The following is a 61170-nucleotide window of genomic DNA, read 5'->3' on the forward strand; positions in this document are numbered from 1 at the left end:
AAGTCAGTGGTGTAGAAGGTGAACAGGAAGGGGGACAGAACAGTTCCCTGAGGAGCTCCAGTACCACTGACCACCGTATCAGACAGCACACTGCCCAGACGGACAAACTGTGGTCTGCCTGTCAGGTAGTCAGTGATCCAGGAGACGGTGGACGTGTCCACCCCCTCCACCCCACCTCCACCTGCAGCTTCTCACTCAGCAGCAGTGGTTGGATGGTGTTAAATGTACTGGAGAAATCAAAGAAAGTGATTCTCACAGAGTCACCGGTTCCATCCAGGTGAGACTGAGCTCGTTGCAGCAGGTAGATGATGGCGTCGTCCACTCCCACATGAGGCTGGTACGCAAATTGCAGACGGTCCAGTGAAGATTTCACCAGCGGCCTGAGGTGGGCCAAGACCAGCCTCTCCAGCACCTTCATCACATGAGATGTGAGGGCAACCGGTCGGTAGTCGTTGAGGCCGGATGGAGTCGTCTTCTTAAGGACTGGAACCAGGCAGGACGTCTTCCACAGCACCGGGACCTCCTCCTGCTTCAGGCTCAGGTTGAAGAGGTGTTGTAGGACCTCAGCCAGCTGGACAGCGCAGGTCTTCAGGACCCCGGGGCTGATGCCGTCAGGTCCTGCAGCCTTGTGCTGGTGGAGTCTCTCCAGCTGTCTCCTAACCTGGCCAGTCGTCACAGAGGGGGAGGTGTGTGTGTAGGGGGGGTGTCAATGGAGGAAGAGCCCTTTGAGATTGAGGGCTCTGTGTTCCTCTCCAGGTTCCCCCTGGTTGTTCCTCTCCAGGTTCCCCCTGGTTGTTCCTCTCCAGGTTCCCCCTGGTTGTTCTTCTCCAGATTCCCCCTGGTTGTTCCTCTCCAGGTTCCCCCTGGTTGTTCTTCTCCAGGTTCCCCCTGGTTGTTCCTCTCCAGGTTCCCCCTGGTTGTTCCTCTCCAGGTTCCCCCTGGTTGTTCTTCTCCAGATTCCCCCTGGTTGTTCCTCTCCAGGTTCCCCCTGGTTGTTCCTCTCCAGGTTTTCCCTGGTTGTTCCTCTCCAGATTCCCCCTGGTTGTTCCTCTCCAGGTTCCCCCTGGTTGTTCCTCTCCAGGTTTTCCCTGGTTGTTCCTCTCCAGATTCCCCCTGGTTGTTCCTCTCCAGGTTCCCCCTGGTTGTTCCTCTCCAGGTTCCCCCTGGTTGTTCTTCTCCAGATTCCCCCTGGTTGTTCCTCTCCAGGTTCCCCCTGGTTGTTCCTCTCCAGGTTTTCCCTGGTTGTTCCTCTCCAGATTCCCCCTGGTTGTTCCTCTCCAGGTTCCCCCTGGTTGTTCTTCTCCAGATTCCCCCTGGTTGTTCCTCTCCAGGTTCCCCCTGGTTGTTCCTCTCCAGGTTCCCCTGGTTGTTCTTCTCCAGATTCCCCCTGGTTGTTCCTCTCCAGGTTCCCCCTGGTTGTTCCTCTCCAGGTTCCCCCTGGTTGTTCTTCTCCAGATTCCCCCTGGTTGTTCCTCTCCAGGTTCCCCCTGGTTGTTCCTCTCCAGGTTTTCCCTGGTTGTTCCTCTCCAGATTCCCCCTGGTTGTTCCTCTCCAGGTTCCCCCTGGTTGTTCTTCTCCAGATTCCCCCTGGTTGTTCCTCTCCAGGTTCCCCCTGGTTGTTCCTCTCCAGGTTCCCCCTGGTTGTTCTTCTCCAGATTCCCCCTGGTTGTTCCTCTCCAGGTTCCCCCTGGTTGTCTCTCTCTCCGCTTGAACCCAGTAATCTCCTTCATACTGGTCCACACCTCCCTCACGTTGTTCTGCTGGAGTTTGGCCTCCAGCTTCCTCCTGTAGGAGTCCTTGCACTCGCTCATCTTCTCCTTCAGGTGGCGCTGCACTCTCCTGAGCTCCTCCCTGTCCCCAGACCTGAAAGCTGCTTTCTTCTGATTAAGAAGCACCTTCAGGTCCCTGGTGATCCACGGCTTGTTGTTGGGGAAGCAGTGTACAGTCCGGGATGGGACGGTGGTGTGTTCACAGAATTTGATGTATTCTGTGATACAGTCCGTCCTGCTGTTGATGTCCTCCCCATGTGGTCCACACAGCACATTCCAGTCCGTGGACTCAAAGCAGTCCTGCAGGGTGTCTTTAGCCTCCTGTGTCCACCTCCTCAGTCCTGGTGGTTACAGGCTGCCTCTGTACCAGAGGAACATACTTTGGTGTCAGCAGGACCAGGTTGTGATCCGACCTACCAGGTGGGGAGGGGGGGGGGGGGCAGTAGTACTGTATGCATCCATGGCATTAGCATACAGTAGATCCAGAGTTTTATTGTTCCGGGTGGGGCAGTTAACATACTGGTGCAAAGTTAGCAGTACTTTATCCAGACTGGTTAAAGTCTCCAGTAACTACCAAAAATGCACCGGGATGCTGAGTCTGCAGTTTAGACACAGTGGAGTGGATGGTGTCCACTGCTGCCTCTACGTCAGCTGATGGAGGAACATACACAGCGATAACAATGGTGGACGAGGACTCCCTCGGTACATAATACGGGCGCATCCCCACGGCTAGAAGTTCAATGTCCGGGCTACAGAAACGTTCCTTCACACACACGTGGTCGGGATTACACCACCTCTCGTTCACATAGACTGCAATCCCTCCACCTTTCTTCTTGCCGCTCTGAACAACGTCTCTGTCCGCCCGAACAGTCCTGAAGCCGGGTACGGCCGCGCTGTGGTCCGGGAGATGTGAGTGCAGCCATGTCTCGGTGAAACACATGATGCTGCACTCCCGGTACTCTCTCTGGGTCTTTACCAGCGCCGAGCTCGTCCGTCTTGTTGGCCAACGACCTCACGTTCCCCATTAAGATCTCCGGTACCGATGGTTTAAATCTCCTCCTCTTCGCCTTCAGTTTTGCTCCAGCTCTGCAACCCCGACGTCTTCTCCGAAGTTCGTCTGGGATTTCAGGCCTCGCTCCGGGCAGCAGCAGTAGAGGCCGACCCAGCGCGATCAGCTGATCATGAGAGTAAACAATAACAATGCCCCAACCAGAAAAGTGGAAAAATTACGGTCCATTGTCTGACCGTTCACTTAACACACGTGAAGAAAAGAAAACAACAACTCCGAAGAGAGGAGAAAGAAAGAAAAATACTTAAAACAAAACACACTCGGGGAGAGCTGCTGTAACAGGCTGCCGCTAGCGGGGCTATTGTTATTGTTCATGTGTTTAGTTATAATGGCAGGGTAGTGTTATCGTCAACACATTAACAAATGAAAAGATTAAATTCAGTCAAATCACGAGGGTATTTCAATTAAACTTTTTTATATTTATACTTCACTTCATATCAGTCACAATAGATATAGTAAAACAAACTGACGTGTTAATTAAGTGGACTGTAGAGTTTGATTCCTTGTAGACTTCTGCAAGAAATTCCAGACCTTAATTTAGGACCTTTTGTTGTAACTAACTGTTGTTGACAAACAGCTATGTCTTTCTATAAAACCAGGTGAAACAAATCCGTCAGTGAAACTTGAAGCCTGTCTGAAAGACATAAAGGCCTGGATGACCAAAAACTTCCTGCTTCTAAATTCAGACAAAACAGAAGTTCTTGTACTTGGTCCTAAACACCTCAGAAACTCTTTCTGTAATCACTTAGTTCCTCTAGATGATGTTGTCTTGGTCTCCAGCAAAACTGTGAGGAACCTTGGAGTCATATTTGATGAGGATTTGTCCTTTAGACACCATATAAAGCAAATCTCCAGAACTGCCTTCTTTATCTATGTAATATGAATAAAATCAGGAAAGTCCTGCCTCAGGCAGAAACTTGTTACTTCTACGCTGGATTATTATAATTCCTTGTTGTTAGAACGTCCAAATTACTCATTAAAAACCTGCAGCTGATCCAAAATGCTGCAGCAAGAGTACTGACGGGATTTAGAGATTATATTTCTCCAGTTTTAGCTTCTCTTCATTGTTTTCCTGTTAAATCAAAAATAGAATTTATAATTCTCCTGCTGATTTACAAAGTTCTTCATGACCAGGTTCCAACTTATCTCAGAGATCTTAGCGAACCACATCATCCTAACAGATCTCATAGAACCACATCATCCTGACAGATCTTATAGAACCACATCACATTAACTTCACTCTTTCACTCTCTATAACTCATATCTCACCATCACATCTCATTAACTTCATGCTTTTTCTCTCCCATAGTTTCTTCTTATTGTCTGTTGTCTCCATTCAGTTCCTTCGCTCGTGTAGTTTCTGTTCTTTGTTTTCCAGATGTCCCGTCATGGAGCTGCATGTCTCTGCTCTGTGATTGTCGTCTCCACCAACAGTTCTTCTCTTCTATCTCTATGCTATCCTTTTCTCTCTCTGCTCTCCTCTCACCCCAACCGGTCGAGGCAGATGTTCTCCACCTCTGAGTCTGGTTCTGTTGGAGGTTTCTTCCTGTTCAGAGGGAGTTTTTCTTCCCTCTGTTGGAGGTTTTTCTCCCTTAAAGAGGAGTTTTTTCCCTCCTAGCTTATGTGGGAATTGTTGAATTGTTGGGTTTCTCTGTATAATATTGTAAAGTCTTGTTGTGAGGACTTTAATGTGTCAAGTGCCATGAAATAACCTGTGTTGTGATTTGGCACTTTATAAATAAAATTGAATTGAATTGAACTAATTCGTTTTTCACTGTTTAGTAAATATTTTACACATGCTGTATAGTTATGTTATATGACATTAATACAGACTTTCTCTGGTAGGTATTAATATTCTTCCAGCAAGACGGTGGATTTATGAAATGGACTGCTTCAGGCGAATTTGACCTCTGACCTTCAGTGTAACACTTGCAGAACATTAGGACCAAAATCCAACTTTCCAACTGCACATTTGAAGGACAGTCATAAAGATGATTTATTAGTGACTTACAGTGCATCCAGAAAGTATTCACAGCGCTTCACTTTTTACGCATTTTGTTATATTACAGCCTTATTCCAAAATTGATTAAATTCATTTTTTTCCCCTCAAAATTCTACACGCAATATCCCATAATGACAAAGTGAAAATAGTTTATTTAAAATTTTTGCAAATCTATTAAAAATAAAGAACGAAAATATAACACGTACATAAGTATTCACAGCCTTTGCTCAATACTTTGTTGAAGCACCTTTGGCAGAAATTACAGCCTCAAGTCTTTTTGAGTATGATGCTATAAGCTTGGCTCCTATTCTTGGGCAGCTTCTCCCGTTCTTCTTTGCAGGACCTCTCAAGCTCCATCAGGTTGGATGGGGAGCGTCGGTGCACAGACATCCTCAAATCTCTCCAGAGATGTTCAATCAGGTTCAAGTCTGGGCTCTGCCTGGGCCTCTCAAGGACATTCACAGAGTTGTCCCGAAGCCATTCCTTTGTTATCTTGGCTGTGTGCTTCGGGTCGTTGTCCTGTTGGAAGATGAACCTTCGCCCCAGTCTGAGGTCCAGAGCGCTCTGGAGAAGGTTTTCATCAAGGATGTCTCTGTACATTGCTGCATTCATCTTTCCCTCCATCCTGACTAGTCTCCCAGTTCCTGCCGCTGAAAAACATCCCCACAGCATGATGCTGCCACCACCATGCTTCACCGTAGAGATGGTGTTGGTCAGGTGATGAGCGGTGCCTGGTTTCCTCCAAACATGACGATTGGCATTCAGGCCAAAGAGTTCAATATTTGTTTCATCAGACCAGAGAATTTAGTTTCTCGTGGTCTGAGACTCCTTCAGGTGCCTTTTGGTAAACTCCAGGTGGGCTGTCATGAGCCTTTTACTGAGGAGTGTCTTCCGTCCGTCCACTCTACCATACAGGCCTGCTTGGTGGAGTGCTTCAGAGATGGTTGTCCTTCTGAAAGGTTCTCCTCTCTTCACAGAGCAACGTTGGAGCTCTGTCAGAGTGACCATCGGGTTCTTGATCACCTCCCTGACTGAGGCCCTTCTCCCCCGATCGCTCAGTTTGGCCGGGCGGCCGACTCTAGGAAGAGTCCTGGTGGTTCCAAACTTCTTCCATTTACGGATGATGGAGGCCACTGTGCTCATTGGGACCTTCAATGCTGCAGAAATGTTTCTGTACCCTTCCCCAGATCTGTGCCTCGATACAATCCTGTCTCGGAGGTCTACAGACAATTCTTTAGACTTCATGTCTTGGTTTGTGCTCTGACATGTCAACTGTGGGACCTTATATAGACGGTGTGTGTCTTTCCAAATCATGTCCAATCAACTGAATTTACCAGGTGGACTCCAATCAAGTTGTAGAAACATCTCAAGGATGATCAGTGGAAACAGGATGCACCTGAGCTCAATTTTGGGTGTCATGGCAAAGGCTGTGAATACTTATGGACATGTGATTTTTTTCATTTTAGATTTTTAATAGATTTGCAAAAATTTCAAAAAAATGTATTTCACGTTGTCATTATGGGGTATTGTGTGTAGAATTTTGAGGGAAAAAAAGAATTTAATCCATTTTGGAATAAGGCTGTAATATAACAAAATGTGGAAAAAGTGGATCGCTTTGAATACTTTCTGGATGCACTGTATTAATGTTCATGACTTCATATGACTGAGAGTCTTTTCCTGTTGACTTATTAAAACTGAAAGTCATGAGTAAAGGGTGAAACTTTATCATTAGCTTTATTAACATTAGTATAACAGTGGAGCATAGAGAAGATAAGAGATAATATAATACTTTATTCATCATTTATTAATAATCATCACAGCAGCTCAAAAATACAGGGAGGAAAAATAAATACAAAGAAAAATACAAATACACATACAATAAGAAAAAAGAATTCAAAACGTTTTTGAAAATGTAAAACAAATAATGATGAATGTATAAATACTAACAATCTATATACATTAAATAAACTTTACCTACTGTGAACATGTTACTATATATGTTTCTGAATGAAAGAAAACAACATTTACTGTTATACGAACAGGTCAAACAAGTTTATTATCTATTGCACAAGATGTGTATTGCACATGTTTCACATTAGTGGTATGGATTTGCATCATAAGTATTTGTGAGTAATGAATATGTTTTACTCCAGGTTTGGATTTGATCACAAACAGGAGTGAAGGATCATGTGTCGGAGTCATACCTCCGTCTGCGAGGATGCTTGGTGCTGAAATACACCCAGATTCTTCTTCTTCTACTTCTGATAACATGCAACTTTACCCCATCTGACACACAAGCAGGTGTAGTGCTCCGATGTCCAGGCACATCTGAAAGCTCAACTTGGACAAGAAAGAGCTTGAGTACCTCTCAGGAAATGGTCAACTTTTTCCAAAACCTTTCCATCACCATGCTACCAACTTAGACAGAATGATCTGAGCAGCAGCTTCTGTTGAATTCTTTTACAACATCAAAAGGATTGCCTTTCTGTCAACGTAGTTGCAGCCCATCCAGGTGATCGTCATCGTCATGGTGCAGCGGAGTCTCTAACAAACTGGCTTTCTGTAAGACACAGGATTGACTTTAAGATCCTCCTCCTCACATACAAAGCTCTTAATGGGCTCGGACCGAGTCACATCTCTAACTCTGGTGAACTATGAGCCTTCAAGAACACTGAGATCATCTGCTGCTGGTTTATTGGAGGTTCGCAGCAACAGCCAAAAGAAAATTGGGGATTCATCTTTTGTCAGCGATGCTCCAAAGCTGTGGAACAAACTACCTGCAGATATCAGGGAAGCTGCTCACTTAAATACTTTCAAAAGAAAGGTCAAAACATATCTCTTTACATCAGCCTTTAACTAGCTACTCTTGAAGTTTTCTTGCACTTTCCTGCACTTGAACTACCATGCCTTTAAAATGCATATTGCTTATTTTATATTTGAACTCTATTTGTGTTTAATTTTATGAATTTGATCTGTTCTTATGCATTTTGTCAGTTCTTATGCATCTCATTTCTTTTCTATATTTTTAAATGTACCTTTATCTGTTTTTATGTGAAACACTGCATGCAATTCTCTCTTGCTGTGAAGCACTTTGAGCTGCATTTCTTGTATGAAAGAGGCTCTACAAATAAAGTTTATTGTTATTATTATTATTATTATTAGTAGTAATAGTAGTAGTAGTATTAATAAACTTTCCCCTCAGATAAAAACAGCTTTTCACACTATTTACTAATTAAAACAACTCTGGACATGTATTTGGGTTGTTGTTTATCAGGGATACACTCCCAAACTTGGATTTGCTTCTTTTGCTCCCACATGGTTTATATACTGTCCTCATTGGACAAATGAATGTAATATAATACAACTTTCAAGTAGTTGAAACAAAATGGATTTCATTTCGGACATGGAGACAGAACAGACATTAACACTGTGGTGATGACAAACAGTCCGTCCATTACAAGGTTGTTTTGTTCAGGGTTGTCCTGAGGAAGATGCAAACGCTCATCTAAAGATCACAGCAGCCTGCAGACAGCGAAGGGCAGAGACAGATGACAGAACAGTTTGCTCATCATGTCACTGAAAGAGAACAAAAAGGGCACAACTGCAGTCAGAAAAGGAATCAGTGTCTCATTCTTACTATTTTCAGATGGAGTATTAGAGCAGAGCAAGAGACTCTAGATAGCCTTGCTTTTTAATCACTAACTGAATATCCAAATGAAATGAGCCAAGACTAAATGAAATGTCACCAGACTGACTGTAGCTGAAGTGGAAAACTCTCCGGCTGTCTGACGAATCACAAATTGAGATTCTTTTTGGAAATCATGGACGCTGCATCCTCCAGGTTAGAGAGGAGAGGGACCATCCAGTTTGTTACAGCGCTCAGTTCAAAAGCCAGCAGTAGTGCACATGGCATGGTTAGTTTCCACATCTGAGAAGGAACCATTAATGCTGAACAATATATGTGAAATACTGCACTTTTTTGTAAGGCCTGCATGGAGGCCTTCATTTTATGAGCAGGAGACAAATATATAATTTTCCCCGTTCATGATGTGATTTGTCATTTATCAAATTCTTATAGGGGCGGCCACACAGTGGTGCAGTGATTACCATTGTCACCTCACAGTGAACGTTTCTTGATTCAAATCCATGCCTGGGCCTTTCTGTGCAGAGTTTGCATGTTCTCTCTGAGCCTGTGTGGGTTCTCTCAGTACTCCAGCTTCCTCCCACCATCCAAAATTTCCTGTTCAGGATAAAGCAGGTATAGATAATGGATGGATGGATGAAATGTGTATATTTGAAAACCGTGATACGTTTTTAATTGTTTAACATTTAGAATTATAGGATGGGGAGGAGGCAGTGCCGGTAGGATTTTATATGAACTGGTTGGCGGAGCAGACATGCTGTTTCCGACATAAACAGGACAGAATAACAACAATCAGATTATGTAAGGCACCTCCTCAATAAAAGCAGGCCTGGTATGAACACTGTTCAGTAAACTGTATTTAAATCAGAACCTGCAGAGTTTATCTTTGATTCTGCTCTCCAATTCTCTGCTTTAGAGCTCATAGATACTCTGGAAATTCCCCAGATGTGTCTGTCACTAAAGGTGGCTGCTGCTGCAACAGCCCGCACGTCACCCGCCTTAATTAACCAATCAGCAGTGCTCCTTGTGGCTCCTGCTGAAATATTCAGTTTAGAGGGCAGAGTGTGCTGACAGGCGGGCTGCTGAGCTGGTAGACGGATGCGGTACAAAATCACAGACCCGATTGACTATTTATCAAATAATAGATAATGTGCGGGGAAAACTGCCTGAGCACGAGGAGCAGGTGAAGCTTCAGCATGCTGGAGAGCTCCTCTCCGGAACCGTGATTCCTTCAGGTCCTCCCTGCATTTAACCAAAGGACACTGGTAGGACTCTTCTGAAGGTACGAATACTGCTTGCATGTGTGTCTGTAGTTCAAAGAAAGATGTGGTATCTGATAGGATTAAATGTGTTTAAATCCGGATGAAAATATGGGGAAAAAAGGAAATACTGCATCCAGTCAAACGCTAATTTAAAGTGAGCTGTGGCGATCTGAGCAAGTTGATTGATTTCATTGCATGAACAATAATAGTAGAGTGTTATATTGGGACACCGGCACGTTTGAATGGGCTTTAAGAAGCTTTAAGGATGCTGTTTAGTGAAACAGCACATGTAGAGCTGCAGTGGTCCTCCAGCAGAGGGCGCCACTGCGCCGCCTTCCGCCAGGCCAGCGGAATCTGAATCTGGCAACCTGGGACACACTGCAGAAAGTTCATTGTTGGCACGTTTCAAATGAACTGCGCCAGTTTTCAGATGCAGTCAGTCCACACAGAAAGTTCATAGAAATAGCTACCAGTTATACATTTGTTTGAATTACGACTCAGGAGCATATTAAAATGTTGTACAGGTGATCTGTGATCTGTGTTCATGGTTCAACCTCCATGTTACATGAATTCTCTTGTAAACCAGTTTACTGCTAATTATGTATCAGCTCAGCCTGTCCCTCTGAAGTGACCTTAATAAATTGGAAGACAATATTATGTAGTTAAATTCAGAGAAAAGGAATAAAATGGTAGCTTTTATTAGGATTTATGTCAGAAGACAATCAGGCCTTCACATCTGTACTAATGGAATATCCTCACATCAATAACCAAAAGTTTTTATGTTGTTATACACTTAAAAATAATAAACCAGTCCAATGTCAATAACAACAGACTGAAGTGGGATTTATTGTGAGCAGTTTATGATCTCTAGTCTGAATGTATTCAGCCTCTATGACTGATAAGGAGGAAGAGAGCCTTCAGGGATGAGGACAGATATTTACTGAGGAGAGTAGAGAGGAGACATACGGTGGAGAACAACGTGGTCGGGAAGGAAGACAGTCTCAGGATCACTGAGCTGCATGTGTTCTTCAGTCGGTTCAGTACATGACTGTTGTTTCTAGGACATCATTGCTCACTGAGCCTCATTTCAACGTGCTGTTTATTAGAAACTAAGAATGTATTTCACCTTTTTAAATGTCTGAACGCTACAGTTTGTAGTTCACAACCCGATCACGTCAGTTCAGCCTCAGATTACTGGATTATTCCAGCAGGTTTGAGAGGGTCGGGCTCTGCGCTGCGGTGGATTAATGAACGTTGTGAGTGGGCGGGGCTCTTCCACACAAGAGATTAGAGATTAGAGAGTCAGAAATTAGAGACAAGGTAACCAAACCTTGCAACAAAACCTGCAAACGCCAATGTTCCTTTTTATATCTACTGACCAAGTTATGATTGTTATTTTCATTCTGTCAATTACTCAAAACATACAACACTACTACAACTATCTCATCCTGCTGAGACTTTGTACTTTTTTCGTGGTACAAGGTCCATCCCAGAATAAGATCACTAGCTAACCCCTTACCCTCACATGTCCAACAGAGCATTTGAAGAATCCATTTTAATCAACATGATGCTCTGTTTGTGGTCTGTCGCCACAGATTTTTTCTCTGTGTCACAGGATGTCGGGGAACCTGTTGCTGTGGGTTTCCACCCCTGCGGTTCCTTTACAGAACATCTCCGTGCTCTCCCTGCTGAACTCCTCTGCTTCACCCTCCCCTCCACCCTGGGAGGTTCCTTCCTTCACTGTGGCGGGCCGTTGTCGTGTAGCAGCCACCCTGGTGCTGTTCGTCTTCGCCTCTGTCAGTAACCTGTCGGTTCTGATCAGTGTGTGCTGGGGGCGGGGCTATCGCCTGGCAGCACACCTGCGCCCGCTCATCGCCAGCTTGGCCTCCGCAGATCTGATGATGACGTTTGTGGTGATGCCGCTGGATGCCGTCTGGAACATCACGGTGCAGTGGTACGCTGGAGACGTCATGTGTAAACTGCTGTGTTTCCTCAAACTCTTTGCCATGCACTCAGCAGCGTTCATCCTGGTGGTGGTGAGTCTGGACCGCTACCGGGCCATCCTACATCCTCTGGACTCTCTGGATGCTGGGCTCAGGAACAGACGCATGCTGCTGGTGGCCTGGACCCTCAGTCTGCTGCTGGCCTCTCCACAGGTAGGCTGCAGGCGGTTCTGGGTCCCACACTGGCTGGTGCTGACAGTATTAGACTGACGATGAAGTCATGATGTTGTGTGGATCCTTAGACAGAACCACCAGACAGGCCTTTCTGTTAATCATTTTGAATGTTATCCAAAAGTTTGCTTGGTGACATAAACTGTTTCATGCAGCCTTGTTAAGTGCAGCTGATTCACAAGACTGTGTGTTTCCTGAAATGAACTGAAAAGCTAACTAGATGGCGTGCAAAACTTTTTCAGTCATGCAAATAAGACGCATGTTGTAATGTCATAGCTGACTTGTTTTAAACAAAAACTGGTCATTTAGTGCCAAAAATTCCCTGACTTATCATTTACAGTCAGTGGAATTATAAATTGATTCAATTATTTACAGGGAGAACATTATAAAAACAAACTCAGCAGCAGAAATCCTCTTCGGTCTGGTTTGCCAACGCTGCACTGCATGAAGCAGTCACTGCATGATGAAGGACAATCACTGACACCAGATCTGCACAGCGGTGCACAAACAAAACAAAAACACTTCACAACCATAATAAATAAAACACCCTGTGACATGTCAAGATTATCATGTTGTATGAGTAACAGTCACATTATAGTGACACGGTTTCTGCTGATCATGGCCTCGTTCTGCATACAACAACCCACCAGTTTATAATGTTGTAACAACAAAAGTTTTAACAATAACCACAACGTTTCTTGTAAAAATGGAATAATCTTGTATCTAGTGATGATAAAGTATGGCACCAGTATTGTGTCTCTGAGTTCAAACAGAGTTTCACTGTGCAACGTTCCTGTCTGTCTCTACGGCACCAACTAAGAATGGCATAAATGCTCCCCCAAAAAATACAACATAAGAACATGACAAAGATATCACGTGCAAAAATGCAGCAAAGTGTGAAAATGATCTTGTAAAAGCGAGTAAAGGTTCTCATAGCAAGAAAGTAGGCAGAGAATCATTTCAGTGGTGGTGGCAGCAGTGTGTTGTAGGTTTCATCGCTCAGGACTTCCAGGTAAACAACACCTTTTTTTCACCAATTCATGTATAAAAGATCAAATAAATAAACAATGTGCATGGGATTTTTGGACAATAAGACGATACTGTCGTATACTCAGAGCTTCTTCACAGTTGTGATTACAGGAACGTCTCCTGTGGCCCATCAGTAATGACCTGTCTGATCATTAATACTCTACAAATCCTTTATTTACCTTCTTTCAGCAGTCATTAATGCTGTAAACCCACAACACTGACACTAACATACTTCATGCAGAGCAGTGTAACCACAGATTAACAAACAGTTTGTAGCTTCATCAGTCTGATGTTATGACATCATAACATCAGGACACTCATGTTGTATTAAAAGGACTTTAATGCACAACATGGAGTGAAAGAACCTCCTGCACTGCACGGTTCTTTGAGTCGTTTGTTTATTATTAACAAATCTGAAGTTTGTTGAATAGAAACAAACTGCTGTGTTTCTCTGTGACTGCATGAAATCCATTGCTCCTCTCTTCATCCTCAGCTCTTCATCTTTCGGGCCATTAAAGCCGATGGTGTGGACTTCACTCAGTGTGTGACTCATGGAAGTTTCCAGCATCGCTGGCAGGAGACAACATACAACATGTTTCACTTTGTGACGCTGTATGTGTTCCCCCTGCTTGTCATGACTTTCTGCTACACCCGCATCCTCACCAAGATCAATGGGCAGATGCACAAGAGCAAAGGTGTGTGACTCCCCGAAGTCCAGAGGGAGTCGGAGTCCTCTTTATCCTTTCTACCCTCCACTCCACACAGCTGATAGTAAAGTTTAGTTCTTCCACTGTTCCCTTTGTTAATGACACCATTAGATATATAGAAATCTGAGACCGAGGTGACATCACTAAACAGTAACTGATCAGGAAACACAATCAGTCAGACGATCTGTCAGTTTATAAAAGAACTTCCTGCTTCATTCAAACATGTTTAGAAGAGAAATGGAGGATGAACAGGAAAATTATGACCCAAACATCCAGCACAGTTTACACACACAATTTCTTCTTCAACTTTGATTCATCCTGCAGACAAAGTGTTCCCCTGCAACAAATGGCTGTTTCTGACATTTTGGGTGAATTGACTGTTGGATGAGGAGAACACACAATGCACTGAAGTCTTTCATTTCAACAGAAGAGCGACGTACTTGAAACTCTAAAGGCCCGTTCACACTGGACAGTCTTCCAGTTCTTTTGGTGTCAGGAACAACGTGATGTAGTAACTTCTCACAGGGTGAGTTAGTCCCGTGCTGACATCCTAGAAAACCTCCTAGACATCCTGCTGCTAGTCCGTCACAGCTCTCGAAGGTTGCAGTCTTTGTTTTGGACTCCACGGCTCCTTGTTTTCTGAAAGGGTGCCGCTGTCAGGATAAATCTCAGCTGTTCAAATCCATGTGTCAGAGTTCACCACAGGTTACTTCAAAGATTTTCAGAGACTTACTTTACACCTGCCAATCTTATATCCACTGAACTGATGTGAGCAGCACTCAGCAGGCTGTAGAGAGCACACAGGTTACAGAAGTCTGATTGTTGAAGCACTAGCTCACTTTCAGATGCAGTGGTGTAGATAATCTGGATGAACTGACCTGTGTGATTGTCTGACTGCTCATGTTTCATGACCTGCCAGACCACAGTGATGTCACTTTAATCTTGGTTAGCACAATGACATTATATCTGATAGAAATGACTAAATATTAGCTTTTAAAAGGAGCGTTTTAGAATCAGCAAAGATGAGGGATTTATTGGGGAAAGCAGGGTGATGACCAGGAATTTATTTTGATGTTTGTCATTGCAAATCTGAGATGTAATACAGAGGAGGATCTGCAGAGTTTCGATGTGAACTGACTTTTATTTTATCTGGTGTGCCCTGACAAACTTAAGCATGTTTCTGGCACTTTATCAGAGTACTGCTGAAGTGTTTTCTATGTGATAGTCTAATACATGAAATAATGGCAAATATTTTCTTTAAAAAACATGATTAGACCACTGCGTGGGACTTGTGGGAGTCCATGATACATCTCTCCCAAAGCTCCACTCCCTCACAGATAACATAACAGACAGATACGTTAATCCCCATCTGAACACATTTGTTTCCATGTATGAAATGAATGCTTTGGGATATTTAAGTTTTCCGTGCTCTGTTCCTGCAGACGGTGAGCACTGCCTGAGACGCTGTGGGACAGACATGATACCCAAAGCCCGGATGAAGACACTCAAGATGACCATTGTGATTGTTAGCTCCTTTGTCGTCTGTTGGACACCCTACTACCTCCTGGGGATCTGGTACTGGTTCCAACCGGCCATCATCCAGCACACACCTGAGTATGTGCACCACGTACTGTTTGTCTTTGGCAACCTGAACACGTGCTGCGACCCGGTCATCTACGGCTTCTACACGCCGTCTTTCCGAGCCGACCTCACTGACGTGGTGGCCTGCTGCTGCAGGCGTCGAACCGGCAACGCCTCGCCTCGCTCTGTGGACCGCCTGTCTGCTCGGATCGCCGGAGCTGCTGGAGAGATGGAGTCGGACCTGAGCTCCAACCAGCACAGTGGGAACCCCCAATGAACAGTCCAAAACTTTTAATGTTCCTTATGTGCCACTGGTGAAAAACTGCGGCTCTTCTTGCTTCTTAAGAGCAACTTTATTTTTCTGTGGATCTGTGGCCTGCAGGACCAACTTCTGTTTGTGGTGGTTCTTTTATTTCCTGCTGGAGCAGTTGGAGCTGGAGACGTTTGACCCAAGCGAGTCTTCACTGAGTCTTTTTTATATATATGTACACATTTGACTTTACAGTAACTTTATTGTTTCTCATCATCTAGCGTGCCAAGTGAAGCATTCAGAGTGTAAAGATGCTACTCCGACATGCTCAGTGGGTAGTCGATTGAAGGTGATTGATACAATGTCCTTCTTAAAGCTGGCTGTCTGAACAGAAAATTAGATCTGAGTCCTCTAATATCACACTCAAAAGAACAAGCACGTCCCCAAATAATGATGTAGTCAATCCAATCCAGTTCAGTTCAGTTCAGTTCAGTTCAGTTCAGTTCAGTTCAGTTCAGTTCAGTTCAGTTCAGTTCAGTTCAGTTCAATTCAATTCAATTCAGTTCGATTCAGTTCAGTTCAATTCAGTTCGATTCAGTTCAATTCAATTCAGTTCGATTCAGTTCAATTCGATTCAGTTCAGTTCAATTCAGTTAGATTCAGTTCAATTCAATTCAGTTAGATTCAGTTCAATTCAATTCAGTTCGATTCAGTTCAATTCAATTCAGTTCGATTCAGTTCGATTCAGTTCAGTTCAGTTCAGTTTGATTCAGTTCAATTCAATTCAGTTCGATTCAGTTCGATTCAGTTCAATTCAATTCAGTTCAGTTCAATTCAGTTCAGTTCGATTTAATTCAATTCAGTTCTGTTCAGTTCAATTCAGTTCAATTCAATTCAGTTCAATTCAGTTCAATTCCATTCCATTCAATTTAATGTAAAAACCTTACAAAAATCTAAAGTATGTGACTAAATAATAACAATAACCAGGTGTTGTTTTCATGCATGATTACTAATATGAACAGTAGCTTCTAATGTACAGAGCGCCTTGTTTGGAAAAGTATTATAGGAAAACTGTAAAATATACAGACATTTAGTGGGTTCTATTAATCTTTTCATGTTAACCGAAATGTGAATATAATATACACGTTTTGCATGTTAATTAAAGTTAGACCAGCGTATCTAGTTTTCAGACCGCTTATAAACTTATAAACACGAGTTGCTGGAACTTGTGGTCTTCTGACTTCAAATGATGAGTTGACAGAATGAACTGCTGAGATTTCACTGAACTCAATCAAAAAATGTTTCGAACGACAGAAAATTACAATATTAGCAGACTCCCCAGTAAGTCCAGTTTTGTTTGACTATTCTTTCTTTTAGTTTGAAAAACACTTTCATAGATTTTTATAAGTATACAAATTTAATATTAAACTTACTGTAGACTAATATTTTGCAAGAAATAACCTGTATATGCTTTGCTGAAGTAATTCCATGAAGAACTTTTAAACAGTAACATACAACTGCAATTGAAATGATTTGTAACAATGCAGTGGATGTGACGCTACCAACATTAATAGTGTAAGAAGGTGTGTTGTAAAATATCTGCTGGAGTATCAATAAAAGTCTACTGGACTAAATTCATTACAATAGAATAATTTTAGTCTTGTTTGTTACAATTATATTCTCAATATTTTAGGACAAATACTGTAGATAAATCCCCGAAAAAAAAAACCTTGGCCGTTTTGAAAAATTCCACCCAAGACAAAATATCCTCAGATTTCATCAGTAACAACTGCCAAACTGAACAACCCTGTATGGAGAAGAGACAATTGGGAGAATTTATAAATACATTAAGTGTGATGTGGTTCTATGAGATCCTATTAGATCTGTCAGGATGATGTGGTTCTATGAGATCTGTCAGGATGATGTGGTTCTATGAGATCTGTCATGATGATGTGGTTCTATGAGATCTGTCAGGATGATGTGGTTCTATGAGATCTGTCAGGATGATGTGGTTCTATGAGATCTGTCAGGATGATGTGGTTCTAGAAGATCTGTCAGGATGATGTGGTTCTATGAGATCTGTCAGGATGATGTGGTTCTAGAAGATCTGTCAAGATGAATGACATTTCTCCGTTTTAATGTTTGTTTTCTTTGGTCTATTTTGAATTAAATATGGGTTTACATGATTTGCAGATCCTCACATTCTGTTTGTATTTACATTTTATGTAGCGAGCCAACTTTCTTGGAAACAGCGTTTTAAGTTGCTTCACGGTTTTCCTCCCTCAGACAACAGGGCTGAGGCTCAAACTTGCTTAATGTTACTTGAGTTGTAGGTTGTTGGGTGGCTGCTGGCTTACATTTGTATTGTTGTATAAGAGCTGACTTTCTTTTGAAGACGCTGCTGGCATCTGCTTCTCATACTTTTCTGCTGACTTGCAGCATTAGTAGGCAGGTGCAGTATATCTTCATCCTTTGGGATTTCTGTTACAGCTCACGTTCACACATGTTCCTCACTCATCTGTCTCTATTTGTTCAAATGAAAGACAAAGGGAAGGTAACGTTTGTAATGGAAACAATGTTGTGTAACACAATGTACTTTTTAGTGATGACAGTCTGATCTAACACAGGAACACAAGGATGAGCGAAGCATAAAAGAATGGGAGAAATAATATGACAGAAATATTTTTCTACAAACTGTGTCCACACTGTACATGTGTATTAAAGTTTAGTAAATCTGTGCGAGCTCTGGTGTAACTGGAAGCAACTGCGGGCTCAGAACTGATTAATCAGAGACAAAATGATAATAAAATGCATCAACAAAACTTTTCTCAAAGTAACTTTTTAAACCATGTCATCTCTCTTTCTGTAGGATCAGGAATTAGAATAGTTTACAAAAGCATCATTAAATCATCTGAACCACTTCTTAGTCTGTGGGTCAAACTGAGTAAACCTATTTATTACTCAAACAAATAAACAAACCAACAACAGAAACACAAATTCAGCTAAAAATCTTTATTTGGTTTTAGGCATTTTGGTTAATGATGAAAATGAGAAAAGGTAGAGTTTAGTACAGACGTGCAGATAAAAGAGTCCGCAGTCCCATAGAGACCAAGCTGTTACAGGGAACACAGATGTATAACTGCAGAATTTAATATAGTTAAGTTTTTGACCTAATTGTGCTTTATATTCTATTTGTTCCATATCAATAATCATATATATAATAATTTGGTCTTTATAAGTGATAGTGTCGTACCTTCACAACATAAAGACTCACAGCAGGAACCTTCAGCCAAATAAATAAATAAATAAATAACATTAAAGGGTCAGTTCAGACAAACACCAAAATACATATTTTATGAGTTTTGAGCCACCGGTTGTAATAAAATACAACAATATAATGTAACAGAACTACAATTATGTTGCCAATAAAGCAAAGGAAGACAGTAGCTGCAAATGTGAAAATAATTATTGTGTACTTCTTGAATTAATTAGCAGTGAAATAAAGTTTTTTTTGTTTCAGCTTCTTCCACTGTACAATCAGACTTTTTTTTTCTGCTTTGAGTGAACTGACACCATTAAATTTGTCCATAAATGTAAAAAGTGAAAGTCCTGCATAAATCAGCTTGGTCTCTGTTTCCAGCTGCAGCTCATCTGCACTGTCTTTTACTTCCAAACCTTTTAATTTGGCCAAAGACCGAGGACACAACCTCAGTCACAACAGGTTAAAGCTTTATATTTGCAGTTGTTCTACAAAACACCAGTGGAAAGCTGAGAGAACAGTTAAGCACTTTGAATCGTTAAAGCATTGTTTCTCATTGGTACTAAAGGCCAGTCTCTACTTTCCTACGAGTTTCTTCTTTTTTGTGGTTTTTCTTCTCGTTGCTGGCTCCTCCGGGCAGGACGTGAGTTAAGTTTCAAAACGGGTGTGAAACTCACATCAGCTGCTCAAAGACCAGTGCTGAGTAATCCTAACAAACATCTCATGTCATCCGTACACATGTCAAACAAAGAAATCATCGGAAAAACTAACGCTGTCAAGTCTAATAACAACAACAATAATAATAATCATAATAACAATTATAAACTTTCCAACGCAAACATTCATTTTGGCAACATGTCCTGTGCACAGCAGGAAGAACGAAACACTCAAAGAAAAGAGGCAGAGAAATGAATCGTTTCAAACAGAAGCAACCGATGCTTTCCATTTTAAAAACTAATTTACCCACGACACACTTCACACTACAAAAACCCTTTTAGGTCTTCAGTTTCAAATTCACTTTTTGGTTGAACAGCTGTCAGTTATTGGACAAAAGAAATGAGGAGAGAAGCTCTTATTTTTTAAACTGTTCTGCTTTGAGTAAACCTTTCACACTCATAAAGGGTGAGGTGAACCTCGAGGGCAATAACAGCTTCATGCAAACCGTTTGGTCCAAAATATACGAGCATGTAGCCGAGCTGTGGCTAAAACCTGGTTGGTTTTCTATTAACAGGAGGGGCAACAATTTTCTTCTTAAAAATATAAAAACAAAACTTGAAATTTAAATTCAGCAGGACTTTAGTTTTACTTTTAAATGTAGTCGTTCAGTTCGGTATCTTTGGTAAGCTACGTATTAATAACCTGAATGTATATTTGTGGTTGTTTGTCGAGCTGCTGCCCTCAGGGTTCACCTCCTGTTAGCCACTCACACACATGGATAGCATCCTGCTCCCGAACACGTTTCTGTGCTTTGGTTATGAGACAGTATAAAGGTAACGACTATGAATGTTAAAATGTAGTTATTTGGTTACATGTTTTTTTTAATAGTTAAATATTTGGCCATAATTCAACTAGTTTAAAAATATTTCACATCTTATTTTGGCAACTCTTTAAAAGTTCAAATAAAGAGTTCCATGTTGACGGGGTTCATCTGGACAGACCTCCAAACGTAAAGACATAAAATATACTCTTTGAAAAATGGTATTGAAATCATGATCTAAATTCTTTTGGCTTGAATTCAGTTAAAGCACTTCACAGATGACCCCTTTCAAACAGGAACAATCCAAAACTGAAAGCAAAGGTATATCTCTAGTAAATCTGAAAGGAACATAAAGAAAACCATCAAACGTTTACATCTTTGGGCATCGATCAGCTTGGTTTTCATAGAGGAACTTTTTGGATCCGCTGACATGGTGAACACGAGCCTCGTCCGTGCATTCAGGCACCTTAAAACTTCTTTAGCCGCCAACTCGGAGTCCCTGAGGCCGACCAGGCCGACCAGCTTGGCATCTGGAGAGTGAGCTTGGCAGCAGGGCCTCCAACAGTCATTTTTTTGGCTTCAGGATGCCTTCAGGTCAAACGAGCGTCCTGTTCTCTTTGATGGAGTGGAAAAATAATGGGATGCTTGGCGTACAATTTCACAGTTCATTCCTTGAGGTCCATATTTTCCACATCTGCTGCACAAATATGTCTTTGGAGATGGACAAACATGAAGGAAGCAACAATAATCAATGAGGCAGTCAAAGAACTTCTTGATATGTTCTTGCTGGATCAGAGAAGGTGAAGATCTCCAGCAGAACCGTCTGTGTTGCTGGAAACAGAAGGCGTCCTGGTGTGAACAAGAGGTTGTTAAGGCTCATGTCCATCTCTGGTGCAGTAAGGCTTTGGCTGGTGGCGGTATGACTCCACCACTGCAGAGTTTCCTCTCCACGGTGGTCGTCCTGGTGAGCAGCCTTTAAACGGGCCCGGTTGGCAGCTGGCAAGGTACTCTGTGACTAACACTGGTCAGTGGTTACTGAAGGGACAGGGGTTTTTGGTTGAGGTAGGCTAGAGCGAGCAGCATCATCGGGGTAACACTGGCCTCATGTATGGCTCCGACACCGTCAGACTGAGGTAGCTGTGTTTGGAGATGAGTGAGATGAAGGCCTGTTTATCTGCTTCTTCTATATGGCTTTTAAAGTCAAAGACAATCATTTCTAATTGGACACTCACCTCCAAAAGGGGTTTAAAAGGCCACTATGTCTTATTGCAGAGAAACTGAAGGCAAAGTCAGGACTTCTGTCACAGCTGACTGACTGGAGCGTGTCAGTCAGGTGAAGTTATTTGGCTTCATTTGATGTTTTAAGAGCATGTACCTCCTCACATGCCGGTTCACCAGGGGAGAGCTGAGTGGTAGAGTAGTTTGGTCATGGATCAGACTCCCACTGGAAAACCCACATGTTTGTTTGAAGTGTACACAACAAGAACGTGACAGGGAATAATCTGGGGAGGCAAAACTTTCTGAAGGCTTTTCTACATGCACGTGTGCACGTTCACAGGCATTAAAGGCAATAAGCTTTGGTTTGAGGTCGGGGTGGAGGCCGGGGTGGGGGATGGGGTGGAGGCCGGGGTTAGGGTGGACGAGGACGCCCCTCCATCTACTTTCAGGTGATTAGCAGCAGGTTTTAGTACATGAAGGCTGACCCCTATCAGAGGGCTCAGACGGTTCTCATGGACGAAGGTGGAGGTTCCTGGTGAGTAGCAGAGTGTTGGAGGGGAGGACGGGGAAGAGGTGGTGTCACTGACCGGTGTTAGCTTGCGCCCGTGCCAGGCAGACCTGATGGATGTTGCTCAATGACAACCCGGCACTGCGCCGGACAGACCACCTGCTCACAGGGAGACACGACAGGAAGACAGGAAGAAGACAGGAAGAGGACAGGAAGAGGACAGGAAGAAGACAGGAAGAAGACATGAGAAAAGAGGAACAAGAAGTCAGAAGAAGTCAGTGATGAACGAGTGATTACAACTCCTGTGATATGATCTTTTGTCATTGTAGTTTGGTAGTTATTCTGACTCAGCAGATCTCTGTCTGTTTTCAATGATATGACGGAGATGTTTTTTCACCAGAGGGACAAATGTTTTCGTCTTTCTCCTGTTGAACTTTTGGTCTCTGCTGCAGTGATCTGTACACTGAAGAACATTTAAGCTACAGAAAAAGTTTTCTTTACGATTGTCTGACTGGCGATTAAACACAAAGTTGACTTTCACATCTAGTGTACTTGTTTCATACCAGAATATTTTTGTTTTATGTCTTTAGTCAAAAAAGGTCTTGAAGATATCTTGAAAATGTGACGTAATTGTACCCAGTGGATGAACAAAGTGTGCCTACCGGAGGTGCTGACTCCACCCTGGGCCGGTTCGCTCCGTCTTTAGGAACACCGTTGTGTCCCGTGTTGATTCCCGGCACAGACCAGCTGTCCTGAGTGCCTTTACTGCAAAACAGACTGCAGACAGGTTCCAGCTATCAGTACAGGACTTTACACTAGCATCGCAGGAGAGCCAGAGATAAAGACTGGACACTAAACGTGATACATCATTTATTGAATCATCTTTTGTTTATAGTGTATAACAAGAAATGGAAGGCCAGTAAGGGGCACTAACCTGCGACGGTATCCAAAGATAAGGAAGAGAACACAGAAGATGATGCAGGCGGTGCCGATGTGGATGCCGATGACGATGCTGCCCAGAGACGCCTCTCCATCCCGGCACTGACACAGACTGTTTCCTCCTGCAGAGAGCACAGAAGTAATGAGGAACATCTCCACCGTGGAGAAGAACTGAGCTCTGACCACACACATGATGCACTTGCACACTGCAGGATACATGTTTTTACAGCGTTTTATTTGTCCTTGGCTGTGTCTGTTTTTCTAGCAGGGAGAAGTGTTGTACAGAGATATCCATCCTGAGTTTCTTACTCAGGTATAATGTAACTTCCAGGTTTCTTTATAAGGACAAACTCAGAAAGTCTAAAAATGATCAGATTTCTTCATTAAAGTCTGATTTACTCATATATTAAAACAATGTTCCTCGTTTACTGTAGAATATGTCAGGACCTGAAACTTTATACCCGACTCCTTTTGGTAGACAAAATCAGAACATTTTTTATAAAGTTTGTATTCTTTTGAATAAATGTCATATTAGACATGTGTTTTCTTCTAACTCCTACACTTTGGTACAGTGCAAATATCTTATGAAATCTCTTTTGTCAAGGTAATATGTTTTTGTTTTTTTAAATGCTATGATAATGTCTAATTTTAATTTGTGGATTATTCACAGGTGTTGTCAGAGAAGCTCCTTCTCACCGGTGGTTTTGCTGCTCATGCCCTCCTCTGCCAGTGACACCAGTCTCTTGGAGCAGTCACTCTCTCCGTTCCCATTGTAGGCCACCAGTTTCACTTCATACACTGAACCCGGTTCTGAAACAGAAGAAGTGTGTTGAAACAGTGAAGAAGGATTCGAGTCTTCATCTCAGTGAATGTCTGCTAAGAGTATGTGTGGTTATTTTTTCCAACAAAGCCTGCACACTGGACCTCATATTGGTGGTGTATAGATAAGAAAGAAAAGAAAACTGGATTAATTATATTGAACTGAATGAAAGACAAACATGATATCATGTCCATTTGATTCATTATACATTTTTCCTTCTGTAAATTACACACTTCTCCTTTCAGCCACGTGTTCCTCTGTTTTTTCAGAGTGACTAATAACTCTCACAATAAATCCAGATATCCATTTTAGCCCAACTGTGTCTGTGATTGAGTTTTATTTCTGTGTACAGGAGGGCAGCATGTCTGGACACACTGGTTCATTTCTTTTCACTCCATCAGTCACTGTTGTACTTTGTTGATGTTGAGCTGCTGTGTAGTTTATACCGACTCATATGACGGTTCGCAGGAGAATCATTGCGTCTCTGATATTGAGGTCTTAACCTACCCAAGTCAGAGATGGTGTGGGCGTTGATGTGACACGGCAGCTGAATGGGCCCCTGGTCGTCAGCGTGGGGGACCCTGCGGTAGGACAGCCTGAAGCCTTCAGCCTTACCAGCCTTACTGGGCAGCTCCCAGAGGACCTGCACTGAGCTGGAGTTCAGCACCTTGGTGAAGAAGGTGGGAGGGGTTGGCACTGGGTGGAGGGAAGAGAGATGAGATGAGGAGATCAGAGAAAAAAACAAAGCAGTAGCAACGGTGCAGCACCTAGCAGGACGTGAACAGTAAAGACAACAGAATACAAACCTAAAGAAACATTACAAATAATACAACTCGTAAAATAATGACGCTAATGGAAGAATGTATTAAAGGAGAACATGTATCTAGATATACTTTCTTAGATGAGGAAGAAAGTCTGTGCACAAATATTCAAGATGCTGATGTAATATAAAACTAAATTATAATAAAGCCAAACAATCACTGTCATATGAAATCCTCAAAATAGAAATGAATCAGCGGACAGAGCAGGAGTCCATTTTCATTTGTTCTTACCGCCCCCTAGTGTTGTGGCGACCACAGTGTGGGACTGCTGGCTGGCTCCCAGAGGAGAGTAGGCCCTCAGGTAGAGGGAGTAGGTGGTGGCTGCTTCCAGGTTGGTCACATCGTGCCGAAAGGTGCCTTTACTGATGGCCTCCTGCAGCTCCAGACTGTCAGGCTCTGAATCACACACACACACAGACATTTAGATGATCTGTGTGTGTGTGTGTGTGTGTGTGTGGTGTTGCTGACACTCACCTCCTATCTTGCGGATGTGTAGCACGTATCCGATGATGCCCTCGGTGACGTTGGCGGGAGGCTGGCTCCATGTGATCTGCAGGCTGTTGGTGGACAGCGCGGCGGCCTGCAGCCCCTGAGGTGCAGCCGGAAGGTCTTTAGCTTGAGCCACAGCCAGACGAGCGCTGGCCTGGTTGGTGCCGGCGCTGTTCTCCGCAATGCACTGGTAGATGGCCTCATCCTCCGAGCTGATACGGGTCAGAGCCAGAGTGCTGCACAGACAACACACAGCTGTCAGTCCACTGTCAAAATCATTACTAATCCCAAACAACAAGTATTAATACCTTGTTTTTTCCTGTGATTATTGTGCATATCCAAATGTTGCACATTTCAACTTACAGATTTGATTTGATTTTTTTTGTGTGATTTTATACACTTTATTAATCCCCGAGGTGAAATGTCTTCACTACAGCAGGGGGGCTCTCAGGGGGGAGCTGCTGCAGCAGGCTGCCACTAGGCGGCGCCAGGTAACCTGACCTGAGGTGCATGTTGTTGGATGATGGGAGGAAGCCGGAGAACCCGGAGAGAACCCATGCAAGCACAGGGAGAACATGCAAACTCCGCACAGAAAGGCCCAGGACCGGATTCGAACCTGGAACCTTTTTTGCTGTGAGGTGACAGTGCTAACCACTGCACCACCGTGCCGCCCTAAATGATGTGTTTCATTACAGTAAAACTGGGTCCTGGTGGGTTTCCAGGTCAAATTTAATGAAGAGTAAGGTCTTTATCTCACACACACGCTCTGGGCTCTGGGGCCTCAGTTAAGGGCCTGTAGTTCCGTTTTTCCTTCGTTATGTGCATCCAGCCCTGACGCTCCTGACTGCTGCCTCTATTATTACTGCAACGTCCTCTTTCTCTGCCATCCTTACACAATGACACAAACGAGTTTTATATATATATATATATACAATAATGGAGTAAAACTGCCGTAAACCATGCTGAGGGATTTTTTAAAAATCCAAACATATGGCTAATTTGCTTTAAGTGACGAACACAACTCCCCTTTCTGTGCTGCTCTGCCACCATGTGGTGTTTCTGTATAACGCAGGTCTATAAAAGTCTGCTGATCATAACTGACTGGTTTCTCCTGCTTTTTGAAACACATCATCCAGTTCAACCACAGCGTTCAGGGATACGTTTAACGTTATAGTCAGTTTGAAAAGACCCCGGATGTTTGAAACACTTTAAGACTTATGGACTCTGCTACTGTTATCTACACGTTCAAACTGAAACTTCCTGTTGCAGCTTTTCATGAAGCCAACTATTAATTTCTATACTTCTGTAGACTCAACAAGCCATCTCTTTAGTAAGTGGTCCGTCAGGATCATAATGAATCAGTCATGTTGAAGAATGTGTTTTAAAGATTCACCTTTGCATCTGTCATACTTTGAAAGAAGATATGGGAATGGAGAGACTGAGATATTTTATAGTTTCATTTTCTGGTAAATGAATCACCTACCTGTTGTTATTGGTCAGCTTTACGTTGTGTCCGGGCATCAGGACCTTGCCGTTCTTCAGCCAGATGAGGTGAGGCTCGGGGACTCCTTGGGCCACACAGGTGAACACAGCACTGCCCCCTGCTGGTTTGGACACAGACTGCGGCCACTGCAGGAACTCAGGCGGAGCTGAGGAACAAAGAGGGAGATCAGACACAAAGTGCAGATACAAAAATAAATAAATCACAGTCCAGAACCTGATGGAGGACATGGTGATGAATAACTGGTGCAGAGTAGCTTGATTCACTTAAATATGTGAACAGAATCATGAGGAAACAAGTGTGCTTCAAGGTAACAAAGTAAGTATAGGGAGCATTAAAGCAAGTAGAGCCTTTTCTATGAACCGCCAAAAATGAATCTGGACGGATGTCCATGGGCAAAAAACAAAACAAAACATCTTTATGAAATTATATTTCATTTAAATGGATTAACATTCTCGTTTTAAAATAAAATTTCAGAATAATTTAAACATTTTAAGCTTTGTAAAAGTAATTTTAGTTTTTGCAGAAATTATTACTAAAAACAGTAATCTTGACAATTTCTTCTACATTTTCTTGACTTGAATCACATTGACTGGCAGCTCAAAGTCCATGAAGTGGGACACACTGACAACACATGAGCATCAGCAGGAGAACACCATCACTGTTCGTAGATAAGATGGAGGTCAGTGGAATTTAACAGGAAAACTTGTTCATTATGTTGAAGTTGACATGGTACCATTGAGCTCAACAGACAAAAGTGAGTCACTGTAGTGTTCAGTCTGAACAAGAGAGAGGAGACATGACGTATCTTGTTAGTAACACAACTGTAAAATCAACAGTGACTGAAACTCAGCAGAACAGAAGAACAGTTCAAACGGGCGACAATTGAAAATGGATCTGGAATGCAGCGAAATGTTTTTTCTTTCTCATGTCTTGTTAAAAACAGACATCAACAAGCTGTAACATACACTATAGTCTTAACCAATCTTCTTTTTTATTGTCTAGTGTTTACTGAGTCCAAACAGTCAAACTTTACAATCCTCAGTTATATAAAAGTCAACTTCTAACTGACAATATGGCAAAAAAAAAAAAAATCCAACTAAACTCCCAAACTGCCGTTATAAGACACAACATAAATCATAGTGTACCTGAAAGAGTTGATAAGACCACCTTCATTCTGGTTGATTACAACCTGGTATTACTTTTGTAGTTTTAACCATGTTAATCATCATCAGGCACAACATTATTTAGAAAATGTGCAATATTAAAGAGGCCTAAAACAGACTGCTGACCATCAACAAATTCATCATTCAGCTCTCTGCATGATGAAGCTCTGTTTCAAATGGTTTCAATAAATGTGCATAAAAACACTTAAATACAAGAGAAACATAAACCTGACACATTTATACAACTCTTCATTTTTAGTCACTGAGAAATAAACAGAATTAAAACATCTGTTTGTGTGTTTGAAGGGAGTCTCTGCATCCTCAGAGGGAGTCAGGTCCCTTTATCACACACACACACACACACACACACACACACACACACACACACACACACACACACACACACACACACACACACACACACACACACACACACACACACACAGACAGCTGACCAGGCCAGTCCTCAGCTGTCCCAGACAGGTGCAGGGTTCACTGCCCGACCCCCCCCCCACACACACACACACACACACACACACACACACACACACACACACACACACACACACACACACACACACACACACACACACACACACACACACACACACACACACACACAAACTTCAATATCAGAACCACAATAGACGAGCAGTTTTATGTTTCAGGCAGCGGTCCATAAGCACTGAAGCCCCGCCCCTCTTCAGTCCGTGTTCAGCATCTCATTGATCTGTTGACCTCGACACCCATTGTGAACCCACAACCCCCAACCACACACCTCAGTGTTAGGGGGGGAGGGGGGCAGGTTCAACAAGATGACCATTTCAATAAGAACACATTCATCACTGCAGACTCGTCTCTCATTTACAGGTTAGAACAATCTGATTAAAATAAGGTCTGGTTCATCTGAGTCCAAATGGACCTAGGAAGGAGGAAGAAGGAGGTGATAGTGGCAGACGGGACAGCGGGTGTGTGTGTTTGTTGTGTAGTGATGAGGTAAAGAAGTGATTCTGGATTAAAGAAGCAGATTTAATATGATCATGACTGCTTCAACATCATTCACAAACTTCAGAAAATTACTTCAGACTTTAGATGACATTTTGAATTCTGTGCAATATTAACGAAAGTGAATTTAACTGAATATCTATTGGTTGGAGGTGGATGGACTGTGTGTGATGGTCTGTCTGTCGGGAGGTGGGGTGAGTGTGAGTGTGTGTGTGTGTGGGGGGGGCATCATGATGTCTCAGGGGGGACAGCTGTCCGCCCTCTCAGCTGTCCCCGCGTCCCGTTGAAAGTGTCGTGCGTCGTCAGCTGAGAGTCCTTCAGTGGATCCATACTTTGTATCGATCAGTGTTTCTGTTGACCTTGATTTTCACCTCGCCTCGAATGTCCGGCTGTATTTTCACCTTTTGTTTTCATCTGATTGGACGGCTTCTAAACTACATTAAAATATGTTTGAGACACACTTTCCTTTTCCTCATAAACCTGAACATGACAATTGTGTGCAGAGCAGCCTGTGATGAGTCATGTAACTAATGATGTACAACAAGCACAACAAACCTGCATGCACAACGTCACTGAAGCATTAAGACTAGAAAACTATTTTATTTTAGTTAAAGGTTAAATAATTTAGGAGGTAACCTGTAAACTAGGTAAACTGGTACCAATTCAAGGAAACAAAAACAGTGACAATAAGCATAAAAGTACCAGCTTTGCTTATGTTCAAAGGCATTATCAGGAAATTAGATAATAGTCACTCCCATGTGGTGTTTATTTTCCACTGGAGATGTTAGGAGTGAAATAAGCAGGAAACACCATGACTGAATATTTCTGTTTTTGTTTTTCTAAAAGATTAAGTCCATATTAATGTTTAATATGAATCCTTAGTGTGAGGATGTTAAATGAAGGGTGGAAAGTGAACTGAAGGGGGCTTTGCGTGATAAAAGATCTGCAGCGTATCTGGTCTGGAAACCATGTGGACAACAGTGTGTGTGTGTGTGTGTGTGGGGGGGGGGGGCAGCATGGTATTAAAGCAGCAGCCCTCACTGGGATGCAATCCATCTTCCACAAATTCCAAATTAACCCTGAGGCCACGCCCCCTTTCTCCCTCCACCTCCCTATCTGTCCGTCATGGCTGCTCCGCCCCCTCCCCCTTAATCAAGGTCAGAGGTCAGAGGTTGCAGTTCGTTCCCCCCCATCCCTCCCCCCGGTAGTCTCCCCCCTGCCTGCACCTTGCATTGACCATCCAGTCGTCCCCCCGCTTTCTGTCCCTCCGTATGTTGGAGTCTTTGTCCCCCCGTCCTGGCCGTGACCATGGACACTCACAGACTGTGTGAAAGTTCAGACCTGAGCTAACCTGTTGAGCAGCAGCCGTCCTCCCCGCCAGCCCTCCGAACACAACTTCAACTGGATGATAAAACATATTCACCACAACATCTCTACGATCTCTACGAACATCTTTACGAAGACGACGGACGACTCGACTGTTTCACAAGTTAAATGGAGACAGAGATATTTTCTTCATGTTTCATTTAAACACAGTATTTCCAGAAATGAATAACAAATATTCCAAACTTGTTTCTCAACAAGGACTTTAAATGTAAACGTTTTTCAATCAGAAGAAATCTTATTTTTTTTAATTTAAAACTTTTTAAGTGACTCAGAGCCATAATCTGAGAAAATATGCAAAACAAAACATGTCAAAGCTTGAGGTTGTATATGTCCCTTAACTGCATATGTGAACATATATGTTCTATACTTGTATGTAGAAAAGATTTGTAATATTAGGAAAAAAAAAAAAAAAAAAGTATTTGTTCTTTTCTTTAACTACATGTATCTGTGCATTCAAGTATCATTTTACCAGATAAGAATCTAATTTGACTGCATAAATAATGAACACATCATCTCATGGTGACTGGAACAGACAGTAAAAATCTAGTGTTTGGATGCAGAATACAATCATTTTACTTTCCTGTAGGTCTGTGAACACATTGTGAGGTCGTGTTAGCAGATGGACAAATCCTGAAGCTCTTTGTTCCCTCTCACCCAAAAAAGAACAAACTGATCAATAAATTAATGAATATATTAGAGATCGTCCCTTTCGCCCCTTTGAACGGCCACTGAGAGAGTGACAGGGGGAAGTATCGATTGATCTGAAACAACAGGAACAAAGGGACCGATGGATGAAGGGAAAACTGAATTATACAAATATAGATTTTTATGTCATGGAAATTTAATGAAATGTGCTTCAGATATTATTGGGATTCATATTTTAAAATGTATGTCAATTTAGAGGACCGAGTGTCCACTGTAATGTTAACAGTGAGTCTTTCAACTTTATCATCAACTTATCCCAGATAGCCTGGCTGAATCTCAACAACAACAACAACAACAACAACAACAACAACCTTCCCTCCTTCTACCTCCTTTTATTGATCAGGTCCATTTGACTGTTTGTTAACGTGCAGAACTTTGGTCAACCTGTGTTGTGCTTCAAATGTGATATATTTAAATAACTGTCCAACACTACTCGTTGGACTGTTAGTAGATAAACATGGAAACAGGACTTGGAATTGTAGCTGACCAAAGTGAGATCTACTTTTAAAAACTTCTTTTATACTGTTAAATCTATTATAGAGTTGTATCATATGTTGTATTTTATAAGTTGATCATATGTTTTGTGAGTCAAATCAATCTCCTTCTTCACAGTATCTGTCAACATACAGCTCAGATGTGTTTCAGGATTTACTTATATAATATTTACAAATTAAATTTCATCACCATAGAAACCAGAGGCTGCCTGCTGGCTGAAAGCTGAACCCTTTAACTCTCTCCATGTTTCTGTCGTGACTCCCTCAGTGAGCTGGCCTCAGGACAGCCAATTAAAACACAGCTAATGACAGAGAGGAGTTTCAGTGGGCTGAGAGGAAGGACATGAGTAGGATGATGGATGAGTCCACATCCAACCCCCACAGCAGGACCATCCTCAGCCTCTTCCCCCACTGAGCAAATGGGGGCAGAGGTGAGAGGAACGCACTACCCCTCACCCCACCCAAACAACCCCCCAACACCACTTAATTAAACCAGTTACAGGATCTATCATGGAGGTCCAGTAATAAAACAAAGACTGCAACGATGGCTGCAGAGAAAATACATGTGTGCTGGTCAATTTCTACAACAGTGTGTCCAGTATAGTTATAAATATTATATTTATATCTATATGTCATCTGTTTGTATGTAATTCCATCTAATTTATCTTCAGTGCATCTTCCCTGCCACACTCTGCAGCAACATGCTGACATATTAAAGGAACAGTCCAACATTTACTTCTTTATGTTGCCCCGACTCAGAAGTCTCAGATGGATTTCAGTCCCATGTTTGTGTCCAGTACAGAAACACGGTGAACAGGGCTGATCTGCTGGCTGAGCTTCGTCAACAGGGGAGATAAACACATCTTCTGACAACTTCCCACTGACTCTCTTCTCAAGTGATATTAAAGAAGCTATGTTGTAAATATGAACAAAGATAGGTGAGTCTCATTTACTTGCAATAATTGACTTTAGTAGCCACAAGCAAACTTGTAAATAAGACATCATCAAGTGTTTGAAAGTGTTTGTCTCCATGGAGCTGACCAAGTTTAGCTGCGGTAAACACATCAAACTGTCCTTATGAGGACTACAGCTCCAGAAATATGAGCTCATGATGCGGTTTATCATTTGAACCCATTTCTCCACCAAAATTATATTCCATGAGTGTTTTAAAAACACCGTTCAGATCATATTGAAGGTAGAAATGATATACAGAAAGCTGAAATGAATATTTACACAAAGTTTAAGACAATACGTTTAAGCACAAGTTTTCTTCGTAAGCTGATTCTTTTTTAAATGCTGGTTTTGGCCTCGTCTGCACTGGACGCAGCTGGAATAACTGAAAATAATATGATGTACACATGTTGGACAGATGTGGTCGGTACTGTTGGGCTGATGGAGCTCTTTGCATCAGAACACTTTAGTCTGGCCTCACCTTGTACCACCAGGCGTCCGAGCGCTGTGCGTCTCATTCTGGTACCGGGCCTGTTGGCAGCACACACATACACACCAGAGTGCTGCAGGGAAACATCTGAGATCATCAGGTTCCCCGTCCCCAGAACCTGGATACCCTCCACCCCGATGGAGCGTCCATCTGAGGGATGGACACAGACACACAGAAAGGGTTAATAAAGTTGGAATAAAGCATGTAATCTTCTACCAACATGAATCCTATTAGAGTGTTTCAAACATACCGAGTCGGCTCCAGGAGACGATGGGCCGAGGGTTTCCTGTGGCGATGCACTCTAGGATGGCCGTCTGATGGACAGTGATGGTGAGATTCTGGGGTCCCGACAGGATGACGGGTTCTTTGTAGGTTCTGGGAGCTCCACCTGGACGAGAGACAGAACACAGAGAGTGAGTGACAGAAAACACAGAGCAAAGACAGTAAATGAGTGGAACAGCTGGTACGGCAGAGTCCACGTCGGTCCACAATAAACCGTTTTCATGTGCTTTCACATTGTCAAACACACAACACAACACAACTCTGTGTAACACAACATTTCATGAAATTACTGGTGGATATTCCTGAAGAAAAATGTGAGTATTCTCCTTTAAGGACTGAATCAGCAGCTTCTGTATCGTGCTCTTACTCCACGTCTTCTTATATATTAAAAAGCACACAGTCAAAAATATATCTTTCTTTATAAATAATATATATATGCTTCATTTAAATATGAAGTTTAAATTAGCACAGATAAATATGTATATAACTTGTCAAACTATTTTATCATACCAAAAGATGCAATAGATGATTTTAATGTCTGGAAGACTTTACTACCTCAGTGCCATAACTCAGAAACAGAAGGACAGAGTGTGACCATCTTCCTCCTGTGGTCGCATCCTCAATGTGTGACTCTGATCTAAACTGTGCTGATTGTCCATCTCTTCTGTGTGTGAAACATCCACCTTTTACAATCTGCAGCCTCTTTACAGCAACATCCAGATGTAATGCATCATCTGCTGTCATTTGGGTTTATTGTCCAACCATGTGAACACATTCAGGACTCCCTCAAAGTGATCACTACATATTACATATTATATGAGTCTGGACAGGCTTGGATGGAAACTGTAACTTGACTGGTCAGTGACTACGAGGTGGCAATGATTAATTAGCTGAAACACAGAGCCTGGAAAACAAAATAGGAGTAACTGTTTAAATAATTACCATCTGGACTGTCACTGTGAAGCAAAACTTTCATAATTACAGAAAATTAACTTAAAGCCAACATAATAAGAAAGAGTGCAAGAATATCTGCTGACTAATGTTTTCCAACAGATTTGATACTAAAAGCCTGAACTGTGACATAAAAACAAAAGTTCACTTTTCAGCTTTTTGGTGTTTGGGAGCAGCACAAGTTATAAACACACCATACGTCCTTACAGTTTATTTCATAAAAACATGAATGCTGTTTACTCCACAGTGTTTTACCTAAATGAATATGACATGCTACATTAATGTACACCTACCTGTGACATTGAGAGTGGCGTCATGGCTGTAGCGAATGTTGGCGATGTTGGTGGCCACGCAACGGAAAACGCCTGCATCCGCCGGCCTCGCCCCCGTCACCTGGAGGATGCCCATCGGTAGGAGAGTGTACCTGGACAAAGAGGAGGAGGAGGAGGAGGAGGGACAGGTGAGCAGACAACTTTTTTATCACTGTAAAACCATCACAGAGTAAGAGGAGGAATTATCTTCAGTTACAACAGGTTCACATATTTACACTCTGTGACAACCATAAAAAAAGGTGCAATAATTTGACTTTTACAAATTCCTTTTACTTGTTTTGAAGCTTTCAAGATACATTTTATTCCCTCCTGATCACGGATGTAATGGATGTAACCAGTAGATGTGATCTAAGTCTACCAATTGCACAGCAAACTGAGCAAACAAGCTGCAGGAGTGAAATGAGTCAGAATCAGAACTGGATTTGAAATGATGTAATAATCAAAACAGTGAGAAAAAAACAAAACAAGGAACAGTACAATGTGACAAAACTACAACACAAAGCTTTGACTTGTTTTTTTGGTAAATGATAAACATCCCTTTGTGGCCACCACATATTATACTGTTGACAGTGTATGTGAATGAGCTTCATGTGCATACTGCTGTGCCTACAGTCTCCTACAGTGTTCACTGTAGTATCTGTACTGCTGGTATGTGTGTTACCTCTTGTCAGTGGTGTTGAGCAGGACTCTGTCTCTCTCCCAGCTGATTTTGGCTTCAGGTACTCCGTTGATCTGACACTGGAGGCGAGCGACACCTCCCTCGTCCACAGACATGGAGGCTGGGTGGGTGTGAAACTTGGGAAGAGCTGAGGAGGAAGATACAGAGATGAGTCTTAATGAGGAAGATACAGGACATGGATGTGACTTATAAACACTGCGGATGATTTCAGCTTCAATATCAGTTTACTGATATATATAATCCCTCTTTGTTAATCATGAGAAAATATCTCAGATGATGTCACTGTGATGTCATCAGGGTCATCTCAGTTTGGGTTTGACTGTGAACTTATAATATAGCAAATATAGACTATGGTCATAAACCATGGAGTTTATGAGACTGGTCAGGCCTCGAAGAGAGGCATTATGGGAAATTCAGCATCACTGTGGTTTGGAGCTGGACGTATACTTATAGCTAAAAGACTCAGCTCTGCTTCTTCAATTTTGACTTGTTCTTAAAATCTGTTTCTTGTAGGACCCCCAACAATATGGAAGGGAAATACTCTTTAATATATAACTATCCAAGTTATTTATTTATTATTCTGTAATAAAAACTGTCAACAATTTATTGGAGATGATAAATAGATTTTCTGTCATGTCAGATTGGGAGACAGATTTTCTGACATTTCTGAATTTGCTGAGGAGAAAAAACATCCATGAGCCTTCAGTTCTCACTGCATCTGACTGATTTAAACTGTTTGGGTGCCTTTGTTCGTCAGGTAGATTTCCAGTGAGTAATGCAATTAAATGAAAAAATAATCAACTTTTATTACCAACTAAACGAATCAATTTTCTTTTCCATACATCCTTACTGTTCTGTGTTGTGTGGACTGAAGTGGTGCAAAGTTTTGGATGATTATTTTCATCTTAATTTGTTTCCGTATTTGGACATTATTGCCATGTGTTTTGTTCCACAGAAACTTTTCATCCTCACTTTGTTCTGTCTTCCAGAATCTCAATGTGAGCCTAAAACAACATAATCTCTTCCAGGAGTTCCTCTCACCTTCTTGTACACACACATTTGATTGCTAATAACCTGGTGACCATAATCAATAAGTTTGTGTAGCATAGAGAAGGGGTCTGCATATGAGAGAGCATCACCATAGCAACTCATTGCATTGAAGCAAGATCATCTCTTGGATTACCCATAAACCCCTGGTTTTATTGGTCGAAGTGAAGTGGTGAGGAGGAGTAGTCACGTAGTGTGCACGTGTGTGTGTGTGTGTGTGTGTGTGTGTGTGTGTGTGTGTGTGTGTGTGTGTGTGTGTGTGTGTGTGTGTGTGTGTGTGTGTGTGTGTGTGTGTGTGTGTGTGTGTTCAGCATGTAGCCCCCTACAGTAGTGTTATTAATAGGTTTTCCATGATGAGACGCTGGGATGTGTTGGGTGAGATATGTGTCCTGGACCGCTGAGTCCAGAGGGGGCTCGGGTTATTAAGTATGATGCAGACATGTTCATTTTTTAAAGCATCATTTATAACATAGCTCTCTCTCTCTCTCTCTCTCTCTCTCTCTCTCTCTCTCTCTCTCTCTCTCTCTCTCTCTCTCTCTCTCTCTCTCTCTCTCTCTCTCTCTCTCTCTCTCTCTCTCTCTCTCTCTCTCTCTCTCTCTCTCTCTCTCTCTCTCTCTCTCTCTCTCTCTCTCTCTCTCTCTCTCTCTCTCTCTCTCTCTCTCTCTCTCTCTCTCTCTCTCTCTCTCTCTGAACCTGTGGGGTATTTCTGACAGAGAAAAGGCAACATGCAGAGACGAGCTGTGGGACGTCCTCTGCTCCTGCTGAAGGTTTATAACCTGAAAGTAATGCAGGGATGTGGATATTAAAATCTAAACTACTTGTATCTTTACTTCAATAGGACAATAGGACTGGAAAGTGTGAATCCTTCATATCTAACTCACAAAATTAGGACCGTAATAATTTTTTGGACGGACACAGGAGTCTTTATTAACTGTCAATTTTCCCATATATCTGATTGATTTCTGTAATTATGATTTGTTTTTTCCAAATCCCCCCCCAAAAAACCTTCCACTGTGCTTCTCCAGTTTCAACTCGTTTGCACTGTGAGAAACTTGTTCTGCTCTGATCACCACTGACATTATTCTTGGGAATGGGACCACATTTCACTTTCAAAACTCCAGAAACTGGTCTCCTCAGTTCCCAAACATTTACAGAGTGTTGTTAAAACAAGAGGTGATGCAGCACAGTGGTGAACATGATCCTGGAACAACTTTTTAGAGACGTGCTGCTGCAATCAAATTAAAAATAAGCAATTGTTTTTTATAAAACAATAAAAGTTACCCATTTTAACATTTTATATTTTATCTTTGGTAAATTTTCAATCAAATATGAGTTTACATGATTTATGAATCATCAGATTCTGTTTTTATTTACATTTTACACAGCGTCCCAACTCATTTGGAAACGGGGTTGTATTTGTTATGTTGCATCGCACATATTACACACGTGTTCTATAAACTACAGTGTGTGTCACGCTCCTTTGTCGTGCAGTCGATCACTTACATGCCAAAAGGACTTTGGCCTTGCAGCTGACCAGCATGCCGTAGTGGTTTTGGGCGGCACAGTCGTACTCGCCCATGTCTGCATCGCTGCCCTCTCTGCGTTTCTGGAAGTTCCGGATCAACAATGTGCCGTTTTCCAGCACTGAAACTCGAGAGCTGATGGGTAATGGGACCCCGTTTTTACGCCATGTAACCATGATGGGCTCCTCGCCCTGCACCCGACAGTCCAGCATGAGTGGGCGATCCCTCACTGCGATCACATCACTGGGCTCCTGCAGGAAGGACAGCTCTGAGGCCGAACACAGACCTGCACACAGGACGAAGAGGAAGGGGATCAGAGATGAAGGTCTGCATTAATACTCAGCAGCTTTCTCAACATTTGAATTTTTCAGTCAAAATATTTGGAGAGAGAACCTCATTACATTTTAGAGTTTCTGTATTTTTGTCAGTATATTCTCAATAGTTCAGAAACTTTGCTCATAAAGGACTGATTATGTGAAACCCTAACCAGAGCCTAAACATGAACCTAAGATTAACGTAAAACCAGCCTTCACCCTTTAAATCTAATGATTTGTCATTTTTGTCCCTAAAAGGGAGGCGGGTTCCAACAATGTGACTGTAAACAGATTTATGTCCTACAAGAACACAAATATAAATACACATATACAAACATATGCACATGCTCGATGTGTATGTTGCTAACTGTGCTGCCAGAGCTCAGGTCTGAGTACTATCTGAAGTGATTGTACATACAGAAGATATTTTCATGGGTCAGCCTCAACTTCAAAGTGAATGTGAGTTTCTGCTTATATAAAAGGTAAAAATATAACACAGAATATGACACAAAGTTTTGATCTGAAACTGAAGGCAGAGTCGGGATTACTGGTCCAATCTGATCTACTTTATAGGTGCATATAATTTTTTTTTTTTTAAATACAAACTCCAACTCTAGAAACCTGCTAGTAGAAATAACTTTCATACATTTTTCATGTTGTTTAAAGTTGTTCTTCATACTACAAGAATCTCTTCAATCATAAACAGACCCAGGCAGAAACCCTGAACTGCAGTATCCAACCTTTAATTAATCTCAAACCTACAGACATCCTACAGTTCATCTCAAACCTACAGACATCCCAGGGCTCCAGAGACAACAGCATAGGGGGAATCTTCTCTGTCAGACATCAAGCCTCAGGAAACCCGACCCGAATTCCCCCAAAAACTTCACTGGACAACAAAAAGCATCTGATTTGATAGATGATGCATTTGGTTTTTACTGAAGATGAGCCACAATGGAGGCTGAATGCCACCGAGCCATCCAGCCAGGGAGGGCCACAACAAAGCCTGACGGGGAGGAGAACACTGCAGAGGGTTGCTGGGGTCAAGTTAGGAGAGTCCCCATTGAAGCAGGGACCCATAGTGACAATAGTATTATGACTATGCTTATTTGCACCCAACCCCCAGTAACCTCGGTAAAAACTCCCGTCAGCCACTTTACACCCAAGGGCACCATCTGCCCCTTCTTATGCATCCAGCCCACCCCTCCCGTCCCTTCCCGTCTTTTCAGATCCATCTCTGAGGTGACTTTCCCATGCCACCAGATCTCTCCTCCTCGCCCTTGTCCCCTCTCCTCCGTGACCTCGGTGACACTCCCCGTCTTTCCCATTTTCTCCCGGCTCTTTTTTGGTGTTAATGTCCTCATATGCAGTCGTCGCTTTCCTTCCCAGCTGTGAAGCATTCACAATTACCGCTGCACTTGAACTAGCCAGATGCTTGATCAGTGTCACGATGGAGCATTGTTTAGGTTTGTGGTTGTTCAGCCACCATAAAGGATCACATCCCACTCACAGCTGCCTGCAGCTGAACTTGACTTTGGATGGACGACAGTCATTTCTGTAAAGTTCATTTCCACTCTGAAGGCCATTTGATGCTGTTTGCTGGTGTGTTGAACATTATTGTCAGTATACACTAATATTCTCATTGATTTTTAGTTTTCATGAATAACAACTAATATATTTTCCCACTTCTGTCCAACCTAGGCAACATTATAGGCAGTTTTTATCCACCTTTTAAGCATTCAGTAGATATGCCACAGATAAACTGTTAAAGATCCCTACAAAACAATAAATGAATAACCATTTTATAATGTGACAATGCAACTGTAAGGGTTTGGTGAGGTTCAGGCACAAAAACAGCCTCTTTCAGTTCATAAAAACATGATGGTTTGGGTTAAAATAAGTATGAAGTATGTTTGGTCAACCCATCCATCCACCCAACAATCACGAGTTCCTCCTCTGATCCCTTCATGATTTCTACCACCAATAACAATCTGTGTCACCTGAATGTAAACATGTTTTTGATGCCGTTTCACTTGAGGTTGCTTAAACTTCAATGTAACTATAGATCATAAAAAGTTGTTTCTACAGGTCACCTGTGAGGTCACACCTGCTTTCTGTTCGCTAAACCTGAAAAATGAAATGTATTGAAGTATTATAACATTACATATCCAAACAACACAAAGGCCATTAGACTCACTGTTCAGCTGTGTTTTCCTCTGGATATGAGAAGGGTGGTGACTTCATGTTGACAACAGTCGGTGATAAACTGGTTTTGAGGTTTTTGAACACAGCTGTGACATTTACCTGAAGCTGCTCTCCCTCCTCACAGTAACATCCACTTCTCTAATGTGTCAGATCAGGAAATGAGCATCTGCCCTCTTTGTAACGGCAGATCAGAGTCAGCAGAGACGGTTTTAGGTTTGCTGGTCAGCTGTGTCTGGTCAGGCTGATAGAGCTCCCCCACCCCCATCCCTCAGGCCTAATCATTCAGGACTCCCCAGGGGTGGCGGGCCTGTTTATTGAACACATGGTGTCTCAACCTGTGAAGCCTTAAAGACTGATGTTGATTTCTGTTGGAGAAGGTCTGAACATGGTGGTATATAAACATCATTTATTGTATTATTATTATTAAACTATTATTTATGTAGTTATGTTACATAACTAGGCAGGAGCAGGACCCTGTAAGATGTCATAAAACACTGAGATCAACATTGAATGGTAATAGACAACTCAAATTATTAGGAACCTCTGACATGATCAGGATTTTTGTAAAAATCAAGATTCCAGATTGGCTCCACATATGTGATTGTTAAAAATGTAGAAATACATCAGTGATAGTAAACATTGTCTTCTGCATTTAGCAACAAGTTCTCTTGGACTTCACGTCGTGTGGACGGCCTGCAGAGACGCTGCTGGTCTGACTGGTCCTGAGGATTCAATCTTTGTCTCCCAGTGAGTTTCTGTGACTGGTTTCAGCTCAATAATTAGAAAAGTATTTCAACAGTCGAGAGAAATCGGATGTTTTTATGGCATTAGGCATTTAGATGCAAGGTCAAAACACAACAATGAGACAAAGGTAGAGTCTGTCGCTCAGTTATTGTCAGTTATTGTCTCATGTTTTTGTTCCATTACACGTACTATCAGCACTTTATACAAAGAGACATTTTTAGTTTTGAGTCCCATTTTTTTCGGATGTGCCAAAGTAAGTTAACAGATAAATATCAAAGGCAATAAAAGTGATGAACTTGAATATTTGGCTGCAGATCCATTTGATGTACTGACAGCATCAAGTCTACGATCCACTGATTTAGTTTAATACTGTTCCAGGTGTTAACACAGCTGCCTTCAGGAGATGTTTGTTACAGGGACTCTGTCTTTAAGGTCCTCTACAGCAGGTCTACAGCTCAGTTGGTTTTATTCTACTTTCTGTCACTAATAGAAGCTTTGACTGTCAGTGTTTGAAAGGTTTCTCTGGTCCAACCAGATACATTGGAAAAATGACATAGCAAGATACTCCTGATTTCATCATCTGTTCCAGCATTAATAAAGATGAGTTCTAGAGGCAAACATCCATGAGTCATGTTTCACTGATGGGCTGGAACAGGTTGGATCAGGGGCCACTTCCTGTTTTCCTCCACACCTTTAGCTGATAAGAGGTTTGCTTCTCTAACTCTTCTGTTGGAGTTATTTCACACATTTGCTCTCTACACTGGTTCTGATGTTACTGATGGCTGTTTTTGAGGTTCTTCACAGCTCAAAGGATTTTTCTGTCAGTTGTTTCCATGGCCAGTTTAATCCATGCTGTGGTTCATTTTAAAGTGGTTTCAGGGGTTTCTTGTTTTTTCTTTCTGACCTGCTGTACCTGATATATCTGTTTCATTTTTTTCTGTCATAGTACCTGTTGTCAAGGAGATGCCAAGAATGCAGTCCTATACAATACTAGAAAACTACTGTCAAAATAAATATGTAGGATTATTCTCACAAACATGAGGGTTCATTGAAGAGAAGACTGATTGGATTTAATTATATTTTCCACCAAATAAACTGTTTTCAGTTTTCAGTTGTAGTTTGGAGCGAACCTCTGACGTGTGTTGTTTCCACACTGAAGCCTCAAATCCAGCTTGTTTCCAAGATGAAGAACGATAACAGTTTGTGAACACTAAAGGATTTTGGACAAAAACCTTTTAAAGAAAACTGGAAGAGTAAAATGTTTCAACTGAAGTTGCATGTGAAGTGACTGAGTGTGAAGCATTAGCGGTTGGGCAGGTTTAATATCGGGGTAGGACCGTAATGAGATTTTTTTCTGAGGGAGGGGGTTGTCCAGGAACCCCCACACTCACACCCGGTGCTACTAACCTCCAGGCCTCCGGGGTCATGAGAGAGACAGAGGTGGGAGGATAGATATGTAGATGAGGGGAGGGTTGAGGGGGGCTGCCGGTGTCCAGCCTGAGTTGCCCTCCGCTGCCATTGTTCAGACCGCTGCCCCTGAACTTCACACATCTCTAACCGACTCCCCATAAAAACAAAAAGACAACGAGGTCCTGATCACCATATAAACATGAGCTTTATCCTCTTTCCTCCTTCAGACAACTATTTTGGAGGGCTGTGTGGGTTTGAGTTAGAAATGACAAGCAGATTAATCTGATTAATCCGTCAGAGTTAAAATTTAGGTTGTGGAAGCTGGGTTAAAGTTATATTCTTTCTCTATTAAATCTATTTTACCAGTAAAGGTGCTGCTGAAGGTCTGGTTTGGAAGATAAGAGTGACTGGACAGGAGTGAAGCCCATCGCCCTGAGGCGTCCTCCTTTGTCCTCCTAATGGTTCTTCCCAGTTCTGCCTGCTCAGAAACAGCAACTTCTCTCGGGCATGTAACACACACATGCTACTCCAGTCAGGGCCAAGCGACCAGGTCTGTTGTTAAAACTTAGTGATGCATCATTTACTAGGTGTCATGCGTTCAATGTCTAAACCCTGTTAGTGAGACATGAAGCAGATAAAACGTGTTATTCTTTATTTAGCCTGTAGGTGAAGCTATGAGTGGTGGTTCTATTTTCAGTGACTAATATTGAGAAGCCTTTTTATACTAAATCCTTTTTTTTATTTAACAAAGGAAGCTAAAGTTTTGACAGTATTTAGATTGAAATCATAAACTGTCTGATGAAACAATGACCAAGATTATGAATCCTCCACATTTCTGTGCTTTCGTTTTTAAATCGCTGAGATTCAGGCAGAGAATCAGCACCAGAAATATACTGCGGTTTGGTACACAGCCATGTTCAACATATTCTCACTGAACAGTTCCATTTGCTAAATGTCCTGAAAGTGAACTCTACAAAAGATTTCTGTCAAATAATATGAAGAGTGTCTAATTTTTTGGTAACAATATGATGGTATTAACATCTTTTTAGGGCAACATATCTCATTACCTTTTTCTATTATTCTATTCTATTCTATTCTATTATTTTATTCTATTATTTCCATTATTATCTTATTGCTTCTGTATGCTGCTGTAGCGAAAAAATTTCCCCTCGGGGATTAATAAAGTAAATACCTACCTACCTACCTGACTAATAAATAACACGCTAAGGGCCCACAGTGTCCCATCTACATATAAAGGGTTGATATCTAATGGTCAGTGCCAAACAAACACAGTCCCTGTCAGCCATGTGACTCAATAAGCAACATTTTCTTTTATAATGGAGAGGAGGCCTCTTTGTTTGCTCTCCAGATTCAATCAGTGAGGTTTAGGAAGTTAACAGAGCAGCAATGCTTCGGTCATCTGAGAAGTGAGCTGCTGTGTTAATGCTGCATGTCAGCTGCTACTGCACGATCAGTGGAAGCAATACTGGGCAAATTAGACTGTAATCTAAAGGGACAGCTATAGCAGAGGAAGAAGATGATTATTAGTAACATTATTTATTAAAGTATAAGAAGCCACTCAATTGATTTATTTAATTATTTATAGATTATCAAGAAAGTTCAAGTCCAACACTATTATCTTCTGTAACAGCAGTAAAGCCTGAGCCTTTATCTTATATTATTGTCAAACTCTATCCGATCATGTGTTTGTACGGTCTAAAGCAGGCTTTTGTCGAGTGGACATTGAATGCTCTCTTTCTGGTGATGGAGAACAACATCCACAGTCCTGCTCCTGCGCAGAGGCAGCAAAGTTCATCTGCAACTGAGAGTTTCAGGATGTTTGGAGGGCAGAGTGGAGGAAATGATGTTCAGTGTCTATCCAGGCACCGGACTGATGCTTCACGACAGACTGAAACATTGTGAACCTGTGACTGTGCTGAAAGAAATCCTCCTCATCATCCCAGACATCACTTTCACCAAACCTTGAAAACTTATAGAAGCAGCATGTTTCATGTTATAAACAATCCTTGTAGGAACTGCCTGGTACAACCACAGTGTTTCCCATGATGCACCTCTGGTCTCTGATGGTCCAACGTACAGTTTGATGATAAATGAAGCTGTGTGGTCATTAATTATTATATAATTAAGATGATGATAATACATTAAATGTCTATCCATCTGTTATGTTTCTGCTGTCATCCCCTCAGTGTTTCTGGACATACAGGACAAATCTGGACAAATCTAAAACGTTAAGGATTGGACGAACCAACCAGAGTCGCTCTAACAAAAGAAGTTAAATAGACTAGTGGAGGTACGTTGTAGTAAAGAAAGCCGTGTGTGCCTGTCTCTTATAGTGAGGTTAATGCTGATGAGGACACTCCACAGAGTCCCATCAGCCTCCTCCTGGAGCTTCAACGGATTAAATTCTGTTTACATGAAGCTAAACTCTCCACAGATTGAGATGTCAGCCTCCTTCCTGTCCCCCCTGCAGGAAACACCAGCCTCCACAGGCCCTTTGTGTCCCCGCTAGGGTCCTCTGGCTACTCTGTCCGGGACACTGTGTGGGTGAGAGACCAGGGGAGGGAGGGGTCTTCGAGGACGCGGTCACGGGCAGTGTGTGAGGGATTACTTTACACACACATATCTTTAATAACGCTGCGACATGAGCCCAGACGGGGGCAATGTTATGGAGATGAGGGTGTGAGGGTCAGGTCACTACAGACCGAGCACTGTGAGGGAGGCTATTGTGTCCAAACCCCCCCTCCAAAATAAAAGCTCAGAGGTCAGTGACTCTGACCCCTCTCTGCCGTCTGTGTTTAAGGACACAACCTCCTCGACTGCACTGCTCTCCTTTTCATCTACAGCTTTGTGGGTTATTCTGAAAGTGTACTATAAAGTGTACAGCCTGAAAACAATTGTAATTAAAATTAGTTTTCCTTCAGGTTTTATATTTTCTGTGAAAATTTTCTGTGTACTTTTAATTATAGGAAATAGAAATATATGAATTTGTATTAGTATATAGTGGATATAGAAAATAATTTTGTTTACAGAAATTTGTTTGATGGGATTCAATTGAAATCCTTTAATGTTTATCCAAGATTAATAATCAAATCTCATAGCACCCCCCTCCACACACACACACACACACACACACACACACACACACACACACACACACACACACACACACACACACACACACACACACACACACACACACACACACACACACACACACACACACACACACACATTCAATGCCTTCTATTATCGTGTTGGTGGGAAGAAAGTGACATGATGGCTGCTGATTCGCATTTCACACTCAAGGCTAAATTAAGTTGTTTTTATACCTTCTACAGCAGTTTGACCATAAATTCTTATCAGATTGGAAGACTGAAACATGAAAAACCAAATAAAACTGTACATGAAGTTAGTTTCACAGTTTCTATCCAGACAGTTAGCCTCACTTTGAGTTTACATTTACTGCACGCATGTAGATAGTGATAGGAACACCCAGCCAAATGGACTGAGTGTAATTGACCATTCAGTCTGAGTGGATGAGGAGGAGGACAGAGCAGAAGCCTGTGAGATACCTTCAAATACAGTGGCAGTAAACAACACCAGCACTGGTGAAACAGATCCAAAAGTGTACTTACTCAAACAGTAGAAAGCTGCAAGACAGCTGAGAAAGATGGATGGTTTCATTTTGGTCTTCTTCTCTTCAGCCTCCTGGACGTTAAAGCTTTGAACCCTTCCAACCTCTAAAATCAAAAACAGAAAAAGTAATCCAGATGGAAAGGCAGTTTCTTCTGTCTCCTCTTGTGTGGATCTTCTTTGGTGATAAAGCTTCACGTTTTGTTGGTATTAAAGCATTGTTACTCTGCTGCTGCCCAGCGTTCTGCCCTCTGAAGGCTGCTGGTCACGTCCAAACCCGCTCTGAGAATAGAGAGGACGACACCTCGGCCTGGACGCAGCTCATTAGTTATTCAGCTTCATTGTTGTCACTGAATGGACACTGATACAGAGGTTGTCATCGACTACTGGCAGGTTGGTCTCCTCTGAACCAATCACAGCCCTGCAGGGATGGAGAGGCAGCTCAGCCTGGGAGGCATGATTGATATTCATTTAAACTGGCTGACCGCTCTGCCCACCCCGCTGCCTAATGGGCCAGCTGTGGCCTGAGCTGGACACACGGCTCCCAGTCTGACTGAAGCTGTGACCCTAAAACTAAAACATCATCTTCTCAGGCAGATTATCAGACTGAGAAATATTCTGGATTCACAAGAAATGCCGTTCTGTAAAGAAACTCGTTTGGTGGTTTCAGTGCAGACTAGACATTTCTGGACAAACATAAATTTTCTGTTTTTGAGTCTTGTTTGATGGAGGTCACATCCGTATTATAGGTGAACACCACTTATTTACCAGAAATGGCTTATTAGTCATATTTTAAATCACTTTATTAATTTTGTATAAATTATCTACAATCCTGTTTCCAAAAAAGTTGGGACAGTGTAAAATGTAAATAAAAACACTGCATCCATGATTTCCAAACAGAATCTCAGATTGTGATCCATCAGACCTCAGGACAGTCTCCACTTCACCTCAGTCCATCTTCAATGATCTCGGTCCAGAGAAGGCGGCGGTGTTTCTGATCATGTTTCTATCTGGTTTCTTCTTTGGAGAGTTTTAACCTGCATTTGTGGACGCAGCGATGAACTGTGTTCACAGACGATGGTTTTCACAAGTGTTCCTGAGCCCATGCAGTGATTTCCACTCCAGAATAGTCTGTTTTTAATGCAGTGCTGCCTGAAGGCCTGAAGATCACCACCATCCAATATTGGTTTCCAGCCTTGTTCCTTGTGTTCAGAGATTTCTCCAGATTCTCTGAATCTTTTAGTGATATTGTGAACCTTAAATTATTAAATCCACTAATTCTTTAAAATGTTATATTGACGAAAACTATTCTTGAATTGTTGCACTATTTACCAACAGTCTTTTGCACTGTGAACTTTTTTTTAGAAATGGGGTTGTATTTGTTTTGATTCATATTTGTTAAGTTGAAACAAAGAAGGCTCTTTGATGAGCGGTGAAATTTCCTGCAGGATCAATTGGCCTTCAGATAATACTTAGAAATCTAGTAATGTTTCAGCAGTAATGACAGCAGGAGGATACTTTTATACATCTTATGGCACCCTGTTCACGCAAATCACCAGACACACACACACACACACACACACACACACACACACACACACACACACACACACACACACACACACACACACACACACACACACACACACACACACACACACACACTCTCCGATGTCCACCCATCCGCTTGACTAACAAGCTCCCAAATAAAGAAGAAAGACAAAACAGTTGACGGAGTTTCTTGCGTCGTGACACAGTGACGAGTGTCGAACACCCTCTAGTTTACACATATCTGATTTTCCACCAACAATTCAACTGTAAACTGGAGCCCGAATGACTGAAGCAATAAGATAGAGAAATGTTGCTCCTTTTAAAAAAGCTACAGTTTCCATTTTGTGAATAATGTTACAAAAAAAAAAAACTCCTCTCTGTAAATTGAGGCGGGAAAAATGGCTGAGTCTCAGTCTGAGACAGCTGATTGTTAACTATTGGATAAATCTGCGGGGGCATGCAGATGGACACTCAACAAAACGACTATTGCAGAGAGTGGAAACATAAAGTTTTAGCTGGACAGGAGATGGAGCAGAAAGAGACTTGGGAGGGGATTAAAGGAAGTTTATCCAACAGTATGGTGGCCTATAATCCCTGTGTGGATGTTAAATACTCCAGTGATGGATCTGGAATTATTAGAAATCAAGGCAGGCCAGTAAAGAAGGTTTCAGGGGACACACAGGCAACATGACACGAGGAACAAAAACACAGGAAAATGTGAAGGTTGAAATAAGTTGAAAGGGGAAATTCTGAATGTGAATAAAAAGTATTTTGTGTGAAGTAATTAACTGTTTGGCACAGACCAAAGCACAAAATTAAAGGATGAAAATAATTGTCAAATCTGCTGAGAAGTACAAAGGAGTGAAAGAGCTGCACTGGGAAACAGTTAAACATAGTCTTAATGAAGATATACAATCACCTCAGATATGGACTGGATCCTCGAGGTTAGTTATACTTCAATGGAAGGTGAGAAGCTTAATCACAAAAAGCCAAAAGTTTAAGAAGAATGTTTATGATCTAGGAGAGAAACCTCATATAATTGGCACACAGGAGACACAGCTGGACTTGATTATAAAAGGATATATTGTGATTAGAAGGGACAGGGGGCAATGGAGGAGGAGAGGCAACATTCAAACTTTAATTCAAAATTTAAAAAATTTCCCCTCGGGGATTAATAAAGTATATACCTACCTACCTACCTACCAAACTAAAAGGTAAAAGCTACAACGTTACAAATGTAAACACAAATTATGAATCAGCTTTGATTAAGATTGTGACACATTTATAAAAAAAAAAATGCAATACACATGGGAAACTAATTCAGTTTATACTAGAGGATGTTGGGGGACCACTGCAAAATGTAATGTGGTGTGGGGATTTTAATTCACATAATAAAGTAATAGCACCAATCCAAATGGTTTAGTTGTCAACGAATGTATTGATGATCACTGTCTGGTGTGTATTAATATTGGGGAAGGAACAAAATATTATATCACAAAAAAAAAAAAAAAAAGCAGCACTGGACTTGGTATTTGTAAGCACAACACACTTCAGTCATTAGCGATCACTACCCATCAAAGAAAACTTAAAGATTTACTAAAATCAGGGAAAGAGAATTCTTAGGTAGAAATTGGAAAATGCCAAGTGGAAAGCTTTCCAGGAGATCAGTGCAAAAAGATGCATGAGACTTCAAGACCATAACCATGTGGATGTGAACATTATTTACTGTGAATTAGTTCAAAAAATAACCCAGTCTGCTGGGGAAACGCTCCCTAAAAGCACAAGAGCTAGACATACCAAGAAGGTACATTGGTGGAATAACAACTGTACCAAAGCTGTAAAAGCCAGAGATAAAGCATTTGGCCAACTCAAACAACTTCACTCACACGAACCCTTCAAGTGAAATATTTGCTGCAGATTTTCATGCAAATTGTGGCAGATTTTCAGCAAAGAAATTACTTTGCCAAAAATGTTTTCCACAAGTTTGCTAATGTTGTCCTGGAATGAAAGCAACAAACTGTAACAGATGTCAAAACACTGAGTAACACAGCAACAGCTGCGTGTCTTGTGGCCTGTCTAAAGTTTGAATGGTGTTTCTAGCTGAAAGTAGGCGGAGCAAGTTGAAGTTCAAAGAAAATAAAGTTTTAAAGGATTTGAAGTCTCTCCAGGATGAAGAGCTTTAAACGTGTTTGGAACTACTTTGATGGTGACATCACATCCTGTTGGTGACATCATAATGTTTGGAACTCCTTTGATGGTGACATCACATCCTGTTGGTGACATCATAATGTTTGGAACTCCTTTGATGACCGTGTTCCTGACCATGTTCCTGACCATGTTCATTACCATGTTCATGACTGTGTTCATGACCGTGATCCTGACCGACATTAAAGTTTCCATTCCCGTGTTCCTGACCGTGTTCATGCGTGTTCATGACCGTGTTCATGCGTGTTCATTACCGTGTTCATGCGTGTTCATTACCGTGTTCCGGACCGTCATTAAAGTTTTCATTACCATGTTCATGCGTGTTCATTACCATGTTCATGCGTGTTCATTACCATGTTCATGCGTGTTCCTGACCGTGTTCCTGACCGTGTTCATGATCGTGTTCATGAGCGTGTTCATTACTGTGTTAATGACAATGTTCATGACTATGTTCATTATCGTGTTCCTGACCGACATTAAAGTTTTCATTACCATGTTCCTGACCGTGTTCATGCGTGTTCATGACTGTGTTCATGACCGTGTTCATGACCGTGTTCATGACCGTGTTCATTACCGTGCTTATTACCGTGTTCATGACCGTGTTCATTACCGTGCTCATGACCGTGCTCATGACCGTGTTCATGACCGTGTTCATGACCGTGCTCATGACCGTGTTCATGACCGTGTTCATGACCGTGCTCATGACCGTGTTCATTACCGTGTTCATGCGTGTTCCTGACCGTGTTCCTGACCGTGTTCGTGACGTGTTCATGACCGTGTTCATGACCGTGTTCATTACCGTGTTCATGACCGTGTTCATTACCGTGTTCATGACCGTGTTCCTGACCGTGTTCATTACCGTGTTCATGACCGTGTTCATGCGTGTTCATGATCGTGTTCATGCGTGTTCCTGACCGTGTTTATTACCGTGTTCATGCGTGTTCATGACTGTGTTCATGACCGTGTTCATGACAGAGTTCCTGACCATCATTAAAGTTTTCATTACCGTGTTCCTGACCGTGTTCCTGACCTTGTTCCTGACCGTGTCCATGACCTTGTTCCTGACCTTGTTCCTGACCTTGTTCCTGACCGTGTTCCTGACCTTGTTCCTGACCTTGTTCCTGACCTTGTTCCTGACCGTGTTCCTGACCTTGTTCCTGACCTTGTTCCTGACCTTGTTCCTGACCGTGTTCCTGACCTTGTTCCTGACCTTGTTCCTGACCTTGTTCCTGACCGTGTTCCTGACCTTGTTCCTGACCTTGTTCCTGACCGTGTTCCTGACCTTGTTCCTGACCTTGTTCCTGACCGTGTTCCTGACCTTGTTCCTGACCTTGTTCCTGACCGTGTTCCTGACCGTGTTCCTGACCTTGTTCCTGACCGTGTTCCTGACCGTGTCCATGACCTTGTTCCTGACCTTGTTCCTGACCTTGTTCCTGACCGTGTCCATGACCGTGTTCCTGACCGTGTCCATGACCTTGTTCCTGACCTTGTTCCTGACCGTGTCCATGACCTTGTTCCTGACCTTGTTCCTGACCGTGTTCCTGACCTTGTTCCTGACCTTGTTCCTGACCTTGTTCCTGACCGTGTTCCTGACCTTGTTCCTGACCTTGTTCCTGACCGTGTTCCTGACCTTGTTCCTGACCGTGTTCCTGACCGTGTTCCTGACCTTGTTCCTGACCTTGTTCCTGACCGTGTCCATGACCTTGTTCCTGACCTTGTTCCTGACCTTGTTCCTGACCTTGTCCATGACCGTGTTCCTGACCGTGTTCCATGACCTTGTTCCTGACCTTGTTCCTGACCGTGTCCATGACCTTGTTCCTGACCGTGTTCCTGACCGTGTCCATGACCGTGTTCCTGACCGTGTCCATGACCTTGTCCATGACCTTGTTCATGACCTTGTTCCTGACCTTGTTCCTGACCGTGTTCATTACTGTGTTCATGACCGTGTGAAACAGTTTTTTATTCATACAGTATTGAGACTTTAGTTACTTTTAGTTCACTTCAAGGACTGAAGCTGCACCAGCTTATATTTACTGCAACGTGCTTTATAAAATCAGTTAGGAACAGTTGACAAACAGATCGAAGTCATGCACTAATTATTGAGACGAAAAAGGACACAAGTCCTGCTCAAGTCTTGGATGAAGCCAGATAATAAAGTAAGAGCAGGTGTGGGTACCAAGATTATTCATATACATGTACAGCAATCCAAAAGACAGCCATATTGTTGAAAGTCATATATGTAGCATGTAGCAGATATCTCCTGCAGTATGAAATATTATTTAGACAAAACTTCATCATTTACCCCCCCTAGCTGGAGGTGGGAATGTTAATCTGAACAGATTGGAGAGATAATTTACTTTGCTTAAAGACCTTTAAAGAGCAGCTGAAGGTCAGGTTGTGTCTGACCTCCATCCTGCAGTAGCAACATAGAAGTGTACTGAAAAGAATGAACTCACTGTTTGAGACATCACACCTGTTTGCAAGAACATATCAAACATTTGCATTTAGTTCATGACAACATTATCATCACTGTAAATGGAAGACTTCGGCATCAAATGAAAGTAAACAGCTCTAAAGCACATTTTGTGGTCAAAGTTTCCTAAAATCAGTAAACATTAAAGTACCATCAAACTTTTAAAACGAGTGTCATTAAAGACATGTATCCAGAGTCCGTCCACAGTTCATAGGCGTGTTCCTCAGACCAAGACGCGCTCATATCTCAGGCACTGTGTGTCAGTGTGTAACACTTCACAATGTTTAATTGTCCACTTTACTGGATCCGTGTGACGGAATGTCCTCGGTGATCTTGCTCTGCAGGCTGGACCTCTGTGGTGTGTAGGACAGTCAGGACTCTGCTGCCCTCTCCTGGTCTGCTCTATGAACTGCTGCTGAGTCTTCGGCGCAGCAGAGAGGCAGGTTTGCTCTCTGTGTCCTCTGTGTCACTTTCACATTGTCGCTACAGAAAAGCATTACAGTAGCATTAGAACACATTTTGAATGAGACCATCTAAACTACAGAGTTGTACATGCCTTCAAACTACACTTCTGATCGAGGAGCCCTTTTCCTGATAGTCTTGTTTTTTTCTTCGCTCCATCTGGGCATTAGCTGTCAATCTCTTCTTTGCCAAAAATTGTAAGCCAGATATAGTATAAAAAAACCATGTATGAAAGTACATAAAAAGTCTCACATTAATGCAGATAACACCAACAAGATCCTGACAATGATTCTGCTTTCATCTTCAACTTTGACCTGAGAGAAGACCACGGTCTCACCTGTAGTGGATCTGCCTCTGAGCTTCCCTTACACAGCAGCCTCAGGTTCACCAGTCGGTTACACACCCACACCATGTTGTACGACACCTAGAGAGGGCGCACACATTACATGGAACCAGCTTAGATTCATCTACTGGAACCTTTCTGTTTTAGATACAACAGATATACTGAAGCTTTCCGATCTATATGACCTTTATTTAACCAGGTAAAATCAATTGAGAACCAATTCTCATTTACAATGATGACCTGTCAGCACAGTCTGTTTCTGCCCACAGCAGGCAGCTCCCCGAGTGTTTCACAAACTGCTTCGACTAATTCAGAATCATAAACACTGACAGAAATAAATAAACTGGAGATAATGCAGCTGAGATGTGGATGATTAAACATCAGGATTCTGTTTCCAGGAGAAAACATTGACATCACAGCAGCACTGAGAAACCAGGCAACGCGAAAACTTGAGGAACAACAGGCCATCAACTAGGATAAAACTGTTTCTGAGCTTTGATCTGCTGCTCGATACGATCAGTTCTAACAGATGTTCTCCACCTCCGACTCTGGTTCTGTTAACAGATGTTCTCCACCTCCGACTCTGGTTCTGTTAACAGATGTTCTCCACCTCCGAGTCTGGTTCTGTTAACAGATGTTCTCCACCTCTGAGTCTGGTTCTGTTGGGGGTTTCTTCCTGTTAAAACAGAGTTCTTCCTACCAGCTGTCGCTCATGTTGAACTCTCTGGTTCTCTCGAACGTCCCTGTTCTAGTGACTCCCAGTGGCTGGAACCTGCCCTCCCCCTCTGTGGGGTTCTGGAGAACTCCAATGTTTTGTCTGGGATCACGTCACCAGTGGCTGCAGAAGAAGACCTTTACTCTGTGTTTAAAAAGCAGTTGTAATATTTCCTGGCATCAGTTGGTGTGCAGGAGATTCAACGGTTCCCAGTTCAAGTATGACCTCATTACAAGTTGTTCTGCATCTGTCGCTCCCCTTGGTCCTGTAGTTTCTCTACAAAGCAGAAAATGACCCAAAACACATTTCAGAAAATCCCGACTCACCTTCCATTTCCTTCTGGCGTTGAACTTCTTAAAGTTCTTCATATTGATCGAGGAACGGTTCCGTTTGTCCGCCTGTTTGCGTGTGATTGGCTGAAACAGAAGACAACATTTGTACTGATGATAAGAGACACAGGAACACTCAGCAGCACTACGCAGAACACAGAACATTGTATGAACCTTAATCCATGGATGGAGCAGACTGTCCTCAGCTGTCATTCTGTCCCTGCAACAAAGAACAAAGTAAGAGCTTAGAAGACATGTTAATAATCTTCACTGCTGCAGGAACATGTGAAGTAAACAAGAGCAGAAAATATCACAACTGAAAATATGAGACTATTCAATAATACATAGTTCATCAGTAATCATTCTGAACGACTTCCATCTGTAAACCCACAGGAACACAGGACCAACATGTATGTATGTGTACACACACACACACACACACACACACACACACACACACACACACACACACACACACACACACACACACACACACACACACACACACACACACATTCAGAATGATTTCCTACATTGTTACAGTGTCACACAGACACCAACACACTGCAACACTGTTACAGTGTCACTCAGAGACCCTGTCCCACTGACAGAGACCCTGTCCCACTCAGAGACCCTGTCCCGCTGACAGAGTGTCTCCACCTTCCATCAACATGTCTCCTGGTGTGATCGGTTTGTGTCTCCGGCCACATGAGATTCGATCCCACTTCCCACTTTGTAGGCAAATGAACACATTCTACACGAGAAGTTTACAAGTAAATAAGAACAGGAACAGAAACATAAGGACTTTTAGACACAGCTATTTCATAAAATTAGACATCTCTGCTGTGAGCCTCATTTAAAACTTTGTATATTACAAATATATGAAATGTTTCATGTCTGTAAATGTCTGAACACTCCAGTCTGTAAACCTGATTCTCAGCCTGAAACGGAAGACCTGATCATGTCGTGTTATATTAACTAATTATTAATTATTCAGCTGACCACCTGTGATCTGATCTCACCAGGACACATGTTGATGACCAGTAGAAACAGAGTCAGACTCACTGAGCTGTTTCATCCTCCTACTGAGCTGACAGAAGAACACATGGTACGTGATGTTATACGACATACTTTGGGTTTTTCACCAGCAGCTTCTGGATGAAGTCTTTGGCCATGGAGCTGGTCGTGCTGAAGTAGCGCTCATTAAACTCATACTTCATGGACATGATGTTACTCAGAGTCTCCTCATCAGTGTCATCTTGGAACGGAGACGAGCCGCTCAATCTGAGGCACAGAGGACACAGCACAGATGACAACATGTCCACATTTCACCTCATTATTTACATCCAGGTGTTTCTGTGATTTCATCTGCAGTGAAAGAAATTAGCTTTAACCTCTTAACAGGAGGGAAGTGAGACATGTGACAGAAACAGTGTAGACTGCTGAGGCTGAATTTATCAAACGTGTCAAAAACAAATATTCAAAGTATTGAATATATGAAACAACATATTTAAAGTACTGAGAAACTAACCGACACAAACACACTCACAGGATGTAGCTGATGACTCCGATGCTCCTGCAGAAAAAACACACACACACACACACACACACACACACACACACACACACACACACACACACACACACACACACACACACACACACAGTCAGCTAGTGGAAACGTCACTGCTGTAATACAAAAACAGCGTCTCACTGTCGGTATAATTGTGTTGTTACTGAGACCGACTGAGATGTTGTTACAGGTCTGAACATGCAGCGTTCACTCACCACATATCTGCTGCAGTGCTCAGAGGCTCACAGTGGATCACTTCAGGGGCTGAAAGGGAAACACACACAGCTCATCACTGATCTGTCTGCTGCTGGAGGAGACAACACGAGGACACAGTCAGAAATAACAAAATATACAAAAATAGCTAAATATACAAAATAACAAAATGTACTTGAAGATTCATGGTCTTGGATCAGACACCTCAGAACCAGAAGGAACAAGTGTGATCCACACCAGTTTGTTGTGTACTCACCACACCAATGTGTCCAACCCTCGATACGGCACAACATTTAACAACAATAAGAACCAGCACTGCATTTTAAAGATCCTAATGAAGGTACAAACAGATCTAACTAGCTCTTCGCTGCTTTAAACTCTTTGTTCAGGTTTTCAGCCCTCACTGCTGCTCGGACAAGCTCGAACAGCCAAGCAGTCTTTCCACCCTGCAAGCTCAGGATCCAGGCAGGAGTTGGAGAATGTTTCTGCACCTAATGGTCCCCACAACTGCAGGTCAGGTCACACTAGAAGACAATGGGTTTGGATGGCATGTTGTGTGGAGCTATTTAACCATCCAACCGTCAGGTCTGATGGTCTGTACCGGCCCTTTAAGAGTCAACGCTGCTTCCTGCTCGATGCTAGCATTAGCATGCAACAGCGTGCAATGGCAATGTTTGCATGCTGATGTTTAGCAGGTTAAATATGTACCATGTCACAATCTTTGTGAAACATATTAGCATGCAAACAAGAATACTACAAAACCTTTTGTAGATATTTGCACATAAACCAAAGTATTAGAGAAAATCACTGACATGATGTTGGCACCAGAAGAGCAGTTAGAGGATCATCAAAGTTATTACAAATTTCATGTCAATCTATTGTGTCCAGTGTCAACCTGAAGGTGGAGGAAGAAGAAAAGGTCTTTAAAGGGGAGATGAACCACTAAATAATAAGACTGGGGTTTGTTTGGTTTTCACTGTGGGCAAGATATGACACTGAAATCAAACTTGGCATCCACGTTCAACCCCGTTTCCAAAAACGTTGTGACACTGCATAAAAAGTGCAAATCACATAAACCCATATTTAATTGAAAATAGACCAAAGACAACATATTAAATGTTCAAACTGAAATTTTGTTATTGTTTTATGAAAAGTATCTGCTCATTTTGAATTTGATGGCAGCAACACGTCTCAAAAAAGTTGGGACAGGGTCAACAAATACTGGAAAAGTTGTGTAAAGATAAAAAAAAAAAAAAAACACACCTGGTCGAACATCTCAACTAATTACGTTACCTGGCAACAGATCAGTACCATGATTGAGTATAAAAACGTAATTTCAGAGAGGCAGAGTCTGTCATCAGTGAAGGTGGGGAGAGGTTCACCACTCTGTGAAAGACTGTGTGGGAAAATAGTTCAACAATATAAGAATAATGTTCCTCCCGAGTCTTAAAACCAGTTGATGCAGTTTTGAGGTTGAACAATATCAAACATTCATCTTTATACTGAATGTTTGTTTTCGAACTAGCTGAACAAAGTAATACCTGAACAATGAAAGGAAATGCACACAGCAGTGTGTGTAACAACATCCTTTGGTCACAAACAGAATGATCAACAACTTTCCCATTTGAGGAAACAGAAGTGAGAAAACTGCACTGATTCATAAAGGTGACATTTATACACATAAAGAGCTGCAAACAAACACACCACTGTTGTGTGTCCTCCCTCCACATGGATGTGAGCCAATGGAAATTCTGATATGTTCTGACATCATACCAGTGTTACAGTTACTGCTGTCAATCAAGCCTGTGATTGGCCAGACATCTATGTGAACACTGCTCACACAGTCCAAATCAGACAAACTGAGAGAAGATGATGATGATGATGATGATGATGATGATGGCTGTACTGAGAGCAGGCAAACAAAACCATGACCCAGCCAAGCTGAAGTGCCCTGCACAAAGACTGAAGGGTGGACATGGTTCTGCTGGAGCAGATGCAGCTGATAAGTTTAACCTGTTCTTCTTTCAAAGAACACAATAAGGAGCATTGAAGAACTTTCATCTGACCTTCAGTCAGCAAGTAAGGACATTTCTAATGAATTACAATACACATTTAATTACCCACGGGGCAGTATATCAGTCTCATCTCTTAGTGTCCAAACAATTTCATATTCCACTTATGGATAACATCTTAACATATGTAGAGAAACAGTGCGGATCCTCACCGATGTACTGTGGAGTGCCACTGGTGCTCTTGTACTCCTCCCCCTGACAGAAAAGGTGCGCCAGGCCGAAGTCGATTAGTTTGATGTTAGGATGAGGAGACGCTTTGTCTGACAGCATGATGTTCTCCGGCTGAACACACACGCAACAAGTTATATTTTAATACCAAAATCTGTTTGTAAACATGACCAAAAAGAAAAAGAAGTAATTTTGTGTGTTCGTTATGTGTGTTTGTGTGTTTATGTGTGTTTATGTGTTCACTATGTGTGTTTATGTGTTTATTATGTGTGTTCATTATGTGTTTATGTGTGTTTATGTGTGTTCATGTGTTTATTATTTATGTGTTCATTATGTGTTTGTGTTCATTGTGTTTGTGTTCATGTGTTTATTATGTGTGTCTATGTGCGTTTGTGTGTTATTATGTGTGTCTATGTGTGTTATTGTGTTTATTATGTGCGTTTATGTGTGTTCATTATGTAATAATGTATTCGTCATTTATGTGTGTGTGTTTAGGTGTTTGTGTGTGTTTATTATGTGTGTTTGTATGTTATGTGTTTATCATGTGTGTTTATGTGTTTTTGTGTGTTTATTGTATGTGTTTATTATGTATTTATGTGTTTGTGTGTGTTTATTATGTGTGTTTAGGTGTTTGTGTGTGTTTATTGTGTGTGTTTATGTGTTTGTGTGTGTTTATTATGTGTGTTTATCTTGTGTATTTGTGTGTTTATTATGTGTCTTTGTGTTTGTGTGTTTATTATGTGTGTTTATGTGTTTGTGTGTGTTTGTTATGTGTATTTATGTGTTTGTGTTAGTTTATTATGTGTATTTATGTGCTTATTATGTGTATTTATGTGTTTGTGTGTGTTTATTATGTGTGTTTATGTGTTTGTGCGTGTTTATTATGCGTGTTTGTGTTTGTGTGCATTTATTATGCGTGTTTGTGTTTGTGTGTGTTTATTATGTGTGTCTATGTGTTTGTGCGTGTTTAATATGTAGGTTTATGTGTTTGTGTGTGTTTATTATGTGTGTTTATGTGTGTTTACTATGTGTGTTACCTTGAGGTCAAAGTGTGCGATGTTCTTGCTGTGCATGAAGCTCAGTCCCTCCAGGATTTGCTTCATGAACTCGATGGCTTCACTCTCCAGAAGGTTTTCCTTCTCAGCAATGAAGTCAAACAGCTCCCCGCCGCTGACTCTGAGACATCACAGAGTTCAAGACTGTCAATCATACAGAGGACGGACACAAACAGACCCCCCATGACTTGATCATTTTCAACAAGTCTGATATTTTGTCTCACACACACACAGAGACACACACACACACACACACACACACACACACACACACACACACACACACAGAGACACAGACTCCCTCTCTGGACTCACAGCTCCAGGATCAGCACCACCTCGGCCCGGCTCTCAAACACGTCTCTGAGCATCACGATGTTGGGATGTTGGACCGCCTGGAGGATCTCCACCTCTCGCTCCACGCTGCTCCGCTCCAAACCCAGACGGCTCACCGCAACCCTCCGGATCTTCAGGAACTTTCCCGCCCACAGAGTCCCAGACGTGCGCTCACGGACCTGCCGGACCTGTCCAAAGTGTCCGCTGGAGGGACAAGGACACGTCCAGAGTGAGAGACACAAGAAACATTAAATGTGTTCCATCTGCTCTGAACCGTTCAGACAGAAACACATTTAACATCTAAAACACATCACACACTTCCAGATGTTTCAGCTGTCTTCAGTTCAGCACAAAGACACAATGAACACCAACATGGTTGAAAGTGCAGTTGACTGACTCACTGAGGACGTGTTGGGATGTGAACGTTCTCCATTAGAGTTCAGAGGACAGAATCTGGAAATGTCACGGGACTTTCTGTGTGCTGTTGTAAAACCTGCTGCAGTAAAACGACCGCGGTTCTGTTCGTACCTTCCCAGAACTTCTCCAATCTCATAGAAGTCCTCCACGTTCTCAGGCTTGAAGACAGCCATGTTGGTCTGCTTCACTTCCACCTGCTTGGTCCTCTGTTGGTCTTCTGCAGCTCCGCCTGGTTCATGATCCTCCGAACTCCAAACTCAGCAGAGCAGCACCTGAAGACGAGAAGCAGAGTTAGAAACACTTTTCTCCAGAAGAACACAACGACACACACACGTTGTTGCAGCGTGTAACTACACACGCACGTTGTTGCAGCGTGTAACTACACACGCTCGTTGCTGCAGCGTGTAACGACACACACACAGCGTGTAACGACACACGCACGTTGCTGCAGCGTGCGACACACACACACGTTGTTGCAGCGTGTAACTACACACACACGTTGTTGCAGCGTGTAACTACACACGCACGTTGCTGCAGCGTGTAACGACACACACACGTTGTTGCAGCGTGTAACGACACACGCACGTTGTTGCAGCATGTAACGACACACACACGTTGTTGCAGCGTGTAACGACACACACACGTTGTTGCAGCGTGTAACTACACACACACGTTGTTGCAGCGTGTAACTACACACGCACGTTGTGGCAGCGTGTAACGACACACACACGTTGTTGCAGCGTGTAACGACACACGCACGTTGCTGCAGCGTGTAACGACACACACACGTTGTTGCACGTTGTTGCAGTGTAACGACACACTCGTTGCTGCAGCGTGTAACTACACACAATCGTTGCTGCAGCGTGTAACTACACACTCGTTGCTGCAGCGTGTAACGACACACACTCGTTGCTGCAGCGTGTAACGACACACGCTCGTTGCTGCAGCGTGTAACGACACACGCTCGTTGCTGCAGCGTGTAACTACACACGCACGTTGTTGCAGCGTGTAACGACACACGCTCGTTGCTGCAGCGTGTAACTACACACACACGTTGTTGCAGCGTGTAACGACACACTCGTTGCTGCAGCGTGTAACTACACACAATCGTTGCTGCAGCGTGTAACTACACACTCGTTGCTGCAGCATGTAACGACACACGCTCGTTGCTGCAGCGTGTAACGACACACGCTCGTTGCTGCAGCGTGTAACGACACACGCTCGTTGCTGCAGCGTGTAACTACACCGCGCACGTTGTTGCAGCGTGTAACGACACACGCTCGTTGATGCAGCGTGTAACTACACACGCACGTTGTTGCAGCGTGTAACGACACGCTCGTTGCTGCAGCGTGTAACTACACACGCACGTTGTTGCAGCATGTAACGACACACTCGTTGCTGCAGC

The 61170-nt window shown here is 42.4% G+C and overlaps 4 protein-coding genes across 4 annotated transcripts; 1 reads left to right on the plus strand and 3 right to left on the minus strand.

Annotated features, from left to right (window-relative positions):
• The first annotated feature begins 9643 nt into the window (after window positions 1-9643).
• On the plus strand, window positions 9644-16124 carry LOC138614757 (gonadotropin-releasing hormone II receptor-like). Its single transcript, XM_069688329.1, has 4 exons — window positions 9644-9765; window positions 11341-11901; window positions 13442-13643; window positions 15098-16124. Exons 2-4 carry the CDS (start codon window positions 11362-11364, stop codon window positions 15511-15513), a joined length of 1158 nt encoding a protein of 385 aa, XP_069544430.1. The 5' UTR covers window positions 9644-9765; window positions 11341-11361; the 3' UTR covers window positions 15514-16124.
• Window positions 16125-22032: 5908 nt separating this feature from the next.
• On the minus strand, window positions 22033-45907 carry LOC138614758 (immunoglobulin superfamily DCC subclass member 3). Its single transcript, XM_069688330.1, has 14 exons — window positions 45859-45907; window positions 37510-37815; window positions 34942-35086; window positions 34242-34372; window positions 32966-33103; window positions 32707-32865; window positions 26501-26666; window positions 25003-25253; window positions 24760-24924; window positions 24215-24403; window positions 23584-23697; window positions 22883-23009; window positions 22611-22725; window positions 22033-22107 (listed from the first exon to the last, which is right to left on the minus strand). The coding sequence occupies exons 1-14, from the start codon at window positions 45905-45907 to the stop codon at window positions 22033-22035; spliced, it is 2130 nt and encodes a 709-aa protein (XP_069544431.1).
• A 4637-nt stretch (window positions 45908-50544) lies between these two features.
• Window positions 50545-51552, minus strand: LOC138614755 (uncharacterized). The gene has a single exon (XM_069688326.1). The coding sequence runs from the start codon at window positions 51550-51552 to the stop codon at window positions 50545-50547; it is 1008 nt and encodes a 335-aa protein (XP_069544427.1).
• A 375-nt stretch (window positions 51553-51927) lies between these two features.
• LOC138614756 (death-associated protein kinase 2) lies at window positions 51928-60032 on the minus strand. Its single transcript, XM_069688327.1, has 11 exons — window positions 59877-60032; window positions 59331-59552; window positions 58998-59136; window positions 57945-58074; window positions 55723-55771; window positions 55484-55510; window positions 55066-55218; window positions 54109-54154; window positions 53932-54021; window positions 52885-52971; window positions 51928-52568 (listed from the first exon to the last, which is right to left on the minus strand). Exons 1-11 carry the CDS (start codon window positions 59936-59938, stop codon window positions 52488-52490), a joined length of 1086 nt encoding a protein of 361 aa, XP_069544428.1. The 5' UTR covers window positions 59939-60032; the 3' UTR covers window positions 51928-52487.
• Between the last annotated feature and the right edge of the window lie 1138 nt (window positions 60033-61170).

Source organism: Brachyistius frenatus, unplaced genomic scaffold, assembly GCF_029030835.1.
Source record: "Brachyistius frenatus isolate BFR_SWC_R1_liver_20210118 unplaced genomic scaffold, ASM2903083v1 Contig_563, whole genome shotgun sequence".
Lineage (NCBI taxonomy): Eukaryota > Metazoa > Chordata > Actinopteri > Embiotocidae > Brachyistius > Brachyistius frenatus.

Coding starts and splice junctions, on each gene's coding strand:
- LOC138614758 (XM_069688330.1), bottom strand. CDS start 45,907: ATGAAACCATCCATCTTTCTCAGCTGTCTTGCAGCTTTCTACTGTTTG. Junction 23,010..23,583: donor CATGAGCAGCAAAACCACCG/GTGAGAAGGAGC, acceptor TGCTCTCTGCAG/GAGGAAACAGTCTGTGTCAG. Junction 22,108..22,610: donor GGGTGGAGTCAGCACCTCCG/GTAGGCACACTT, acceptor CCCTGTGAGCAG/GTGGTCTGTCCGGCGCAGTG.
- LOC138614755 (XM_069688326.1), bottom strand. CDS start 51,552: ATGAACACAGTAATGAACACGGTCAGGAACAAGGTCAGGAACAAGGTC.
- LOC138614757 (XM_069688329.1), top strand. CDS start 11,362: ATGTCGGGGAACCTGTTGCTGTGGGTTTCCACCCCTGCGGTTCCTTTA. Junction 11,902..13,441: donor TGCTGCTGGCCTCTCCACAG/GTAGGCTGCAGG, acceptor CTTCATCCTCAG/CTCTTCATCTTTCGGGCCAT. Junction 13,644..15,097: donor GCAGATGCACAAGAGCAAAG/GTGTGTGACTCC, acceptor CTGTTCCTGCAG/ACGGTGAGCACTGCCTGAGA.
- LOC138614756 (XM_069688327.1), bottom strand. CDS start 59,938: ATGGCTGTCTTCAAGCCTGAGAACGTGGAGGACTTCTATGAGATTGGA. Junction 58,075..58,997: donor TCGCACACTTTGACCTCAAG/GTAACACACATA, acceptor GTGTGTGTTCAG/CCGGAGAACATCATGCTGTC. Junction 55,219..55,483: donor GGAGTCATCAGCTACATCCT/GTGAGTGTGTTT, acceptor TCTGTGCCTCAG/ATTGAGCGGCTCGTCTCCGT.